The sequence below is a fragment of the Neophocaena asiaeorientalis genome, unplaced genomic scaffold (genome assembly GCF_003031525.2).
Source record: "Neophocaena asiaeorientalis asiaeorientalis breed wild unplaced genomic scaffold, Neophocaena_asiaeorientalis_V1.1 scaffold318, whole genome shotgun sequence".
In the NCBI taxonomy this organism is placed as follows: domain Eukaryota; kingdom Metazoa; phylum Chordata; class Mammalia; order Artiodactyla; family Phocoenidae; genus Neophocaena; species Neophocaena asiaeorientalis.
The window spans coordinates 258,786-311,889 of record NW_020173761.1 but is presented as its reverse complement, the minus strand read 5'-3'; the positions used below and the strand labels follow the sequence as shown (position 1 = coordinate 311,889).

The 53,104-nt window shown below is 39.1% G+C and overlaps 2 protein-coding genes across 10 annotated transcripts in view; both read left to right on the top strand.

Annotated features, from left to right (window-relative positions):
- NR1H4 (nuclear receptor subfamily 1 group H member 4) overlaps positions 1–2,313 on the top strand; it is a 47,809-nt gene extending 45,496 nt beyond the window's left edge. For 7 of the 9 annotated variants that reach the window (XM_024751331.1, XM_024751328.1, XM_024751327.1 and 4 more), the window contains one exon: positions 1,150–1,537. In XM_024751331.1, coding sequence (XP_024607099.1) covers positions 1,150–1,388 — 239 coding nt within the window. In that variant the 3' untranslated portion in view covers positions 1,389–1,537. Of the gene's footprint in view, positions 1–1,149 lie in introns of all 9 variants that reach the window. The other 2 variants (XM_024751324.1, XM_024751323.1) reach the window with 2 other exon arrangements.
- Positions 2,314–7,876: 5,563 nt separating this feature from the next.
- On the top strand, positions 7,877–38,629 carry GAS2L3 (growth arrest specific 2 like 3). Its single transcript, XM_024751335.1, has 9 exons — positions 7,877–7,979; positions 19,202–19,247; positions 24,192–24,360; positions 25,516–25,631; positions 27,904–28,045; positions 32,169–32,232; positions 33,133–33,271; positions 35,662–35,769; positions 37,295–38,629. Exons 2-9 carry the CDS (start codon positions 19,224–19,226, stop codon positions 38,621–38,623), a joined length of 2,091 nt encoding a protein of 696 aa, XP_024607103.1. The 5' UTR covers positions 7,877–7,979; positions 19,202–19,223; the 3' UTR covers positions 38,624–38,629.
- Positions 38,630–53,104: the final 14,475 nt, after the last annotated feature.

Below are 53,104 nucleotides of genomic sequence, written 5' to 3'. Positions count from 1 at the left end.
TTTTTTCTTTGCGGTACGCGGACCTGTCACTGTTGTGGCCTCTCCCGTTGCGGAGCACAGGCTCCGGATGCGTAGGCTCAGCGGCCATGGCTCACAGGCCCAGCCGCTCTGCGGCATGTGGGATCTTCCCGGACCGGGGCACGAACCCGTGTCCCCTGCATTGGCAGGCGGACTCTCAACCACTGCGCCACCAGGGAAGCCCTTAAACCACTTTTATACATGATACTGAGGCAGAAGCTAGTTGTTAGTTTGTTTTACCATAAGAAATTATAATTTAAAAAAGAAAAACTTTTCAGCGGTACATACTAAAGTTACACATATTTATACCCTATAACCCAGCAATTCCAGAATATACCCACCAGAAATGATACTTATGCCCATCACAGAGTTTACCTTGAGTGCGTTTATTACCTAGTCCAACCTCGTACTGCTCCCTGCATGAGGGGCCAATAAATCAAGAGACGAGGTGTTGGGACAAGGAATAGCAACTTTATTTGGAAAGCCAGCAGACTAAGAAGATGGTGGACTAGTGTCCCAAAGAACCATCTTACCCGAGTTAGAATTCAGGCTTCTTTTCTACTAAAAGGGGAGAGGGTATGGCTGGTTGCTGCAAACTTCTTGATGCTAGAATCCTTTGTTCTTGCAGCTGTCCACGTACGTGCCGTCACAATGTTCCTATAAACCTCCAACAAGATAAATGTTGTTCTCTGTTCTGCAACTTTTTATCTCTATATGAATGGAAAAGTGTTATACCTTTAAAGGTCAGAACCTTGAGAATGGGATCTCGTGTATATTTCAGGCTCTAGGCAACATTCTTTCACAAAAGGCACAGAGCCAGCATGGCTAAGCACAAGCAACAGAGCACAAGGGTTAGAGCTAAAGGAATAGATTCAGTATGGAGTCTTTCTGGTACACATTGATTGGAAGGAGAATTCAGGGAGGCCTCTGGGGGGCAGTAAAGGTCTTATAGCTTGATCCAGTTGTGATTACATGAGTCTAAATACGTGTGTGTAAAAATTCATCAATTTGAATACTTAATTTGTACATTTTAAGTGTACATTTATAACTTACACTTCAAAAACGTTAACATTACTGTAATTATGCCAAATTATTACTTTTTTTGTCATTTTATTTTAAACTTCTAAACAGACAGACAATACATAAAGGACAGAGAGGCAGTAGAGAAGCTTCAGGAACCACTGCTTGATGTGCTACAAAAGTTGTGTAAGATTCATCAGCCTGAAAATCCTCAACATTTTGCCTGTCTTCTGGGTCGCCTGACTGAGTTGCGGACATTCAACCATCACCACGCAGAGATGCTTATGTCATGGAGAGTGAACGACCACAAGTTTACCCCGCTTCTCTGTGAAATCTGGGATGTGCAGTGATGGGCATTGAAGGGGCAGGGTCTAGCTCTTCATTTTCCTCATAATATAAATCCTATATATAACTTTCCTTTATTTCATTTGTACCTGGTTTTATGCAAGAATTCTCATCAATATTTATGTGGTAGTTATATAACCTCCACAATTGTAAATGTGGGGCTAGGTTGAAATACTTTCTCTACGTTGTATTCTACAAGGCTTCAGGGAATCTTTCACTCAAATTGGTATGCCCTGTTTGCCTAATTAAATTAATCATTACTTCAAGTCTATCTGTTGAAATAGGGAAAATTTCATTTTGCTCTTCATCTTACCTTACTGCATATATTTTATTAAAAGGCTGTGTTCAATTTGGACAATAAACTGAACATAATGGCAACAGGCTTTTCTTTGGGACCAAAATTTGAAAAATATACAACTTATTTCTTTAAATGATGAATAGCATCCTATCGAATTTGAGGGGGTAATTTCCAAAAAGGTAAACTCTTAGGACATAAATTGTGCTTTTCTCATCCCTGGAAGCCCTGGTGAATATTCATTCATTTTCCATAGCCCCCTGATCATTTCATATTCTTTGAAGTTCAAAGAGAATAGCATACAGAAAAGTTAATTATTCTCACATAAAACATTCCCTCAAGCAATCTCTTTCCTTAGTTAGGTCTTGAGGCAGCATTTACAAATTCAGAGTAGGCAGATAACTCCAGTGATGGGACATTCCATTTAGTCTCTTAAAAGTGCTCACTATTGGCTTTAGTGCATATAATTAATCATTTTTCGTTTGTTTGTTTTGTTTTTGGAAAACACTCCTTCAGCAGGGTGCACGGCTGTGGTATACTTCCCCCAAGGCAGGAATTAGTTCATTTCCTTCCTTCATTGTTATACTGTTGCATTCTTCTCCCCATTTTCCTTTGGTGAATACAATAAAACACCTATAAGTGATGGGCTTATATGTCCCTTTCTCCTGAAATCAGCCAAAACGGAGCTTGCTTAGCAAGCAAAGAGGTTTTCGTATTAAAATATTAGGGCAACCCTGAAGTCCTAAAAATGGCTAGTCAGTAGAAAACGGAGTGAGTTGGGGCTAACATTAGTTGGATTCCATTTGCTACAACAAAAAAGACTTGAGTCCCCTCTAGGTTAGATATTGCTGCTAATCTCCATAGGAGATACAAAGATGATTAAGACACAGTAACTGCCTGGAGGGGCTTACAAAGAGCAAAGCGCTGTGGGGCTCACCTGGGAAAACCTCAAGGAGGAGGTGGCATTTCCCCTGGGCTTGGAAGGATAGTCAGGACTCCATAGGTCAGGGTAGGAGGGGAGGGGATTCAAGGTGAAAGGGGTGGCAGGAGCAAAAGAAGGGAGAAAAGGGAGTTGTGCATATGTTAAAAGACCACAAGTAACCTGGGCCAGAGAGGGAGGGTGCACAGTACCGTTGTACGCCACAGTTTCACCACTGCAAAATGAAGATCTCAGTACCCACCAACTAAAGGGATTTAGCTGATGAATGAAGAGCAAATGGGAAATTGCAGACCCACCAGGGAAGAGGGGGGTAAGGAAAGGACATTTAAGACAGAGAAGTAAATTTATGAATGCCTGAGGGAGTAGGTCCAGTTTGGGGAATTGAGTGTATTTTGGGGTTTCCAGATCATAAGGCATCTGTGGGGAAGGTGGTGGGAAATGAGTGGGAACTAAGGGGCACTGCAGACAGAGCTAGGAGTTAATCCTCTAGGTCTGGATTTATGCAAGTGGTTAAGACCTTATAATAGCAAGTAATAATGCTTCTTATGTGGAAAATGAATTGTGATATAATGAGAAACATATATTTGGTCTTTGTCCCCAGTTTCTGACAGAGAGCTTCTAAAACGCTTGGCATTTCCTGAGCAATAGGCGCATCTTTCATTATGCATAACAAGACCCTTTCAACCACACCTGAGTTTATGCTAATAAGGTGACTCTTGGGAATTCCCTGGTGGTCCAGTGGTTAGGGCTCTGCGTTTCCACTGCAGGGGGCATGGGTTTGATCCCTGGTTGGGGAACTAAGATACCACATGCCACTTAGCACGGCTGGAAAAAAAAAAGTGACTCCTGGTGGGCCCCTAGATGCTTCAGGATGGGGGATGTCTGCCAGAGGAACCAAGCATGTGATTAGAGGGTTAGAACTCTCAGTCCCATTCCTCAACCTCCAGAGAAGGGAGAGGAACCCAGAGATGGAGGTCAATTAGCAATGGCCGATGATTTAATCATTCATGTCTATGTAATGGAACTTCCAATTAAAAAAAAAACAAACCCTAAATGATGAGATTTGGAGAGCTTCTGGGTTCGTGAACACATCGAGGTACTAGGAGGGTGGTGTGCCAGAGCATGGAAGCTCCATGCCCCCCTCTCTATGCCCTATGTCTCTTCCATTTGACTGTTCCTGAGATGTAGCCTTTATAATAAACTGGTAATGGTAAGTGAACTGCTTTCCTGAGTTCTGTGAGCCATACTAGCAAATTAACAAACCTGAAGAGGGAATCATCTGCAAATATCTTATTTCCAAATAAGGGCACATTCTGAGGTTCCAGGTGTACGTGAAATTTGGAAGGAACACGATTCAACTCACTATATAGATATCATATTTTAGTATTGATCACAACTGTTGTTATCATACAATTTTATATCATTGAATTACTTACAGATATTTGTTAATGTAAATCAATAACATTCCTTTATAATAGAACTTAGTCTTGTTTTTTTTTTTTTTTAAATATTTATTTATTTATTTGGCTGCGCCGGGTCTTAGTTGCAGCATGAGGGATCTTCACTGCAGCGTGAGGGATCCTTAGCTGTGGCATGCGAACTCTTAGTTGCGGCATGCATGTGGGATCTAGTTCCCTGACCAGGGATTGAACCCAGGCCCCCTGCATTGGGAGCACGGAGCCCCAGCCACTGGACCACCAGGGAAGTCCCCTTAGTCTTGTTTTTAATGTAGTTGGCTCTCAGATCATCTGCTGAATGAGTAGTTTGTGAATGAATCAAGATCTCTATTGTCCCAAAATTTCATCCAGCAGTTCATACAAGGCACAATCTCTAGATTGATAGTCAATAATGTCAAAGCATTAAAAACAGCAGCAGAAACTACAAAATGCAGAACAAAACAACTAATAAACCAATAAAAAGAAAAAAATTCTCCAACAACTACAGTAAACTTCGAGCAATAGAGAATTCTTGAAGAGCTGTGGGGAAAAAAATCATATTTCAATATTCAAAGGTTATATAAGAGACTCTTCTGTATTTGGTAGAGATGTTTAGTCAGATGAACGAATATCTCTAATGTAATAACTTGAAAAATTTAGATCTCCACGCATGGTGCTTTCTTAAAGCGGGCACATAATCACAATCTTGGGAAAGTCAGAACTAAAATACTTTATTATCCTATGGAAGCAGACTGGTGAGTCTTGCCTTGCATGTTACAACCATGTCAATTTCAAGTGAGAACATCTAAAACATTGCTATTAACCAAACCACCAATTAGAAATGTACACATGAAAGACTGCAGCTCATTAGGTGAAACCCTCAATTACTAATTGCAGTGTTAAAATCAAGGTAGGTAAGATGGTGAGTGTGCTTAGGGGGCAGGGTACTAACTGGGAATTCATGTAAAAATGAGGTTGAGGGAGCAACAAGGAGAACTTTTCTCTTTTTCACACATAAGGGAAAAGCACCAAGAATCAAAAGAATCTAGAAGAGAACTCCTTACCCAATCCCCACATTTAACTAGGAAGTTAAATGTGGAAGTTAAATGTGAGGAAGATGGGCTTAGAGAAGTGATTTGCACAGATTTCCTGACTTTGGATTCACTTTCCATCACAATGTCCTGTGTCTTTTAGAGGAGTTACTAAGACAAACCGAACAGACAATGAAAATAAAAAGAAAGCAACCATAAAAATACCCTGCTGCCAAACTTTCAGCAAATGGCTTAGGGAAATATTAAGCGGTGTGTGTGTGTGTATTTGAATGAGAATGTGTACATACTTCAAATAGCATAGTTTCCATTTTTAATAAGTGGTATTCAAATGTTTAGTTACATAGTATGTATGTAAGAAAAAATAAATGTTAACTACTGGCTCATCAAACAAGATCCATGTGACACAATTTACTTATTCTTAAGGTTCTGTAGAGAAGTGTACATATTTTGATATTAGGGCTCAACGAATCCAATTAAAACCAGAACTCCACTTGAAATTTGGCTAAATGAAATGGTATGGAAAATTGCCCTTTAGTTTTTGTGTGGTTTTTTTTTTTTTTTTTAATAATTTTTGGCTGCGTTGTGTCTTTGTTGCTGTGTGGGCTTTCTCTAGTTGCGGCGAGTGGGGGCTACTCTTCATTGCGGTGCATGGGCTTCTCATTGTGGTGGATTCTCTTGCAGAGCACGGGCTCTAGGCGTGCGGGCTCGGTAGTTGTGGCACGCGGGCTTAGTAGCTCCGCGGCATGTGGGATCTTCTCGGACCAGGGCTTGAACCCATGTCCCCTCCATTGGCAGGTGGATTCTTAACCACTGCACCACCAGGGAAGTCCTGCCCTTTAGTTTTAAATAGAAACACTATAAAACATAGGTTGATTTGAACAACAGGTCCTGTGAAAATGAATCTATAGCAGTCATGGGCAGCAAAGGGTTCTGGGATAGACATCAGTAAAAAAAATGAAGCAACCACACTTGGGCATCAGGTTCAATGACCACTTAAACGTCAACTTTTGGATGACCATCTTCACCTGCTTAACCCATAAGGTAAGGTCTGTGAGAGCAGGACCCCAGTGCTTAGGATGGAGTCTGGTGCAGAGAAAGTGCTTAACAGTATTTGTTGAATTGACTTCTCAAATCTGTATCTCTTTCACAAACTAATTTAACCAGCTTCAGACCTAACTTTCCAACCATCTTCTGAACACCTCAACCTGCACGTTCCTCTCACATTTCAAAGTGAACACAACCCCACACCAAAATGCATTATTCTTCCCCCACAGTTGTTTTCCCTGTGTTCCTTAGAGCAGCATCGCTGTCACATGATACCAAGTCCAGATAAATCAGCCTCTTGAATATCTCCAGACACCTCTTTCTCACCCTCCCTTCTGGGCTAGTTTATGTAATTATCATCTTTTAATTTTTAGAATTGCTGCCAGCCTTACTCCTTTCTTCAAAAATCCTCAAAAATGAATTTTTTTTCTTTTCCTGAAACACAAAATCAATCACAATTGCCTGCAAGAAAGGATCTAAATTCCTTAGTACCTATGAGGGTTTTCATCTGTGCCTACTCCTCCAGCCTGATCTACCCCCGAATCCCCAAACTTTAATCATTCAGAACTACTATTCCCAGAACAACTGCTCTCACATCCCTGGAAGCTTGTTTTTCTCTCTGCCTAGAAAGCACTCCTTACTCCAAATTATCCTCTCTCTTGGCAGATTCTTATTCGTCCTTCAAAGTTCAAGTCCTTTCAAACCTCTGACCATCACCCTACAAGATTGTTAGGTGTTCCCTCTTTTCGCAGACTTCCACTGGTTTCCACTGAGTCATTACCACGCTGCTGGGCACTTGAAGGCAGGGGCTGTCGTTTTCATTTTTGTCTCTTCAGCAAGCAACAGTACCTCCTCATTGTTTTTGATAGGTGAATGAAGGAATAAATGCTGGGGAACATCATTCCAGGCAATTCCACTCTTTACAGATGGGAAACTGAGGCCCAGAAAGGCAACATGATGTGACAAAATAATACTAAGAAGAGGGGAAAAGCCTGGCCTTCCAGGCTTTCGGCACCGATTTTGCCCCCATAATAAAACACAATTAGTGATCACAGACCTACCTCTTGTTACATTCAAGACCAGTCTCCATACTTCAACTCTGTGAGCTAGTACGCAGCTCTCATTGCGTTGAGGTTACTCCTTCTCCTCCCCTCCCCCAGACCCTGCTCCGGTGTTTCCTCAAGGAAAAGCCAACATCCTCTTTCCGCTCTCAGTTGTGGCCTGCAGCTACAGGATTTCTCTCCATCCCTCTCCCCACACCCCTCACAGGACTCCCATTCCTGCAGGGTGACAGTTTGTATCCGGAAACCTAGCGCCCTCAGTACAGCCAGATCGCGGGTGGGTTTAGAATTGGGAGGGGCTCTTAACAGAACAGGGTAAAACTCAGAGCAACTCTACCGCGCACTATTCCGGGATGCTTGGAGAAGTTGATTCACCTCTCCTGCTAATCGGGACAAAAAGGGTTTGTTGCTGTCGCTGAGGGGCCAGATGAGAGGAGGTACTCTGTGACAAAGCCATTTTCTGTGAGAAGAGGAGCTTAGCCCCCCCAGAGTTGTGAGACGCCAGGCTGAGGAAGGCGAGGCGCCCCTCGACTCAGAGGCCCGCGGGTCTCCTGCTTCCCGGCGGCTTGGGGGCGGGGCCTCCAGCCAAGCCCCCTCTCCGCCTTCTGATTGGTTCCTTCAAAACAGGCGGCGGCGAACCGCTGCGAAGCTCGAGGCAGAGTCGGCGGCTGCGGCTGCGGCGGCGGTTGGGCAGGGGCGTGCCGGCCAGGCACAGATTGAGCGAAATGTCGCCCCACAGGGAGCAGTGACCCTCCTGCGCCTGGGCGGGTGAGTACTTCCCTGTTTGCCTTCTCTTTCCTCGCGAACTCTTACTTGCCTTCTCGGGGCTGCCGCACCTCAGCTTGCGCTCGAAGAGCCCCCAGCGCTCCGCGGAGGCGAAGCGGTAGTTCGGTTGGGGCGCCGAGCTGCGGGATCCAAGACGCTGTGCGATTGGCCCGCTGCGGGAGTCTTGTGCTCTGATTGGTCCCCGGGGCCGTCAAGGTGAAGTTATGCCTGCCTTCCCATGCCCACCCGGGTGCTGTGCGAGGGGCCACAGGTGTGCTGGGGCGGGGGACGGCAGGTGTGGGTGTGCTAGGTTAGGGGAGAGGTAGCGACCCGCTGCCGCTCTGCTTTAGACTCCAAGGAGGGATGAGAGCCTGAAGCTAGTTTAGGCTCTCCAGGGGCACCTTCATTTCCAAGCACCTAGCACATATAGGGTCACTTGATTCCTTAGTGCCTCCCTCAGCAAGTAGTGATGAAGTCACTGACGTTGGAAGGAGAATGACACATAGTCATTTTGCACTCTGGCAGAGTTTACAGTTTCTTCCCTATTTGTTCCCTCCAGTCGTTGCAAGGCCCATGTCGCCGAATAACTGGAGGCTCTGTTCTATGCTTTCCCCACCCACACGTCTCGGTTTGAAAGGCTGCGTTACGGGGAGGTTTGTAGATTGCCTTGGAAGTCGGAGGAAAGTTTTGGAGGGAGTGCTTGACCATGCGGTCACTCCTGGTTCCTAACTTTTCGAACCACGGGATTGAGTCTTACGGATTTAGAGTGCTTTGTGGTACGTCTGGTGAAGTTGAGTCGTTATTAAGTGAAGAGATTTTTTTTTTTTTGCAGACCCTGTCTAGATCAGAGTTTGGGTTTTGCTTCGTTTGTGTGGAGAGTGCTCGTACCTACTCTCTCAGAAGATAAGCAGTTTGTGAACTGCTGTCTGATTACCTCACTTGGGACTTAAAGAATTAGGAATTGGAATTCTCACCACCTCAGATTCCCTTTGGGAGGAGATTGGAATAGATTTGAATGAAAAAGTGGAAACTGGTGATAGTCGTCTGGTGTAGAATCCTGATACATGTTGCCTGTCTGACTCATCGCTTTCAAAAACTCATTAAAAACCCACAGATTTTGAATAGTGGGTGTCTCTGCTATTTTTATATTAATGAATTATAAGTAATATTTCTTTTAATGTAGCAGAGTTTCTAAACATGGGGGCTCTGAAATCACACTTTACTATGTGTGTGACCTTAGGCAAGTTACTTAATCTTTCTAAGCCTAAATTTCATACTATGCAAACGAAGGTTAATAATAAATAGTTCCTACCTTATTGATGTGAAGGTCATTGTGAAGATCAAGTGAAATAATCCATAGTACAGTGCCTGACACATAGCTTGTATTATTTCTATGCTGTTTAATTTGGATTAAAAGTTTCAAGCTATCCCCAAAGGGCAGGCAGAGAGGAGCAGAAGGTGAAGGCAGTGCCAGAGGTCATGGTAACTGTCATTCGTTGATTAAGTTAGTCCATGTAAAGCACTTAAAATTATTTCTGGCACATACTAAACACTCACTACTGCTTATCACGCATTATTACCTAGAATGTGTCAGGTACTGTTCTAGGTGCTTTACTTATATTATTGTTAAACCTGTTAATAATCCTGCAGTCTCCTTGGTGTTTTCTCCATGTCATAGATTAAACTGAAGCTCAGAGAAAGGAATTAAGCTACTAAGGTCCACCCAGAATTCAGTCTAGACTGTCTCCAGTGTCCAGCCTCTTTTTTTTTTTTTAAATCACACTACTCTTGCATTTATATTCCCAGCTATAAGCAACTTCTCTGCAGAGTTGTTTGTATGGCCCAGGTTCATTTCTGCTGTGGGTATCAGTTTATTTTGAATACTTCATTAAAAAATAGTGAGAAGTAACTTGTGATGGTAAATCAAAGTGTGTGATAAGGGAATAATGTCAACAGTATACCTGCTAATATACTAAAAAACTAAATGAGTCCAGTGATGTTTGGATGATTGGTCAGTTCAGAAGTAATGTTTCCTAATTTATATTTTCCCATTTAGTTTTTGCTCATTTACTGTACTTTTTACTAAGCAGCACTTTTTTTTTCTTTCCTGTCAATCTCAATTTAAGTTTGGAGATAAGAATGAAAGTTCAGTTATTTCAATAAATTTTTTCAATCTGGCTGTTGATGAGGAAAGTAAGGGATTAAGATTAATGTGTATTGTTATGTTTTGCTTTCTTACAGTAACATGGCTGTGTATGTATATCTATGTATGTGTGTTTTACTTTCTTCCTATTATTTGTTGCTTCCTATACTTTGATATCAGATATACCTTTACATCCTTAATGAACCATACAGTGTACATAGAATTTGAGAGACTAGGAAACTTGAGTCTGTCAGTCTGTTTTCTCATTTTGAATTTCCCTATTTTAGTTGAAATGTAACTGCCATAGAGAAATGCCTAAGAAGTAATGTTTATAAGATGCAGGCAATAATTATAATTGTATCTCTTTAGTGTTTCTCCTTCTAAAAACTCATAAAGTTTTATCATGTTATTATGTTGTTACAGAGTAGGTGGTTTTAACAGAATGTTGCCATGTATTTCATAAGTGAATTACTAATGTACAAAGACCTAGAATGTATGAAATGTAGCAGAGACATTAAATGCAGTTTTGTTTTTGCTGCTGAAAGTGTCATGGGGATTTACAGTATTAAAACCATCAGTCATATGTTAGATATTGCTTGAAGTGCTGATAGAGACTTCTGCCTACTCTCACAAAACAAACTTTTTTGTAAGAAAGTATAAGCTATGGTGAAGGACTCACTTTATATGGAATTTTAGACATTATGACTTTTGTTTTCCCTTGATGGATGACTTGTTAATATTTTTGATCCCCAAAATAAAATTGGCTCTTGGGGCTTCCCTGGTGGCGCAGTGGTTGAGAGTCCGCCTGCCGATGCAAGGGACGCAGGTTCATGCCCCGGTCCGGGAAGATCCCACATGCAGCGGAGCGGCTGGGCCCGTAAGCCATGGCCGCTGAGCCTGCGCCTCCGGAGCCTGTGCTCCGCAACGGAAGAGGCCACAACAGTGAGAGGCCCACGTACTGCAAAAAAAAAAAAAAAAAAATTGACTGTTGAAAAAAATTATTTAACTTTGTTCAAGAGTTTTTCTTTTTCACACACACACACACACACACACACACACACACAGTTTAGAAAACACTGTGATCCCAGTAACATACTTAAATACTGTACTGCAGATTGCTTTTGGTTGCATGACATATAATAGACATCTTTTCATATCAGTACATACAGCTCTTATTCTTTTTTTTAATGTTGTTTTTACATTTCTTTGTTACGGTATACGTATGTTTTCCAGAGTCTTTTAGTGTATCATATATAAAGGCCAATGGATTTTAAGTTTAAAAAAAATTTTTGTATCCCACAAAATTTTATGACAAACTAATAATTCTGTGTAATACAAAATTAAATTATTCAGGTTGGATCTCTGCCAAACATTGCAAAAGGAAATTTTCAAATAAAAAAGTAAAGACTCCCAACAAATGAAGAGGCTTTATATTTTGCAGATAACATGTGATGTTTTATTACGTAGTAAGAATCTTATTTCTTCCTCTTAAAAATCTTCATCTGCTTTGGAAGCTACCTTTACCTTAAAGGAATATACCACAGATTTATTTCATTATTGTTTCATATTTCCTTTAGTAATAAATACAACACTTATTGTTTAGGAGTAATTCCAGGGCTAAATTTAGCACTGAGTTCTACATACAAGTGGAAGAGATGGAGAAGGTTACCCCCTTACGAATCTTATTTTTTTTTAAGTATAGAGTACAGCAAAATAGAAGCCTATATTGCTATACAACCTAAACAGGGGAGGAGGTTCACAGAGGCTTTTTAGAGCAGTTGAATCTGAAGGGTAGGTAGGAGTGAGTCTGAAAGAGGGGAGGAAGGGGAGCGTTCCATGTAGATGGATCACAGAGATGAGAGAGCAGCGTGCTCCACGGGCCAAAAGAAATTCAACATGGCTGGAGTGTAAGGGTCAGAGGTGGCCGAGGGGATCCTGTAAGGCTTTGATGGCTTCCTGAAGGACTTTAGGCTTTATCCTGAAGGCAGTGGAGAGCCATTAAGGGTTTTTAATTTGTTTATTATTTCTGGCTGTGTTGGGCCTTCGTTGCTGTACGCAGACTTTCTCTAGTTGCGATGAGCGGGGCTACTCTTCTTTGGGGTGCGTGGGCTTCTCATTGCGGTGGTTTCTCTTGTTGTGGAGCACGGGCTCTAGGCACGCGGGCTTCAGTAGTTGTGGCTCACAGGCTCTAGAGTGCAGGCTCAGCAGTTGTGGCACACGGGCTTAGTTGCTCCGTGGCATGTGGGATCTTCCCGGACCAGGGCTTGAACCTGTGTTCCCTGCATTGGCAGGCGGATTCTTAACCACTGCGCCACCAGGGAAACCCCCATTAAGGGTTTTAAGCAGGGAAGTAGTAACATCCTTAGATGGGAGTTTGTGAAGGCTCACCCTGGCTGCAGTACATGAACAAGTTGGAGGCATGAAAGGGTAGAGAGAGGGTGACTGGTTGGAGGCTGTTTCAGTAAACCTGGAAAAGCATGGTGGTGGCTTGAACTAAAGGAGTGGCCTTGGGTATTGAAGAGAAAATGTAAAGGTAGAAACAACGAGATATGGCCACTGATTGTTCTGGCTGAGGTAGGGTTGGAGCCTGGGGCGGAGCTGTGAGAGAGGAAGGAGTCCACATGACCTGGAACTTGGTGAGTGTGGGTGCTGTTCCCTGAGACAGTAAACGCTAGGAGCCTTTGTAAATATTTAAATGAATGAGTGAATGAATGATCTCAGATGTACAAAGGCAGGGCCACAGCACTCACAATGGCTTTTACCTGTAAATTTTGCATCTTTTTTTTTTTTTTTAAGTGTACTATATACAGCTGGTGCCCTTTACTCGTTGCTTCAATGCATTGGCCTTGCTACGTCTTCTAACCATGTTTGGATACGTATCGCTTTCTCTAGGTCAAATGTCTTGACCCTTTGGGAATATCTTCCTTTCTTCGCTTAAGATGTGTATTAGTTTCCTATTACTGCTAGAACAAATAACCACAAACTTGGTCGTTTATAACAACATAAATGTATTTTACAGTTGGGAGGTCAAAATTCTGAAATGAGCTAAAAAAAAGAAAAAGACGTTAGTAGGGCTGCATCCATTTTAAGGGTTGGGGGTGGGGGGGTAGCTCTTTTCTTCCCCTTTTCCAGCCTCTAGCAGGCACCTGCGTTTCCTGGCTGCTTCCTCTCCAAGCCAGCGGCATAACAGCTCCAGCCTCTCTTGCTCTGCCTCTTGTGTCCTGACATCTCTTTCTCTCTCTCTGCTTCCCTTGGCACGTCCCCTTCTCTGGCTGTGACCTTTCCGCATCCCTCTTATAAGGACTCTGGTGATTACATTGGGCTCACCAGGACAATCTCCCATCTCCTTAGGCCCTTAATTTACTCAATCGCCAAGATCCATTTTGCCCACGAAGGCAGTATATTCACAGGTTTTGGGGTTTAGTACATAGACATCTTTGGGGGCCATTATGTAGTCTACCACAATGGAATTTATTTAAAAGCCGTAATAAAAATGTACCTGTCCAGTAGGGCAGCCCTGTGAATTCCTGAGTAGCACATTGCGCCCAGAGTCCTTGTTCACGGGCACAGCTGTTCTGTCCCGTTCATTTGGACCCTCTGCCAAATACACCAGTTTTAGTCATTTTTTTCATAGTGATTCCTCTGGTATATCAGGCAGCTCACTTAACCTGCTGGTACCTTGACTAGTAGCCACTTCACATATTTCACCTTGGACATGTTTGGTGAGAGGCAAAATTATTTATTGGGTCACATAATAAATAAAAGTGAAAAATAATAAATAATACCCCAAAAAAGTCTCCTGTCAGACATGTGCCTGCTGTATGGCTATTTCCAAGCTTTGCTGTCACATTTCACCTACCTGGTTTTTCCTAGAGATGTTCACATATCTCCCACCAGAAGTGTTTCCTAAACTTTCAGCTTGAATACTTCTCTCAACACTACTTCCGACAGCAATCCAGGAACTTAAAATATACTTGGTCAAGCAATGTACAGAAACAACGAAAAAACAGCATAAAGCACTGTAAGGACAGGTAGTTGGGAGAAGTGCTATGTGAATTCAAGAGCTACAGATATAGGCAGAATTAATTCAGGCCAATCAGGAAGGGCTCCTGGGACGAGGTAAATCAGAAGAGTTGTAAACCTGGATTAGTCGAGGTAAGGACTCTATCTCCTTTGCTGACTCTTTCTCTCGTGTCTAAATGTTGGTTTTTTCCAGGACTTGTTCCTAGATCTTGTCACTGCTTTCTCCATTTCTTTCTCGGATGATCTCATTCTTTCCAGTGGTTTTATCCCCCAAGGATTGCTGGCAATTTCTGTCTCCTCCTGAACTTTCTTCTTAGCTCTAGATTAGTATTTCTAACTGCCAACCTGACATTTCCGCTTGAATGTCTTTGAAGCCTTCTCAAATTAGACATGACCAAAACATAGCACTTTTGCCCTGTCTCTGCTTCGTTCCCCGCTTCAGTCTGTTCAGACTCCCATCATCTTCATCGCAGTAAACGCTGCAACTATCCATTTACTCAACTGCTTAAGCCAGAAACCCAAGAGTTGTTCCTGACGCTTCACTCTGCCCTTACCTCCCTCGCCTTCACCCTCCATCTCTAACCATTATCAAGTCTTGATTCTAACTCCAAAATAGATGTCAAACCCATCCACTTTTCTCCGGTGGATACTTTGTCAGCATCCCTGCCCAGGCACCATCACTGGTCACTGAACTGCTGCAGTGGATCCCCTCCTCTTCCCCTTCCAGGCTGCTCTCCATCTCACTTCCTGTGTGCTCAGTTTCCTTTGCTCTCACTGTTTCTACCCCTCTATGCTTCTCCTTCTCTCAGTGTTTCCGCTAATTCTTTTCCCCACATCTCTACCCACCTCTCCTTCTGTTTTCTTCCCCCTTTCTCTGTTAAACCCATCAGTATTTCACTCCCATGTTTCTCTCTCCCCCTCAGGAAGCTCTGTTAAACTATGAAATACATTATGTTTCTCCCTTGGTTAAAACTCTTCCATGGCTTCCCACTGCAATTAGAATAAAATCTACTTTCCTCAGTATGGCGTCACGTGGTGGGGCTACTGCCTGACTTTCCAACCCTATCCTAAGCCGTACGTGCTCCACGCTTCAGCCATACTGGCTTCTTTCAGTTCTCGGCGCCAAAGTCTCTCCCCTTCTGTACAGAGTCTTTGCAAAAATTATTTTCTATGCATAGAACTCTTCCCTGTCTCTCTCCCTGGCTAATTGCCACCATTCTTCAAGTTCATGTTTTTCCTCCAGCAAAACCATTTCTAAATCACTCAGTCAAAGTCTTAAAGTAGGCCCCTGCTGTCTCTCTGTTTTTTCTTTCAAAACAATTTCCATGATTTAACCTTGTGTATTCACTACATACACAAGTGAATGTAGTAGCACCATGAGAGCATCACGTCTGTTATGTTCATCACTGCGTCTGTTGCCTGTGGTGCCCAGTTTAATAAAGGGTGTGAATAAATGATTGCTTAATAAATGAAGGAGTGGACACTGCTTGGACAAACATATAGCTTGAACAGTGATAGAGCCACAGAAATGAGTGAAACCAATAGAGTGGACGGTGAGGAGACAGCCTGAATGGAGCGAAGGGCCTATGTGTGACACAATTCTTAAGCCTTATTCTAGCAAGAGACTTCTATGTTACACATTCATATTTGAGTATGGATGTTGGTATTTTAAAGTTTTTATGTTCACTTACAACCGTATTTATTTTTATGTTAGTAAAAGAAGCTTTCCAAATTACACTTAATGATTTCTCAGTATTAGCTTTTTCTTACCTCTTTTTAATTTGATGAATTATGTTAAATGAACTATAATTATGTCCTATCATAGTATCATCATAACAACTCATTTGTTAAGTGCTAGCTATGTATCAGGTACTTTATTTGTATCACCTTATTTAATCTTTACAACAAGCATACAAGAGAGGTGGTGGTATCCCATTTAGCAGATGGGTCTGCTACTTTCTACTACCCCAGTGGTGCCTTTATGGTGATTTATTTTAGTATACATTAAAAAATATGAAATATGTTTGGTATGGATACAGCATTTCTATTTTTTCTTCTAGGCACTTAGGAAATATTTAACTCAGAATTTTAAAGCTGAGAAAGTTGTTTTTTATTCCCCTGAACAAATCAGGATATCTTCTTTAACTATTTTTCTAAATGAAACATTAAAAATGATGAAACTTTTTTTGACACACAGAAGGGCGTACAGACCAGTATAATAATACCTGTGTTCTCAATGCTTATCTTGAACTGAAATCTTACTGGTACAGTTGAAAGGCCTCTGTGCATTCCATCCTAATCTCATCTCCATCCCCTCCTCAGCAGTAACCACTGCGCCAACTTGGGCATTTACCGCATCCCTGCAGCTTATGTGTCTTGGCAGTCATCTGTCGGCTGGGTGCCGAATGTATATGTGTTGCAGTGGCAGTTAATGTTACTATTTTTCTGAGGAAACTTACTTTATTTCTTCGCTTTTTTGCCATTCTTTTCCAAGTCGGCCCCCAATTTGTACCAGGACTGAGACATACCACCTTGTGCTCGCCCCACCACATTTTATAATGTGAGTGAGGAATTAAAATATACTCAGTTTCAGAGCCTACAGCTGTGGAACAAAGGAGCAGCTCCACGGGCTGGCATTTTTTTCCCATCATGATCTGAAGTCAAACTGGTATGAAGAGCCTTACCATAAATAATCTTGAGGACCTCATGGCTGAAACCGTTTCAAAGTGGGCTAGGCCCAAATTCTGTTTAAGTTTTAGGTGGATAAGTGCACTCTGTGCTTCTAACATTTTCTCCAGATTTAAAAAATTAAGTATAGTATTCGCTTGTGATCTCTGCATACGCTGTTTGTCTTGTTAAAGCAGGGTTAGCGGATAGTTTGGACTTGGTCATTTGAGAGCTCTTTTTTTTTGCCCAAATCCAAGGGAAAAGACTTCCTCAAGATGGCACAGAATTAAAGTAGTCTTCTCCAAAAAGACAGACAAAAACAGAAACCAAAAAAAGCCTATAAATTGCTAATCAAGGTGCAGATCCAGAAATGAAGAGTTGCTGATTCGGTATAATTGGTTTATGTGGGAAAAAAAAATGTAGAGACTGAGACTTTTAGGGAAAGATAGATAAGAGGAAAGCAGGTAATAAACTGAGTAAGAAGCAAGAATTGGGATTGTGATGCAGATTGGGGACTGGGCTAACGGTAGACAAGAAGCTGCTGTTGGGATTCAATGCTTGAGACAAAAATGATTTGGAAAGAGAATAGTGAATGACTAGAAAGTATGAATAACTGCCTCTTAGGATCTGGAACACAGTAAATACTCAGGAGTTAATGATGATTCACTGATACAATCTCATCAGTTTATAAAAGTTTTCCAATAAAAGCATCTTTGTGTACCTGATAGTTTTTCACATATGAAGACATATTATAACTTATCTGAGTACCATTTATTAAATAACTTCTTTTTAAAGGTAATCCAAATGGTTAATTTTGTTATCTTTAAAGTAGTTCTTTCTATTTCATAAGAATGATGTGGGGGAATATATATATATATATATAAAATAGACTCTCTGCTAAAGTTCAGTGATTGAAGCTTGTACACAAATTCTTCATTTCTTTCATAGAACTAATTTTGTTGAATTTTCCATAAAAACTGCAACTACTAAACATTCTTGTGATAGCTTCTTTGTGACTGTGTCACTGTTCTTGATTTGCACACGCCTTATAATTCAGGCCTTCTTTTGTTTGGGGTTGGCAGTTCCAGCTGTTCAAGCTCTTGTCTGATTATGTGGGACTCCTTATTTTAATGGGAGCAGCTTCTTTGCTGTATTTTTTAAAAATGGTCTCGGAAGCTTCTTACTGTGGATCTTTGTTGGGGACAAAGGATTATTTATGCTAAAGGAAAACGTATTCCCCACTGAGTTAGCTCGTGGGAAGCATAACAAACTCATTAGTAATGCCCAATTGTACTTTGGCCTTTTGCTAGGGTAGAGAGAAGGAAAAATGACATCAAGGACATTCTGCTGTCCTTTGCCTTCTTGCAAAGACAATGTGATGTGTAACGTCAGACTTTTCAGTTAGGTTTAGCTCCAGTTCAGCTTTGGTACTGGAAGAAATGTTCCTGAGAGGAAAGTGGGATGTGTAGTTGGCGCATCTACACATCTGAGGTATGTTTGGTATAGCTTAGGGGAGAACGTAGCTTTTCCTTGGAAATTGATAGCCTTATAAGCCATTTTCTGTTTTTTCTTAGAATATTTTAATGGTGGTTTACAATAAAAAATAGACTAGTATGTTATGCTGCTATAAGCAATCTAAAATCCTAGGTTTTATATAGTCTGTTATTCTGAGTGTTTTCAAACTCTTCACTTTCTTTCCTCTGAAAATACATTAAAGAATTGTATTAATCTAACTTAAAGTTGTGGGTTTTTTTCTTGTATGTTTCAAGAATAGTCCTTTAGAGTTCAAATTGCTTTTTTTTTGGTCTTTAGCACCTCATGGAGAAAATAACTTATGGAAAATTATTAAGGAAAGGCATTGAGTATTGTTTCATAGTTAAAATTGATATTTTTCTTTATTACCTTGTCATCTGGTGGAAGAAGCTTATGGTTAAACTTGAGAATTTATACAAAGTTCGGATGAACTTATCTCTTTGTAAAGATCAGATGAGAGATACTTGACTTTCAGTATCAGTTGTTGTGATATTTGTATTTACATTATATTTACAGTGTGTTTACAGGGGAAAATTCTGGGGCAGTTTTAAGGTAAGCTAAGTTTTATTGTTAGTTTTATTTTACTAGTCAGATGCTTCAAGAATTACTTTGATATTAGTGCCAGAAACTATATATTAAAGTGTGTTTCAGATTTTCCATTTTCAAATGAGGAGTACTTTTATGAAGTAAGAAACGAGGAGTATGATTGCTTTCTCCTATGGTCAAATTATTCCAAATAGAAAAGTACTAGGTTTTCAGTCAGATAGGAGAATAAAGTAGATTCCTTGTAATTTGAGGGTTTGGGGGAGTAGGAAAGCTACCATTGTCTGCATATTAATGTTTTGTTTTATTTTCATAGCAGCAATATCATTTCAGCATAGATGACCATGCTGCCTGCAATTCAAGTAAGTGGTTTTCTTGGGAAAATATATATTTAAGTTAATGAGATTAATATAATAAGATTACAGTAGTTAGAAAAAAACTAAAATTATCACAAAAATTTTGTTTTACTGTTTTTTTAAGCATCAGATTTAATAACACTTTTTAAAATTTTCACTTTCTAGTTCTGAAAAGACTTTAATATTAAGCTTTCATTTATACTGCATATTTGTAAGAATCAAAAATATCTTAGGATTGGTGGGTTCATCGTATTTGTACTACCCTGGGAAAAGAATTGGAATAGTTTGTGATTTTCTTCTCATTACAGTTTAGTATATGTTTGTAGTTAAAAGACCTTTCAATGAAAACAAATATAAATTCTTAATTTTAGATAACTGTACATGTGCCCTGTAATGCCTGTAAATAATGTGTCATTAAAACTTAAAATTTAGAGTGGTTTTTTTTTGTTAGTTTTTTGGTGAGGGGAAGCAAGATGGAGGTAATAAGACAAACCAGAATGATCTTACATTTGATTGATTTCCAGAGTTGGTATTTATTCTTAGATCCTTTAAAAGTTTTCTTTCTTTTGACATAAATAGAACATGACTGAATTTTAACTTAAAGATAAAAATCACCTTGAAGGTCTACCTAGGAAGATGTAAGCAGCTGATAATAAAATTTGCCTTTGAAAGTGAGAATTTTAGAGTCAGTCCGATTTTGTGTCTGATTTTTGTTCTGCCATTCTGCTTGTGAGATCCTGGCAAGTTATTTTACCTCTCTGAGTTCCCGCTCCCTTGCCTCTGAGGTGAGGATAACAGCGCGTATTTTTCAGGGTAGTTGTGAGGAATCAATGAGATAACATGAGCCAAGTGCCTCCTGGAATGTGTTGTTACCTAGTAGGCACTTCAGAACTTTGGTTGTATCATTGGTACAACGAAATTATCTGGATGTAAAGCTGGAGATTATAACTGTGTCGTGAAAGTTTTTTTTTTTTTTAATTAAGAAAGAAGGCTTATCAAGATAGCAGTGTGTGATAGCCTAGAGAAGATAACTTATTTATAAATTGGTTAAGAACAATTCTGAATGGGATGCTGCTTTCTCCCTCCTACGCTGTGCAGCTATATCCTCCTACTCTACTAGTAAAGAGTTCTTTTGTACTGTTTTCCTTTGGGGACTTGGGAGTCCATGGCAGTCTTCCAAAAGGTCTTACTCTTCCCCTTTGGGGTCTTCTCTAATCCACATTGAGTATGCTCAGAACTCCTTATTTCTCAAAACCAGTTTTTAATCTGATTACTTCTGTTCATCTCTTTTTATCCAAGTCTCAGAATTGTCATCAGTTTCATGTTGATTATATTTTCTCTATTCCTTATAAAGTGCTTTTTATCATTGCCACATTGACCATGTTTTTCTCATTTCTCTCCTAATGGCCATTAATACTTTAAATTGGTGATTTTTTTTCCATAGTGTTTTCTTATAGTTCCACGAACCCGTCTCTGACCTAGATTCCACAGATCTGTCCCCCTATTGATACTTCTCCAAGAGTACCCTTGACATCCCTCACGGAAGTTTTTGCTTCTCTCCCTGGTGAATGTGAGAACTTCCTCGATTTTCACCTCTTTGCTAATTAGGCTTCATTTTTCATAAGTGCCTTGCAGAGAGGAGACACCCAGTAAATAGCTGGTTTCTTATTCATTTAATCCATGAAGGTCTTCCTTGCCCCTTTTTTATGTCCCTGATTCTGATTAGTAAATAAACTTACAGTCTAAAAATCAGTGAACTAGATAGTTCCTAATCTCTTTTGGGTCATAGACCCTTTCCAGAATCTAACAGAAACTATGAACTCTCTCTCTCTGAGAAAAGGCCCATTTGTACGTAGGCCTAAATTTTTGCCTAAATGTAAGTTGTTTATATACTGATTCAAGTTCTTCTGTAGACTGCCTATGGTTAGGAATCTCTGCAGTGTGACAGCTTTCAGCATGATTGAGAACAATCTTTATACATGCAGGTTTTGTTATTAACATCTAGCTTTTAACAACATTAATATGCTACTGACTAGCCCAGGTTTTTATAGTTTTCTGCTTGTAATAATAGGAAAATCCAAGTACTCTTCTCCCTAATGTGGCAAGAACTTAGAATGACTTTTGTTAATTTTAGCTTCTCCATTTTCATACATGATATTTTCAAAACCACCTTCCTAGATAATGTACATGTTTCCTTGACAAACGTTTGCATCTTCTCTGCCTTTTGTCAGCTCAGCCAAATGGTTAAAGGACAAATAACATTCTGCTGACTGTAAAATACCATTTATTGTAAGATGCATCTTGATTTTGATGGTACAAAGAGTCATTTGCTAGTATCTGTTTCTCAAGTATTCAACTAATATTTTTGACTGCCTATCATGAGGTAGGTCTTATACTGAGTCCTGGGATTACAGAAGCAAGACATTCTTATGAAGGGAAGATTTAGATATTATATCTTTGCTATACTCCCTTTGAAGTAATTCTAAGAGAATTTGGGGAAATAACATCTTGTTTTTTTCCAAAAACTTTATGGGATCCTCATGTATTTAGAAGTTAATTCCCCAAATCTCTACCCTCAGTTTCTGAAATAATGCCCCTCGAATAACAATGTTTCTCTTAGTATTTGGGTATTTTTATTAAGTTTTGCTACTCCTGCTTGCCTCTTGTGGTATATATTCATTGTCTTCCTTTGCCTGTGAGATTTTTAAAAAAACGTGTTTATTTCTCATCATAGGAGGTTGGAAGCAGCTCTTTTCTTCCCCTCTATGTTTGTCTGGGTTAACAATGGTGTTGTTACGGCTTTTGATTTGGTATAGTAACACTTGCCTCAAATAAACCTCAGTAAGTTTAATATATTTCGGGGGGGGGAAATTATCTACATTGAAAAATCAAGACAGATTCACTTGGTATTACCTATACTTATGCCTCTTTTTAAAAAACTTTAAAAATTTTTTATTTTAAAGCAATCACAAACTTGCAAAGTGGTTGTTAAGTGTAGAGCAGAGATTTGAACCATTTGAGAGTAGGTTGCAAATCTAAAGTCCCATTACCTCTGGTACTTTAGTGCATTTATCGCGTGCAAGGACTCCCTCCTATACAGCCACAATGAAATCATCAGAATCAGGATATTAGCATTGGTACAGAACTACTAATACTCAGACCACATTCAACTATTTGTCAGTTGTCCCAATAATGTCCAGTTCAGAATCACCTGTTGCGTTTAGTTGTCGTGCCCCTTAGTCTTTATTAGTATTTGCTTTCTTTAATGACCTTGACACTTTTGAGTATTACAGACCAATTATTTTGTAGAATGTCCCTCAATTTAGATTTGCCTGATGTTTTCTCATGATTAGATTCAGGTTATGCATCTTGGCAGGACTATCACAGAGGGATGTTGTGTTGTCTCGTTGTATCCTGTCAGGTGCCTATGATTTTGATTTATCCTGTTGTTGATCATGTTCACCTGTGTCACTCGGTTAAGTTGCTGCCTGGGTTAAGTTGCTGCCTGATGAGTTTCTCTACTGTGAAATTACTTTTTTCTCTTTGTAGTAGGTATTTCTGGGGAAGTACTTTGAAAGTATATGGAAATCTCATTCCTCATCAAAATTCCAGTTTATTCATTTATTTATATCTAGGTGGACTCAGAGTTGTCCATTTTATTCAGTGTGTTATAATCCACTTATATCATTATTTTGATGCTCAACTTTTTCTTGATTTAGCCAGCAGAAGTCCCTTCAAGCTGACTTCTGTGTCCTTTTGCATGTTCCTATCATTCTTTGAGCACTTCTTTGCTTTCTGGTAAAACTTACTTGATTCCAACACCATAGGGTTCATTCTAGTTTTCTCAGTCTATAGTTGCACCTCTTTTCTTTGGCAGTGAGAAACCTGGCTCCCATTTGGTAAATCCCCGTGTATGTAACCCGTCTCCCTTTGTTGCTGCCACCTCTCCCTGAGCTGATGCCCTTCTTAGCTCAGTTGGGCTCTGACACCCTGCACTGGGATGTTCCTCCGTTGTCCCCAGCGGGCACCCTCTTTATCCTGCTCAGGGTCTGATGCTGCACAGGGCCGTTGCCATACGTGGATGCCCTGTCACCTCACTCAAGCTCTGACCCTCCATTTCAAGCTGCCCTCCTGTGAGAACCCCTTTATCACTTCACTTGGGCTCTGATACCCCTTCCTGAGTTGAGATTTGACACAGTCTTTTCTCTAACTAATCTTATATTAAAAGTATATCTAATTGTATTTCAAAATTTTGCAAGTGTTGGTTTGATAGCATGTTTCTGTCAGTTTTTATTCTAAACCAAGGATTGACCAGGTAGTAAACATTTTTAGCTTAGTGAGTAAGTAGGCAGAATCAAAGCTATTATGTAGGTACTTACATAACTACCATTTTAAAATGTAAAAACCATTCTTAGCTTGTGGGCCATGCAAAATCAAGTGACAGACCACATTATTTAGAATTTTTTTTTTTAGATAACACTGTTATTATGATTTAAAGTTTATAAAATGCCAACTATGCATTCATTCATTTATCCATTATTCAACAAATATTGTTAGGCCCAATGCTAGATTCTACAAAGATGTAGCTTATAAGGCAGGTATTATTAATTCATTTTACAGCCAAGATGCTGATACTCTGGTCAAGTAACTTGTTAAACTTATGCAGCTAAGAAGTGAAAGAAAAAAATTATTTGTTGACTTTCATCCCCTCAGTTTGATGGTAGAACCCATTCATTAATTAGGGATTCACTTACATTTATCACAGAATTGAATACGGAAAGTGTCTCAAGTATCTAGGCTAATAGTTTGCTTCTAGTTTATTAACTTTCTGTGAGCTGCTGCAGCTCTGTATATTAAATATGGTCTGTAATTCATTATTTAAATATAAATGTTAGGCATGCTGACTTTTAACAGGGTTGCGTCCATTCAGTTGGTTGGTGTTTTCTCTAGGTGTGGTTTGGAGAAGACCTGCCTCTAAGTCCACGGAGTCCTCTGACCCCCAGACATGGGCCAGGTTTGGCTGATGTTTGTCAGTATGATGAGTGGATAGCTGTGAGGCACGAAGCTACCCTGTTGCCCATGCAAGAAGATCTGTCAATCTGGCTCTCTGGTTTATTAGGTAAGGCTTGCAAAGATGCTCAAAATTGTAATCTCTTATTCAGTAAATGTTTATTGAGAATCTTACTCTTTGTCAAGGAATGATAGTTCCAGAGGCTGGGGATCCTCTAGTGATGGAAATATTTGATGTCCTTTTTCTCACCAAGCTTACATTCTAGTTGGGAAGATATTCTGATTCACCCTGACCCTCGGGGCTTGAATAGTAAGCAAGTTTGAGGCTTCATGGAAGAGGTCAGTAGTAAGAGCTGTGAATAATCAACATTTTAATTGTTAATGTTAAAAAAAATTTTAAGTGTATAGGTCTAATTTGGGGGTCTGTATTTTATTGATTTCTTTTTTCTCCTTAAACTTGTGTAAGGCATGAGATTCTGGGTGGAATATATGCTGTAGTTAAAATGATTCCTGTTTCTGAGGCTTCGAGGGGCAGAGGTATATGAAACCTAGGAGGAAATGTCAGCTTGGAGAAGGCATGGCATCATATTTCTTTACTCAGTTAGAGGGACATGAGTGCTCTGAACTTTCTCCCTAGAAAAAAATTCTCTTTTAAATAACAGAATTTCATGTAGCATTGTAAGGTTTTCGTGAGGAGGAATATATATGTATAAAGCTCATCTATGGTCTTTGAAGAGAATTAAAAACGCACTAAACACTCACTCTTATATCAGTTTGAAGATTTGGATAATTTCTTAAAAGTTTATTATGTAATAATGCTTCCAAATAAGGGATTTTAGAGGTGAAAAGTTGGTATTTTCTGAGTGCTTGTTACATTGTTATCTTTAATTTTTACATTGCAACAAAGACCATCTTATAGAGAATCTTACTTGTGCAAGCAGTTGTAATGTGCAGTGAATCAAAACTTAACCTTAATAGTGGATCTCGAAATATAAAACACTTTGGTGTTTTTCAGTGAAATAAAGTAGATGTCATTTATTTTTCCTGTGCTTCTACACCACAGATATTTTTGTTTCAGTTGACTTTCTCTTAATTTGATATTATCTGCTGTTTTAACTGTACCTTCTAAGAGTGAAAGCTCAGAGTCTGATCTAATATTTGCCTACTGTTTCAGCTATAATCCGATTACATTTAATTAAACTTTAACCATATTGTTTGAATTTACTGTTTCTAGAAGGCTCTTAGCTTTGAAATATGTTTTTAGGTATTGAAGTTAAGGCAGAAAGGTTATTGGAAGAACTTGATAATGGAGTACTGTTATGCCAACTGATTGATGTTCTTCAAAACACGGTGAAAACATGCAACTCTGAAGAACCAGTGGTAAGAAAATGTTTGACAGTAGTGATTTAATACCTTGGTACATATTGATTTGCTTATGTACATTTCTTATCATCTCTACAAGGCTGTAAACTTCCAACGCAACTATATGTAAAATCTTGGATAATTTACTTAATCTTTTTGAGCATCTGAAAAAATATTCTCACTTGTAAAATGGAGATATTAACATTTACCTTGTAGGATATATTTTCGAGGATTCAGCAACATTAAATGAGATAATATATAGGTAATGGTTAGCTTATATAGATAATGCCTGGTGCATAGTAAATATCTAAATAGCTAGTTCTTCTTGAGAACAATAATAGTACCTTCCTTATAGGATTCCTGTGAGAGTTAAGTGAAAAAAGAGGTTGTGATGGTTCCTGGCACACAGTTAAGAGCTATTATCATCATCTTTTTATTCTTTATATATTGTCTTCATGGTAAATTCATAAATATTGGCTCAATGAATAATACTTTTTTTAGATACTTTTCTACCGTTGACCCTGAAGTTGGGATTTGAGGTAGATAAGGTTTCCTCTCTTTTCATCAAATATGGTTATTTTCACTCGTGGGATCTGGTGTCTGTGAGTGTGCATTCTAGATATTAACATAGTGCTGGTGGAAATATAAAGTAGTACCATCTTTCTTGGGGGACAATGGGTAACATATATCACATTGAAAATAAAGCACATCCTTTGATACGTAACGTAATTCTAATTCCAGGAATTTATTCTAAGAAAATAACCACAAATTCACAAAAACGACTGTGCAAAAAAAATTAAGAACAACCTAAGTGCTCATCAGTAGGGAAGTTGTTTAAAATTAATTATGGTACTTAAATAGAGTAGAATATTATCTATTCATTAGAAATGACTATTTTAATTTTTGTTTTTTTTTTTTACCTCAAAAGATGCCTGCAACCTATCATTAAGTGTGCATGCACACATACACAAATCAGATTGCAGAATAGCCTGTTTACGTAGCATTCTGTAGGTACAGATGTACTTGTGAATGGAGATGTCTTACTGAAATGTGGATAAGAAGATTTCAATTGATACTAACCATCTTTGTATTTGGCTGTGTTGATTTTTTTTTCCTATATACAACTAGAAAAACTCACAAGGTTATTGTAATCCTAGAAAATAATAGCAACAGGAAGGAAACATAAGGAACTGGTAATAGTGTGGTTCTCTCCAAGGAGAGAAAGAAACTGAGGGGTAGTGGTAGGAGAAAGACTTATACTCTACTGTGCCCATTTCATTTTAAAAAATCATATGCGTGAATTTCTTATTCAAGTAAAAATTTGAAACAAAACTAAAAACCCCTCAGCCGGGCTTCCCTGGTGGTGCAGTTGTTAAGAATGTGCCTGCCCCAGTGCAGGGGACGCAGGTTTGAGCCCTGGTCCGGGAAGATCCCACATGCCGCAGAGCAACTAAGCCTGTGTGCCACAACTACTGAGCCTGCGCTCTAGAGCCCGCAAGCCACAACTACTGAGCCCATGTGCCACAAGGACTGAAGCCTGCATGCCTAGAGCCCGTGCTCCGCAACAAGAGAAGCCACTGCAATGAGAAGCCTGCGCACCACAACGAAGAGTAGCCCCCACTGTCCACAACTAGAGAAAGCCCGTGCACAGAAATGAAGACCCAATGCAGCCAAAAAAAAAGAGATGAATAATTTCTAAACAAACCCAAACCTCAGCCTCAGCAGGATTATCTGAATACTCTTGGTCCAGGAAATAAAGATGAATTAGGATTCTGTAAAACTTAGCTTGTCAGTTTTCAAAGAACTTTAATTAAGAATGGGCTACTACTTCCTTGTTTGAAAGTCTCCTCAAGAAACTCAGAACCATATTTATGAATCTGCAAATAAGGAAGTTAGCAAAATTGAGACTGTGTAAACCTTTAACATAGCAATAATTTTGTGTTTGTATTGAATTCTGTTTCGAGAGATAAACTATAAAGATGTGCTTTGGAATTATTAGACTGTCATTTTTTATCTTAACTAAGACTCTCATGTCATTTTAAAAAGAAAGGTTAGAGATGCGTGATCCTGCTGCTAAATCTTGACCTGACTGTTTTCCTAGGAATCATTTTCTAGAATATGCTTAATGAAAAGCAAAATAAAATGATATTTGAAGATGCCTTTTTCCTCTAGTGCTATGCACTTTTTAGTTACATTCAATGCACTGAACATTTATTTAGTAATATTAAAATGGATATTTAATGAAAATGTCCTTGATGCATGTTTGAAATTATTCTTTTGTCTTTTCCAGAATTTTCCAATGAGAAAAGTGCCCTGTAAGAAAGATGCTGCATCAGGTTCGTTCTTTGCTAGAGACAATACTGCGAACTTCCTTCACTGGTGCAGGCACATCGGCGTTGATGAGACTTACCTCTTTGAATCTGAAGGTTTAGGTAAGTGGTGTTGTTGTGTTTAATGTTTATTAGGATATTTTTGTATGCCTCACTTCTAATTTTTCTTTCCAAGTAAGGACTCAAATGCCACATCTCATTTTACTAGAAACATTTATACTCTAAATATATGTAAACAATTGGAGAATCAGATTCCAGATCAAATGTATGATAAAAGCTTTTCATTTATGTTTTAGATCCTATATATCTAGAATGGCCTGGACATATTTTACTTCCTAAATGAGTTGGCTATGGGAAGGTTCTGGATTAAGGCTTAACTAATTAATGTTTTCATCAAGACTTACTCTATCAAGTCTAAATTACTAGTAATTTCTTTTTAACTAGATAATTACAGAAATAACAGAAGGCCAAATGATGTATGTTCATGGTGTTTAGATTTATCTCGTAAATAGCAGCTGCCAATTTGGTTATCTAAATGGGCTAATGCTTTTAAAAAGTCATGCTCTATTGAAGAATTATTGATGTATTTTCTCATTTCATTTAAGTCAACAGAAACATCTGTGCAGTGACCAAAGTGAAAGCTATCTAAGTTTTAGACTATCTATATATTTCCTCAAAGTATTTATGTGTGCGCACGCGTGGGCGTGCGCGCACACACACACACGCACACACACACACACACACACACACACACACTCACAGAATTTATAATGTTTTGATAAGAGCAGTAGCATACCAAGGGCGGGGGTCATGGGAATAGTATTCGGTCCTGGTAGAGAGAAGTATTTTGTCACTGACATTGCTTAGAATTGCCGGTTCATGGTGATAATAAAAAGCAAACCAGCTTTTTAGTTGGTTTCATTATTGTTTTAGGTTATTAATGTTGTAAATATTTCTATTGACCATGCACACCCTGTTGCCTGCAGACAGGTAGCTGTTCCCCACTGTTACCTGTTTAGTATGCCTCTGGATATTCTTATCCAGTGTAGAATTAAAACTAATGGATTGCTATTTTACCCCCCAGTTTGCACCCTGCTTTAATCCAGGTGTGCTGATCATTAAGCATATTAGGTTTCTTTTTATTCATAGCATTTAAAAAAATTGAGGTATGTTCACGTAACATAAAATGTATCATTTCAAAATGTAGACTTCAGTGGTTTTTAGTATACTCACGATTTGTGCAGATATCACCATTATTAATTCCGGAACATTTCCATCACTCCAAAAAGAAAACCCATACCTATTAGCAGTTGGACCCAGTTACTCCATATCTCCATCCTCTGGCAACCACCAGTCTACTTTCTTTCTCTATAGATTTGCTACTCTGGACTTTTCATATAAATAAAATCATACAATATGTAGCTTTTGTGTCTGGCTATTTTCAGTTAGCATTATGGGTCATTTATGTTGTAGCATCTAACAGTACTTCATTCCTTTTTATGGCTGAATGATATTTCGTTGTATGGATATACATTTTTTAATCTATTATCAGCTGATGGACATTTTGATTGTTTCTATTTTGGGGTTATTATTAATAATCCTGCTATGAACATTTGTATGCAAGTTTTTGAGTGAACATATGTTTTAAATTCAGGGATATACCTAGGAGTGGAATTATTGGGTCATATGGTAATTCTGTGTTTATCTGTTTGGGGAACTACCAAACTGTTTTCACAGTGGCCACACTATTTTACATTCCCACTAGCAATGCACAAAGATTCCAATTTCTTCACATAGTTGTCAACACTTGTTATTATTTTTTAAAATTACAGCTGACCCTTGAACAATCCAGGAGTTAGGGGCAGCGGTCCCCTAACCCTGCAGTCAAAAATCTGGATATAACTTTACAGTCAGCCCTTTGTATCCACAGTTCTGAATCCACAGATTCAACCAACCACAGATCTTATAGTACTGTAGTATGTATTTATTGAAAAAAATCCATGTGTAAGTGGACCCACACAGTTCAAACCATGTTGTTCAAGGGTCAACTGTATAACCATCCTAGTGGGTGTGAAGTGGTATCTCATTGTGGTTTTGATTTGCATTTTCCTAAAGACTAATGGTGTTGAGCATCTTTACATGGGCTTATTGGCCATTTGTATATCTTCTTTACAGAAATGTCCATTCAAATCTTCTGCTCATTTTTGGGGGAGTCAGTTGTCTTTTTTTGTAGACTTGTAAGAGTTCTTTCTTTATTCTGGATATTAGGCCCTTATTAGATATATGATTTGCCAATATGTTCTTCTGGTCTTTGGGTTGCCTTTTCACTTTCGTGATAGTGTCCTTTGATGCATAGAAGTTTTTAATTTTGATGAAGTTCAGTTTATCTTTTCTTTGATTGCTTGTGCTTTTGTTGTCATATCTAAAAAACCATTGCCTAATCCAAGGTCACACAGATTTTCACCTATATTTCCTTCTAGGATTTTTATAGGTTTAGCTTTTACATTTTGGTCTGTAATGCATTTTGAGTTATTTTTTGTATACTGTGTGAAGAAGGAGTCTAAATTCATTCTTTTGCATGTAGATATCCAGTTGTCTTAGCACCATTTGTTGAAAAGACTTTTTTCCCCTTTGAGTTGTCTTGGCACCCTTGTTGAAAATCAATTGAACATAAACATGTGAGTTTATTTCTGGACACTGTTTCATTCCACTGGTCTGTATGTCTATCCTTAAGCCAGTAAACGCTGTCCTGATTACTGTAGTTTTGAAATTGGGTAGTATGAGTCTTCCAACTTTGTGCTTTTTAAAAGTTGTTTTGGCTATTCTATATTTCTTACAGTTCTTTATGAATTTTATCATCAGCTTGTCCATTTCTGGAAAAAAAAAAGGCTCTTGGAATTTTGATAGGGCTTGCACTGAATCTGTAGGTCAGTTTGGAGAGTATTACAATAACAATATATGTCTTCCAATCCATGAACATAGGTTGTCTTTCAATTTATTTATATCTTATTTAATTTCTTTCAACAATATTTTATAGTTTTCAGTGTACAAGTCTTACAATTCTTTGGTTAAATTTATTCCTAAGTACTTTATTCTTCTTGAAGCTATTGTGAATGTAATCATTTCCTTAATTACATTTCAGATTGTTTATTGCTAATGTATAAAATGCAATGACTTTTGTATATTGATCTCATATCCTGCAACTTTGCTGAACTTGCTTATTAGCTCTATTAGTTTTTCTGTAGATTCTTTAGGGTTTTCTAAACAAAGGACCATATCACCTGTAGATATACTTTTCCTTCTTCCTTTCCAGTCTAGATGGCATTTATTTATTTTTCTTGCCCAAATGCCCTGGCTAGAACCTCAAGTACAATGTTGAATAGAATTGGTACGAGTGGACATCCTTCTTTTCCCTGGTCTTAGCCTCAAGGAAGACATTCAGTCTTTCACCATTAATAATGATGTTAGCTATGGGTTTTCCAGATTTCATATTTATAAAGTTCTCTTCTGTTTCTACTTTGTTGAGTCTTTTTTTTGTCATGAAAGGGTGTTTGATTTTGTCAAAAGCGTTTTCTGTGTCTACTGAGATAGCTGTATGTTTCTTTTCCTTTATTTTATCAATATGGTGAATTATATTGATTGATTTTCATACGTTGAACCAACCTTGCACTTCTGGGATAAATCTCACTTGCTGCTGGATTCAGTTTGCCAGTATTTCATTGAGAATTTTTTACATCTGTGTTCATAAAGGATATTTGTCTTTAGTTTTCTTGTGATGTCTTTTTCTGACTTTGATATCAGGGTAATATAGGCCTCACAGAATGAGTAGAGAAGTGCTCTCTCCTCTTCTATTATTGGAAGAGTTGAAGAAGGCTGTTAACACATAGTCCTGTGCTAAAGATAGTTTAGAATAAAATTGAAGTGATAACGTTTCTTCAATAATATCTCCTGTTAAGAGATCTGAAATATTAATAATTTAATGTTACTAAGGTCTTAGTTTTTTAGACTTAAAATACTACACAGGTAAGCATCCATGGTAAATTTTAATCTTCTGGTTGATCATTTTCTTTTTAATTTCAGGAAGATGATAATATGTAGAAAAAATAAAAGTCTTTTCTGAGTCTCCAAATAAGTAATGCTACTGTCTTTTCTTTTACTTCTTTCATGCCATAAATATATTTGCCTATTTAATTTGCCCCCTAAAATATGTGGTCTTATTTTTCAGTTTTGCACAAAGATCCGAGACAGGTGTATCTTTGTCTTCTTGAAATTGGTCGAATTGTGTCAAGGTATGTATTCCACAATATTTCAGAATTTCAATGTCATAAACATTTTTTAAGCTGCTTTATTTTATCGAGAACACTATTTTCTATAAATGAAAATAATTTTTGATTGGAATAAAGGTAACTTAATTTACTGTTTTTTCTTTCTTTTTGTTTCTTTATTAACTTTGTTCTGTTCACGTGAGCCATGTCATGTGTCAACATCTGCTTGCTCATGTAGCTTGCCTTCATTTAGTATTAAACTGTAAAAGTGGATACTTACATTTTTCAGATCAAAAGTAGAGTAAGAGGGCTTCCCTGGTGGCGCAGTGGTTGAGAGTCCGCCTGCCGATGCAGGGGACATGGGTTCGTGCCCCGGTCTGGGAGGATCCCACATGCCGCGGAGTGGCTGGGCCCGTGAGCCATGGCCACTGAGCCTGCGCGTCCGGAGCCTGTGCTCCGCAACGGGAGAGGCCACAACAGTGAGAGGCCCGCGTACCGGAAAAAAAAAAAAAAAAAGTAGAGTAAGAGCATGCAATCTTTAAGCAGTTCAAGGTGAAGCAAGTCCTTTAGACACAAAGAGGGTCTGATAAGAAGGCTGAGGCCTGGTATCCTCCATACCTAGCTCGACCCCATCTTCACTCACGAGATGACTTATTTTTTGAAAGGTACGTTTAGGATCCCTGATTGAATATTGGGAGCATTCAGTAACCCAAATATATATATGTTATGATGTAAAGATGATAATCTGAATTTTTGGCAATCTGTGGGACATTATAAAGCATTTCCAGATGTCCCAGGGAAACAACTGGTAGAAGAGAGTCATACAGACTTTATTTAAAAATAAAAGATAACCTATTGTGATATACATGGAAGTACTTGGCTCAGACTTCACTTGTTTGATGAGATCTCATGATTGGTTTTCAGCTATGGGGTTGAGCCACCAGTATTAGTAAAATTTGAGAAAGAAATTGAGCTAGAAGAGACCTTACTTAATACTTCTGGGCCTGAAGATTCCATCAGCATTCCAAAATCATGCTGTCAGCATGAAGAGCTCCACGAAGCTGTAAGTAATTGCACACTTTCTTTCAACTATGATGCGTCAGAATCTCATAGTTCGCCAAAAGTGTTCCTCTTTCATTTTTATTATAATTGAAGAGGGAAAAAAAAGTAGCATGAATGAAAGTATTTATTGCAGTATTACTTATAAGGCTGAAAAATTGGAAACAATGTAAATGCTCTCAAATTGGGCAATGGCTAGGTAAATTAGGATTTACTATTTTAGCAGAAGAATCATTTTTGGTAATCATTATGAAGACTATATAGCAACAAGAAAAAAGTTTACTTTGTGAAAAGTATGTATCAGAACAAGGAGAATGAAAATAATTGATATTAGGGTAGTACCTTTACAGATGATTTTAATTTCTTTAGCTATTTCCTTTAATGTTAAAATGTTAATTACACAATAGCTAAAACCAGAAGAGAACATTTTTTATTCACAGCACTTACTCCTTTTAGGCTCACCAACTTATTTAGATTGTGAGTTAGTGCTGATTTGTACTGCTGAATATAAGTGGTATTTGGATATTTTAAACAAAGAAAATAAGTGACCTTTCATGCCTGCAAGCTTGTTATGAAAACTAAAGGGAACACATTTCTTTAAATATATATGTGCTATATGAATATATTCAGAGTCCACCTACACATATGTGACCTGCTGAGATCTTATGGTCATGTTTAAAATTAAGGAACAATTACCTGATTCATTATTTTGAGTGCTGTTAAGAAATATACAACTGCAATTCTGTGTACCTAAGAAACCTTAATGGATAGAAAATAATTACCTCCTTTCAAATTACTTAGTTATCTAACTTGTAAATGGTTCAAATAATTGTAAATTCTTTACCCAAGTTCAGAATATTTTTTAGCCATCTTATGCATGTGGTATGTATGTGTGTGTATGCATGTGTGTACATATGTGCTTATATAACCAAACTGAACAAGATAAACTTCATTGAATCGCTTATGAAAATCAGTTCTATTTATGATCATGTTATTTTGTTAAATGAATGATGTAGGGAGATAAATCCAGATCCTTCTGATCAGGCCCGGGTGAATCCACGTGTCCATTTTGTGTAGATAATTAAGACACTCATAAATTTCTGTTAGTGCTCAGGTAAATTGGGTATATCTGAAGACTTTCTTTAACATCATGCCTAAGTGCAATTAAGTGTATTTGTTTAGATATACTCTGTGTGACAAGTAGTTGAGAAAAATATACTTTTTCAAAAATATAATTTTAGGAAAACAAAATGGTTTCCATAGTGGCTGATATGTGACTTTTTTTTTCAAATCAAACATATCTCAGCAAATATTTTCATTTAATCAATTTATATTAATTTCCATGTTTTAAATAAAGAATTTCTGAATTTTAATTTTTATTCCAGTTTTTACTTTTTTTTTTTGCGGTACGCGGGCCTCTCACTGTGTGGCCTCTCCCATTGCGGAGCACAGGCTCCGATGCGCAGGCTCAGCGGCCATGGCTCACGGGCCTAGCCGCTCTGTGTCACGTGGGATCTTCCCGGACCGGGGCACGAACTCGTGTCCCCTGCATCGGCAGGCTCTCAACCACTGCGCCACCAGGGAGGCCCAGTTTTTACCATTTTTAAGATATTTACTGCAGTTAAAAATTCTGTAAGCCCCTTGAGGATTAGAGGTAGGATTTTCTCCTCAGTTCTCATCTCCTTAGCAGACTATTGAAACAAAGTGAGTGCTTTTAGAAAAATGCCTCTTGAGTTGAAATTTTTAGAATTTACCTAGTCTTGGGTGAATATTGGATTGGCCAAAAAGTTTGCTTGGGTTTTTCGTAAGATGTTACGGAAAAACCCGAATGAACTTTTTGCCCAGCCCAATAGCTATAAATGCATCTCTGCCTATTTTAACAGTAACTTTGGAACAAATCTGGATATTCCCCCATACATACAGTATTACTTTCACATGGTGTTAAGGGACAAGTGAAAATTCCTGGTTAAACTTTATCTAACGGGTCCATCTTTGATTTGACAGATATATTAATCGAAGTCTTAAAACAATTCAAACTTAGTAACGAACTGTTTCCTATGACTGAATGAATGTATTTTTAATTGACTTCACTGTGTACACATTCACAGACCTTCTCCGGTGATCAGTGAGTACACGACGAGCCTGATTGCACTTGGGCAGAGAGAGAGAGAGAGAGACTCCAGACTTCCTCACTGTTAGGTTTTATTAGATTAGCTAATGTCTAATCTCAATATTTGACAAGTAAAAGAGAAGAGATAATAAATAGTTGAACTGTCTTTAAATTTTTATCTTTGAGTTTGATTTTCCCAACTATCAAATAACCTTGCATTTTAACATTAAACAAAATAGTTTTTGTCACAAGCACTAAATCTTGTTGTTTATTTTTAATCTTAGGTTAAACACATTGCTGAAGACCCTCCTTGTAGTTGTTCTCATCGATTTTCTATTGAGTACTTATCTGAAGGACGGTATCGACTAGGAGATAAAATACTTTTTATAAGAGTAAGTCTACCGTTTACATCCTGTTTAGATCTTGTTTTGAAATTGAATTTATTGCTTTACCAACCTTCTTTTGTTCCCCTTTTACTTTTTAAAAAATTGGAATAGAGGATGTTATTAATGGAAGAATTTCACTGTATAGGAGGAAATATATGGAATATTTTCAAGAGTATATAATGTGTTTAGGTAAACATGCTTAACACAGCAAACAACTAATTAAGCTAAGACTGTTTGGACATTGAATATAATTGGGGGAAAAAATTTTTGAATACCTCAGGTAACTTATTCCATTTTTTAGATTTCCTAAAGAGGAATAATTTTCCATCATAAGAAGAAGAAAAAAGCAAAACCAGAACATCTAATAAGATTAGATGTCAGTAAGAAGAAAAAGAAGTAGAAACATTGCAGTTGATAATAATATAGACTTTGGGTCTTAAGTATGAAGCCTTTTTTTCACTGACACAGCATCAGCATCTATACTAATATGCTAATATACATGCTTATTTTCTTCCTTTGTCCCATTTGCAATCTAAAATTGATTAATTGTCCCCTTTGCTGATAAGGAGATTGAAGTTTACCTGTTCATCATTCTGTCCACGTATTGATACAAGAGCTGTTTTATTCCCAATTTAGGAATGTAATATAAAAGTATGTAAAAATTATAATTTTACCACCTATATTTTCTTTTATTTCATATATTATCGTTAGTTCCCCATACCCTGTTCAACTCATATAGAAACAGGTATATGCATTTTGTCTTTTGATTAGATTTCTTTTCTTAAGCAGTATGATATAGTGATAGTGCTCAGAGCATGGGATTTAGAGTTAAAATTTGCAGAGCAGTCTCATACAACTTTGCAGATTTGCCTGCTGAATGAATAGGGGCCTGAGTCCGTCCAGCTCGGGCTGCGCTGGCAGACCCAGGATATATCTTATCAACACAAAAGCACCTTTTGGGTTGGGCAGCCTGGTGCGTTTGAGGCCAGGCCAAGCTGTGTGGTTTGAGACAGTTTCCTTAATCTCTCAGAGCCATAATTTTCTCATCTGCAAAGAAGAACTAGTAATAAATTATATCAAAGTTTTTGAAAGATTAAATTGATATGATGCATACGAAAGTAATTTGTTAAATTCTAACATACAAGTTTTGGTAGTTTTTACCTTTCTTCTGTAATTATGTTTTTCTTTAGTATGAGTCTTTTTTTCTCTCCTCCCCTCCTTTACTCTCCCTTTTCCTTTCTTCCTTCAATATTCAGTCCTTGCAGTTTTGCGTATTAGTAATTTGGAGTTTTAGGATGTGTAAATATCTTCCTGACAAACTGGAGGATTCTCTATTGTTAGCTGCATGATTCAATATGAGTTAAATTTGTTACTTTAGTAACACAAGAAAGAGACTAGCAATTTATAGTGAAGCTGGTGGCAAATACACTGAATTTCATAGTCACAGACATCACAGACTGTGACTGCTAATGAACCGTAACTGCACCTTACAGTTTTACAGCTTTACTTTTTACTTTCTTTTGGGGGAAAGATGCTTCACGGAAAACATGTCATGGTCCGTGTCGGTGGAGGCTGGGATACTCTTCAAGGATTTTTGCTTAAATATGACCCCTGTCGAATATTACAGTTTGCTACACTAGAACAGAAAATTCTAGCATTTCAAAAAGGAGTTTCTAATGAAAGTGTGCCTGATTCGTCCGCCAGAGCACCTCAGCCTCCTGAAATGAATCCTTTGTCAGCAGTTAGCATGTTTCAGAAACAATATTCAAAACCTGGCACACCAATTGGTATTCCAAGGAGCAAGGAGAAGCAGGTATGTCTGCCAGGTGTGTTGCCACCAGCATCTTCCCTGAAAGGCGGCAATCTGGCCTGTGGGTCAGTCCGTTCTAAATTTCCAAATTCTCCAGCAGTGTCCTCTCATCTCAAACTCAGATCTTCAAAGGGCGTAACAAAGAAACCGGAGGCTCCTTCAAACAATGCATCACCTTCATCTGCTTCTTTAAATCCAGTAGGTAAAAGCACTTTCTCACCAGCTTTATTAACAACTGCACCTTGTGTATCTGAGTCGTTGAGAAAATGTATCTCATCACCCAGTACTCCTAAGGCCAAGCTTATTCCAGCCCAGAAGTCAAGAGATGTGCCTGAATCTACACTTTTGCCAAATAAGTGTTCTGGAAAAATTGAACCAAAGCATTTGAAACACCATCATGTGTCTTCCAGGGATTATGCAGTCTCTCATTCAGCTGCACGTTTAAATTCACCATCAAAGTGTCCAAAGCCACCTAAGGCAAATCTGCACGTAAGGCCTAACCCTTCTCCTTCTTTCCAGTCTCCTGCAAAAGTGACAGCATCCAGTTCCAAAACGATAACCACGGGTCTGAGAACACAGTCTCAGCCACGTGTTGGAGCTCCGCAAGCGGGGGCAATGCCAGCACAGAAACTTAAGTCAGCCTTGAATTTAAACCAGCCACTTTCTGTATCCTCAGTTGCTCCTGCAAAAGCTGCAGAGAAGTCGAAAGATAATATGGTTTCAGTTGCCAAAAAGCAGCCTCAGAGTAAAAGCACGTCCCAGAGGACAGGACCCAGCTCCTCCAGGTCCCCGGGCCGTACCCCGCTGTCCATTGTGAGTCTTCCCCAGTCTTCTGCCAAAGCACAACCTGAACCAAAGTCAGCACAGACTGCCACCAAGAGCCAGTGCTTAGCCAAAGGGCCTCCCAAAAGTGGCAAAGCCCCGGCTGCAACCAGGAAGCCACCCTCATCTGGCAAGGAGGCAGTTAGTGGAGATAAAAAACCTGCAAAGAAGAAGGAAGACAATGATCATTATTTTGTTATGACTGGAAGTAAGAAACCTAGAAAATAAACATAATGTCATTCTAAGAGAAGAGAGGAAAGAGAGTGGGTGTGTTAGCTGCACACCTTAAAAATTTCTTCTATTTGTGTTTATCCAAATAGGTTCAGACATTAAGTACAATAAGATGGGGGTAGAGGTTGGGGCGAGGAGGGGCTCATCAGAATTCACACACCTGAATTCACCAGAAGGTGCCCTTTTAAGGTGAACAGTGGTAAAATCACCGGGAGATTCTTATTAGTTATAGACATTTATATGATTTTCAGTCCATGACATCTTTGTTAATGTCTGCCCATTAATGGAAATGTAAAGTCAAATAACACTACTAGGTTTATAACTGTAGTTGCTGTATTTTGAATGTGTGTTAAATGTGGAGGTTATTACCTGCTAATAGAAATGGAGGTGCTCTTAATATAAGTTACTGCATTTTAGTTTAAAAGCAACGGTTTGGCACTTGTCTTGCAAAAGACATCTTATTTTGTTTCCTGTTCAGGATTGCCTGATGGAACAATACTAAGTACCAGTGGCTGCTGCTCATTAGCTTCCTGTTACTCTGGGTTTGGTAGAATTGCTATTATTTAAAATTTTTTTAAGCTTTCCAAATCAGAAGGAACTGATTTTTTTAACTGACTTCTATTAACCTTGGTAATATTTTGTTACCAGTATTTTTGGTAAAAAAAATAAAATTAAGGTATTGAAATATAAATTGAAACTTGGAAAACATTTTTTTCACATATTATTTATAAGAACTTACACCTTATGTTTTAGATGGACATTGTGCAATGTGAAAGGGGAAATGATTTAGTAGCTTTTAGCTTATTAGAAATATTTTTTAATAGTGTAATTTTCTGTGAGTGGAGATATCAATTTTTACATTAAAATAATGTTTAACATCAGAATTATGTTTTAACAATCTTAAAATTAAGGTGATATTAAAGAATATTAAAGTGGTGCTACATAAAAATTCTGTCATGTGATTACTATTTTTCTTTAGCACAATAATACAAGTTTTAATTAGAGGTTTCCAATTATGTTAATTTTCTTCAATAAAGTCATGCTGCCTTCAGTTTTCCAATGGCAAATGGACAGTATGTATGCAGCGTTTTCTATTCTGCAGGCAGATTCTCCAAGGAACTTACCCAGATCATGTGGTGGCTATACAGACTATCGATCTGGGATGATATTTGTAAATAATATGCTTTTTAATAGATTGTGACTATTTAAAAAATTGTTAATGTACTTTCAGAAGTTTTAGGGGTGTGTTTAATAACTTTACAGTATTATCAGCTATCACAGGTTATTTTCTGTATTGAGGTCTGTGTTTCCCTATTTTAAACTAAAATGTCTCTTTCTAAAGAAAAATAACGGTTCACACAAATGTGCAATGGTAGAATAAGCATCTTAAGCTGACTACTGATGTTTGTAGATTTTAAAGCAAGAAACTTTTGTATAAAACTAAGCTATCTTTTGTCTGAGAAATACAGTTACAATCAAAGCTGCGTGCAGGCTAGTTTTTGAAATAATTGATGCTTCTCTTCTTAAAAGAGACCGTCACCAAATATTTAGTTGAGTTCCACTGTTGATCTGGGCATCGAGGGAGATAATACTTACATCTTTGGAAAGTGAAGTCAGTGTTCAAGAAGTACCAGAAGGGGCTTCCCTGGTGGCGCAGTGGTTGAGAGTCTCCCTGCCAATGGGGGACACAGGTTCGGGCCCTGGTCTGGGAAGATCCCACACGCCGCGGAGTGACTAGGCCCATGAGCCACAACTACTGAGCCTGTGTGTCTGGAGCTTTTGCTCCGCAACAGGAGAAGCCGCGACAGTGAGAGGCCCGCGCACCGCGATGAAGAGTGGCCCTCGCTTGCCACAACTAGAGAAAGCCCACGCACAGAAACAAAGACCCAACACAGCCAAAATTAAATTAATTAATAAAAAAAAAGAAGTAAAGCAAAACCAAGCAAAATTCATTAAAAAAAAAACAAAACCAAGAAGTACCAGAAGCTTTACATTTTTAGTGATGAGAAATATTTAATGCATCTTTCAAAGAGGAAGAATTTTACCTTTAAGAAGGAGTTTATTCCTTTGTAAGACCAAACAATTCTGTATCAGTAACTTCAGGAATAAAAGTATCATCTGGCAGTTCCAAGAACTGGTTTTATTTTTTTGAAAAATTGTAAGTTAATTCATAAAGAGCCCTGTCTTCATCAGGCTACTGATGGTAGGAATTTCCAACTCCTATAGTTCTGTTATAATTTCACACTTTGATACAGTGAGAATATTCTTGAAATACACATTTTATCCAGTATTCATGATCAGGGAATTTCTCCAATTATATTCACATTGGATGAATTTTTATTTATATATCGCTTACTCTTCCAAAATAAAATTTTTTTTAAAGTAAGCCGTGGCTGAAAGATACCTTCTTCAAATATATTTTGAAATGCCCTTAAAGACCTAGTGTTTCTAATTGTTTTCACAATTTTAAAAGTACATTGTTGAAGTTAGAAAGAAATTATCATTTCTTCTTAATAGTAGTGCAAGATTTTAAAAGTTTCTTTTTGTTTAATATTTAGTAAAATGAATATTAAGCTTAAATTACTGACGTACCTGGAAGAAGAAATAATGTGTACTTTCAAAAAAGAATGAAATATTTAAATTTTTCGTTTCTACAATTTGTTAACGTGACTAACATATCAAATAAATCTTCAGAGGAAAATGAAATGCTGATTATTTTTGCATTGTTTGAGCTTACACTAGGTGTTTAAGGCTTATATCTTTAAAATGCTTTGATAAATTAGATGATCTCTAACTTTCCTCTCCACACTGAGTTAACAATTCTTAATGGATAAGGGAAATTTTTTGAGAAAAGAAATTACTGTTCCTTCTGCAATATATATCTGATACAAAAATCTGTTACTTCTTTAAAAGGCTTTAGTTACAAGTTGTCATGATACAGTCATATCCAGGTTTACATACTGACTCCATTTGAATCCAAATTTGTGTATATTTTCTTGTGCCAGCAGTGTTTGTATCAGATTTTAACTTATATTTTCTCAAGTATTAAAGTTTAAACATGTATACCAAGTCCTCAGTTTACATTTTTGTGTGTTGTGAATACATTCTGATCACTTGGTTCATGTCAGAAGTTGCATATATGAAGCATTCATAATTTGAGGATAGTTTTAATTTTATTGCTATTTAAAATGCCCTTCTGATACCTGTGAAATTTATTTCACTGCTCCTAGGAGATTATCAAGGTTTTGCCATTAATAACGGTATTTGTTCCGCAAGTTGTTGTATCTGCTAGAAGTTTGTCTCAATAAGGCTAGACTCATATTTAATAATCTCTGATGACAGAAATAATTTATAAGTTATGAAAGCAGAATTCTATAGATCACATAAGTATTGTGTTCACAGAAAGCTACTGACAGTAGGAATTTCCAATTCCTGCAATTCTGTTTTAATTTCACACTTTGATACAGTGAGAATATTCCTGAAATATTCATTTTATCCTATATTCATGATCAGAGCAATTATAAAAAGCAGTTAATTAAATATGTATTTTCTGTGATGTTTCCGAATGAAAACAAAAACACCACTTAGACAAAATCAAAATTCTTATTATATTTTCCTAATCATTTGTGAATGTAAAAATTTTAAACAAGTTCATTTTATGAAATTTTGGGGAATATTAGGAAACTACTAATGAAACACTTGCCATTAAATCTGAAAATATAAAGACACATATTTTATTCAATTAGCTATTTTCCTATAAATATACTGTTTTGTTCTTGTAGAAAAACACAATATGACTCGATCTTGAAAAAATAATACATGCAAAGATTTAGCTATAAGGATGTTAGTCATAGCACATCAATATTGTTATAGCCATAAACTAGAACACCATGCAGACATTAAAAAATGATGTAGGTGTTGATTCTTTTTTTTTTTAAACCTTTTGGTTTATTTATCTTCATGTAGGTTACATAACAAAGTTTATTTCAGTAGTCACTTAAAACTAAATTCCTGAATTCTCACATTGTGTAGAAATATCACAGGAATCCTTTCTGGGTTGAGCAAGACGTTTGTATCAGTTCATGAGGTATAGTGATATATTCTTGAAGTTGGCTGTGGCTATAGCCAGTTTGCATATCTGAATATGATGACACTACTTTTGATTAGTCACAGCCACTGGTGAGGATAATTGACTAATTTAAAAAATGCTTGGCAAACACTTGGGATTTATCTTAAAAGATGTATGTATGGTGATGAAGTGATTTGTTTTGAGAGATGGCAATGATAAAACAATATATAATATTTCTGAATTGTCTGTGTTCTGCCAGGCACAATACTTATTGCATGGTGTGTGAAAGGATTTTTTCTGAGGAAATGTTGTGGTAGAGTTTGAAGAAGCCTGCAGATAGGACCTGCTTATTTCTGGAGGGGAATGGACGGGAGAGGGGAAGAGGGCACTAATAAGAGAGGCCTTGAAGTTATGGATTTCTTCCATTACATTAAATAACAGAGAATACTGCACTTTTACAGAAGAAAAATGTTAGGAACTTTCCAACTTACTATCCAGGTTTTTGTTTTAAAATATTTATTTTCGGGGTTTGAGAAGATACTCAGAGCATCAGGTATAGACTTAGATTAGCAAGGGTCCTGCTACTGCCTTATTCAAACTCAGCCCAGGGAGTCTGTTGATACAGCGTGTTAACTACTGAAGTCACACCAACCTGTGAGCAGCAGAGGGAAGTCAAGGCAGTGGTCCCAGGGAGCTGTGTGAGTTACCCCGAGCGCTGGCCCCTTCAGTGGGTCCTAAATGCATTGGGTCTAGCCCAGCAGATTCCTTGTATTACCTGTATTGATGATTATTCCAAAGCAATCTACTCAACCACAAGGCACCGAAACACCAACTCACTCATTTGCTCATTTAGCAAACATTTTTTCTGAGGTCTGTGGCAGACACTAAGCTAGATGCTCGGGATACAGTAGTAAGAGCGGTCAGTGCTCTCCAGGAGAGGACAGTCTTCATTCAAGTGGTTAAAAAAAAAGAAAAAAAAAAGTATGATGTTCTTTTTGACTGTAGCCCACTCAGTTCTTTCTGGGATAAGATACCTTGGTGAAAACCGTCTGTCTTTTCTCATATTGCTCTGGATCAGGAGCCCATAGAAAAAAGTGAAAAACTTGTATTTGTATCTGAGCCTTAAGAACAAGAGTCATTCACCACCAACTGTTTCTCAGAAAATAGAGCAGAAAGAATCAAGTCCTAAACAAGGGATGGGAAACAAATCTGAGCTTTCTCTGGATAAGCCATCAAGAAGCACACATCTCTAATACAAGGATGCCCTTCTAACTCTAGAATGTTTCCTGTGACAGTGGGGATTGATTCCCACCCTGACCCATCCACAAACTCCACCTTGGCCTTAACAAGTGTGCCACAGACTGAGGTGGGATCTCAAATCAGCTGCCTGTGGGAAGGCTGGTCTCCCTCCAGCCACCTCAGTTATGTTGGAGGAACACAGCTTCGAGCAGATGCTCCCTGTGATTTGACATCTCAGTGCCTCCTCCTACTGCCTCAGCAGGTGACAGGAAAATTGTCCTGTAAAATGCATTGCTGTGACTCACAGAACAGCACCTTCTGGGCCTTTGCAGCATCTTCCTGGCTGGCCTGTAGCCCCAAGGGACCCATAGGTGTCCTGGGAAGACCTGGTGTGTTAGGTCAGCTCTTTTGGTTGCAAGAAATAGATTTATTTCAGTTCTCTTTAGTACTGTGTTGTTTTATGGATACACAGAACCTAAAGGACGAGAGGAATCCGGAAGCAACCCAGAAATATCTGTTCAGTGAGCCTCACAGAAATTGGAACTGGAGTCGTTGAGAAACATGGGGAGCTCTAGAGACAGGTAATCTCATCTCCCTTCTGCAGCCCCAGTTCCCCCCCTTCACTGTGGTTCTCTGCCAGGAACATACTCTAGCCAGCCTCCAACCTTCTGATCCTCTTTGCGGGTTTTCTTGCATCTTTGAAAAAACCCAGCCAACCAACCAACCAACCAAACAAAAACTACCTGATACCATTTACCGGTTCAGAGTCTCAAGAGAGAATCTGATTGGTTTAGTTAATTACCATTGTTCTATTTTGGGCAGTTTTTTGCTCCAGGCCACTGCACAGGTCACTAGTCAACCAATGAGTTGGCTGCCCTCCATATACCCATCTCCCTTGATGAACCAGCATGGTGAACAGATAGGTCATGTGGTCTAGAGCATGGCTACCTTGATGTAAGGAATAGCTTGGTTCACTTGTCTTAGCAGAAGCTGCAGCCAGTTTTCCTTAAAAGGCCAGGCATGACTGATTTGTCCAGTTCTCTTGGTAAAGAAGCCCAGAGTTGGGTTGAATTTGGCCTGAGCTACCTAGGGAGGTCTCTTTGCATCAAGGAGCCATCAATTTCCAGCACTGACCTTTTCTTTCAAGGTTACTGAGGCCAGTATGACCTCTAAAATCCAAATCTGCACTTTTGATGGCTGGAAATGCTCAAGTACACGGATGTTACTGAGGACAGGTATAAATAATGTTCAGCAATGTTTGTTTTATCCCTGGATCTTGGAGACTCACCAGCTTTCCCTGAATTGGCCCACTCTGGGATATTTCAAAGCCTTTTTCTGAGTGGGAGAGAGAATGTTCTAGACCCTCGCTTCCCAATTTCTAAAGAAGCCTCTCCAACCCTTACACTACAGTGTCAAAACAATCAATTGATTTATCAATTTTTTAAAACCATCAGTGAAACCAGTGCTTGGGAATCATGTTATAAAACAACGGATCTTTTGACTTTTTCTGTTGATGGTTTTGGTATTTTATAGACACCGTCTGAGATGCCCAGAATGTATTTTATCAGCCAGAATCATTTCTAACCCTGAAATTCTGTCCCAGTATGATTTTCAATGGCTCCTTGAAAGTATTCAAGGGCTTTTACCTGTGCTGAGTCTTTGATTGTTTTTTCCCTAAGAAATTCCTATTAGATGAAATGGCACAGCTGCATAAGATAAATTAAGATTGATTTTTATTTACTAACACTAGTTTTGAAGCTGGTAGAGATGTTAAATATATTCATCAATGCCTGTTTGCCTCCTTGGAAACCAGAAGTTTGCTGTTCCTTACAATTCTTCTTTGTTGTTTAAGTGATTGCAGGAAAAAAAAACTATTAGTAGATTTCACCACCATATTTAGAGCTTATCCTAAAACCTGAAGGGGTTCTGAAATCATACTTAAATAGAACTCACTTTGTGCCAGATGCTGTTCTAAATGCTTTATGTGTAGTAACTTATTTAATTTTTACAACTCTGTGGGGTAGACTCTATTACTATCCCCATTTTATAGATGAGAAAACTGAGGCACTGAGGAGATGTTTCTTCCATTCCTCTGTGTGTTAAATTAGAAGGCCTGACACTTAATCATCTCAGCAAATACTTGATCATCAGCTCTTTAGCTTTCTCCAGAAGTGATTCACTGGGCAGAGAAGTGTGCTGGTCACAAATTGCGTGTCACAAGTGTCCCCTAGTTAGGTGTGTTGGCAATGTATCCAGTGTGTCTGATTGTGGTATGCTGGTGTACACAGCAGTAACACAGCCCTTGGCCTCCTCCAGAGCCGAGGCTAACCAGCTATACCTTCTCTTACATCCAATTTCTCTTTTCCCCAGCCTTTCCCCCTTGATCCTACAAACATGCTCAAGTCTCTAATCACACTTTCTCTCTTCTTTTTCTCCCACATCCCCAAGTGGCCACCACATGTCGTCAGGATGGGCTAGGCTTTGCTGCAAAAAAGAATACACTCTTCATGGCTTATAGCAACAAAGGTTTTACTCCTCAGTCATGCTAGATGTCCATCAGGGACATCTAGGGCTCTGCTCATCTTAGTTGCTTGGGGACCCAGGTTGATGGAAGCTCCATCTTGACAAACACTAAAGGGATTACTGTGGCAGGGAGGAGGGGCATGGGAATGGCCAGCCCCTCCTTTTTGAAATTCCTCCCTTGGTCCTCGTGATGCGATTCTGATTTTTCTCATGATTCTCTGATCCCTCACTCCTGTGTTCTGACTTGTGTTCCGTCTCTGCCCTTTTCATGTAGCTACTCCCTAAGGACCATTTATTCCTTGGCCCTCTTCTAACAAAAAGTATTTCCCTCCTTCTCTTCCTTCCTTCCTTCTTTCCAGCCTTCCTTTTTCTTTCTTTCTTCCTTCCTCCCTCCCTCCCTTCCCTTCCCTTCTCTTTCTTTTTTTCTCTCTCTTTCCCCTCCCTCCCTCCCTCCCTTTCTTTCTTTCTCTTTCCTCCTTTCTTCCTTTTACATTTCAATTAATGAATTAGGACTCTGAAGAACGATCCCTCCCAGGCAGCTTTCTGTTCGCCTATCTCTAATCCTCAGCATCTAGTATGACAGCACACAGTAGGGAACAACATACACCAGAGCTTTCACAAATTGATGTATTTACTTCCTCATCTGCTGATCAGCTGAGTGCACGTGAGGGTATCTCAGTCACTTTAAGTCACATGACTGCAAGGACACAGATGTGCGCTAGCTCATCCTTGGGTTGAGAGTCCTTGGGGGACACTCGCATCCTGGTGTGGCTTCTCTCTGCATCTTCTGGCTGCTCTGCCCACTCCGGCCAGTTACCCCGACATTCCCTGCTGCTCTCCCTCCCCCCTCCCTCCCTCCCTCTCACCCTTCCTTCCAGTTCTGTGTGAATGATTTCCAGATCTTTATTTTCAGCCCAGTTTCCCTGAGTCCCACTTACACTGTCAGTAGCCATCAGCCTTCTCCCATTACTACCTCAAAATCTCTTACCTAAAAAGAAAATTTCCATCTCCACCAAATCTATTCTTCCTCCCAACTCCCCTATTTCTGTTGACACCCCTTCCTCTCATATTGAAACTTTCAAATAATTTTAGAATGTGTCTCAAATCCATCCCCCTCCCTGTGGTACTTCCCAAGTTCACAGCCTTCTCACCTCTCTCCTGGAAGACAATAGCCTCCCAATAGCTCTCTGACCACGCTTTCAGCCTCTGCATGGCTCAAGGCTGCACATTGTACTGCTCTAGGAGCATCATTCATGGTGTATTCTAGGTCAGTGGCTCCCTCTGGAGTTGTGCAGTTGCCCTGCAGGTCCACACTGAGCCCACAGTAATCTGCCTACAGCTCAACTTGAATCCTGACACACCACTGCTCAAAAAGCTTCCTGGGCTTCCATTCCAACCTGAATAAAGGCCAAATGCCTTGGTTCTATTCCCCCCACAGGCCCCAATGGGAGTCACCCTCTCTCTTCTGTCTCCTACAGCAAATGGCATTTTCTACCCAGCTTTATAGTGATTTAAGAATAGTTTTCTTCACTTACTCTATGAGTGAGAAGGTAAATTAATTGAGGGATTAAATTAGTAAAGATTATTTGTTGCTAATGGTAGAAAAACTCAAGCCAAAATGGCTTAAGTTTTAAAAGAGAATATCTTGGCTCGCATACATGAGAATTACAGCGGGTGTGTCTTACTGCTTCAGGAATAGCAGGGTGCGGGGCTCAGCAGAGATCCTCGGGACTCCTTCCCTCTCTTTCCACCTCAGGAAGCTGAAACCACAGCAGGCCAGTCTGGCGGGAGCTACAGCCGAGGAGGAGAGGGAGCTGCTGCCCGAGATGCTGCCCACTGCACTAGAAGAGGAGGGACACTCTGGCGTCCCCCTTCTCCTGTCCTCTAGTGGCCCACTGCTGCCTTCCATTGGCTGATGCTGGAGTCTAGGAAACACAGCCTGAAGGGGAAAGGGAAGAGGTAGGTCTGAGAGCAAACAGGTGAGTCACCAGCACAAGTACCTCACTCAAAGTCACACAACAGTAAGTGGTGGAGCCTGTCTTGAGCCATAGCTGAAGTTCTGAATCCTGCCACTCCTGCTGCAGCCAGCACAAAAGAGTATTCCAGCCAGAGGCATCTGTGTGAGCAAAGGTAGCAAAGTCTGGAACATGTTTGGAAATAGCAGAGGGTTCCTTTGAGCTACAGTGTAAGGCGCTTGCAGAGGAACAGCAGGGAATAGGACCCATACTATGTAAAATCTAAAGGCCTGGCTCAAGAATTTGGCCTTGGTTCAGGAAGCAAAAGGAAAGTTATCAAAGGAAAGAGTTAAGGTAATTTATTTATAGCTATAACGATGTGAGAGAGAGGAAGGAAATGCTTGGACTCTCTTCAAACAAAATCAAGATACAAAGTGAAATAATTCTCAAGAATAAAAATTACAAACATAGGGCTTCCCTGGTGGCGCAGTGGTTGAGAGTCTGCCTGCCAATGCAGGGAACACGGGTTCGTGCCCCAGTCCAGGAAGATCCCACATGCCGCGGAGTGGCTGGGCCTGGGAGCCATGGCCGTTGAGCCTGCGTGTCCGGAGCCTGTGCTCCGCAACGGGAGAGGCCACAACGGGGAGAGGCCACAACGGTGAGAGGCCCGCGTACCGCAAAAAAAAAAAAAAAATTACAAACATAATAAAGAGTTGCTTTTTTCCTAATTTTTATATAGTTGCCATCTTTGATACTGGTAATAGAAATTAGGAAATCAAAAGCAACAAAAACAAAAATAAACAAGTGGGACTACATCAAAGGAAAAACTGCACAGCAAAGGAAACCATTAACGAAATGAAAAGGCAGCCTATCGAATGGGAGAAAATATTTGCAAATCATGTATTTGATAAGGAGTTAACAGCCAAAATATATGAAGCGCTCATACAACTCAATAGCAAAAAAACATTCCAATTAAAAAATGGGCAGAAGACCTGAATAGATGTTTCTCGAAAGCAGACATGTGGATGGCCAACAGACACATGAAAAGATGCTCAACATCACTAATCATCAGGGAAATGCAAATCAAGATCAAGGTGAGATATCACCTCACACCTGTTAGAATGGCTATTATCCAAAAGACAAGAAATAAGTGTTGGCCATGCTGTGGAGAAAAGGGAACCCTTGTACATGGTTGGTAGGAATGTAAATTGGTGTAGCCACTATGGAAAACAGTATGGAGGTTCCCCAAAAAATTAAAAATAGAGTTACCATATGATCCAACAATTCTATTTCTGGCTATATAACTGAGAAAAACGAAAGTGCTAACTTGAAAAGATATATGCACCCCAACTTTCATAGCAGCATTATTTGTAATAGCCCATATATGGAAGCAACCTAAGTGCCCATCAATGGATGAATGGATAAAGAAGTGCCATATAAATATATGATTTATAATTATGGAATATTATTCAGCCATAAAATAGATGGAAATTTTGCCATTTGCAACAACATGGGTGGATCCTGAGGGCATTATGATAAGTGAAATTAGTCAGACAGAAAGACAAGTACCATCTGATCTCTCATATATGGAAGCTAAAAAAAAAAAAGCGATAAACAAACAAAAAAGAACAAGTAAACGAGTCTCTACTCTCTTTGCAGTACCTAACAAAGTACTTAGCACCTAACAGATGCTCAATAAATATTTGTGGAAAATATGAATTTAAAAAAAGGGTGGTAATGGTAGATCAAATGCAGAGAATTTAGAAATAGATCCACACAAATACACCCAACTAATTTTTGACAAAAGTGCAAAAGAAATCCAATGGAGGAGAGAGAGCTTTTTAACAAGTGGATTAATTGTGGTATATTCTTAAAATTGAGTAGTACAACAGCAATAACTGCTGCTACACACAACAACATAATGACTCTTACAGATAAAATGATTGTCAAAAGTAGCCATATACGAGAGCTTAATAACAACAAATAGGAATGAACATTCAGTCAAGTGAGGACCTACTATGAGCTGGGCACTGAGTCGAGGCTTTAGAGCATGTCAACATGAATAATTTGTTGGGCTCTTCTTATGTTTTCCTTTCCTTTTGAAGTTGCAGGAGAACACCCCATGTAATGACGTTTGATCTGAAAAGAGATCTGTGGTGTCCAGAAAATATACAAAATGATTGTTCACTTTGTTCTCATTTTGTGGTTTTAAGTCTCAAGGTCATATGCTCTGGCTGGCTTTATTTGAAGTTAAATGGCTTGACCTCACTTGTAAACGAATGGAATGTGCACAAAAAAAGAAATGTCAGCTAAGAAGGAAAATGTCTCTGGGTGAGGGCAGTAAACTGGGAGATTTTACATCTTTTTTTTTTTTTTTAATTTATTTGGCTGCGCTGGGTCTTAGTTGCGGCACGTGGGATCTTCATTGCCGCGTGCGAGATCTTCATTGTGGCGTGCGGAATCTTTAGTTATGGGAAGAGACTGAGTTAGTGATTAAGCCCCTTGATACTGCCATTTGTTTAATCACAAACTGAGGATACTTGTTATTTAATAATATGTATATCATCATCGTCTTCAATGGCACAGATACGCCAACTAAAGGTCTGGCTGTGAGCCATACAACATTAGGCATGTCACAAAGGGGACACTAAATATTATATAAACTGGGTTCCTGAAGGTGGCTAGCTTTACAAATTTTAATCAATAGGCAGTGAGTCAAAAAATATGAATCCCTAGGTGGTTGTAAAATTTAGTTCAGCTTCCCTGCCATGACCTTATACTTGCAACCCGTTCAATCATGCATTCATTCAACATTTATTAAGTACTTTCTATCTTCCATGATTTCAACAAAGATTTATTACTGGCACATATGTGCTCGGCTTTGGGTAATGGTGAATAAAATAGATATGAGTCGACCCTAACAGAAGTACTATTTACGCCCACGGTTTGACAGAGATCGTGCTGTCCAAAAACTCACTCTTTAGCAGGAAGACAAACTGGTAAGCCAACCTGCAGACACGATGTCATGAGTGTATGGAGGTGTTCATTGGGAATGAGTGGTAAGCTCTCCATGTGTCATGGGAAGGCTTCTCTAAGAAGCTAATGCAGTAGCTGGACCTTGAAAGAAAAACAAGAGATTTCAGACATTTGGGGAAACATGTTTTTTAAAATTAATTAATTAATTTGCGGTACGTGGGCCTCTCACTGTCGTGACCTCTCCCATTGCGGAGCACAGGCTCCGGACGCGCAGGCTCAGCGGCCATGGCTCACAGGCCTAGCCGCTCCGTGGCATGTGGGATCCTCCCGGACCGGGACACGAACCCGCGTCCCCTGCATCGGCAGGCGGACTCTCAACCACTGCGCCACCAGGGAAGCCCGGGAAACATGTTTTGAGTAGAGCGAGTGGCAGGATGCTGAGGCATGGGAATGTGAAACATCATGCACGGTCTGGAATGCAGAGCTCTGAGGGCGTGGGGACAGGGGGGCAAAGCTAGGCCATGTGAGGCCTTGTGAACCATGTCTTAGAACTCCGATTTTATTGTGAGGCGTATGGAGGCGGTTGATGGTTGTGAAACAGAGAAGTGACATGATCAGGTTTGCCTTTTAGGAAAACCATCTACCAACATTGTGACTCCAGGAGCTACTAGAGGGACTGGATCAGTGCAACTTGGCCACTCCCTGGATGCAGGTGTGTGTGTGGAGCTGACAGGGTATGGGGGTGGAGTCTAGGAGACTCCCAGGCTTCTGGCTTTTTGCAGCAGCCTCTGTTTGACCCCCAGACTCCAGACTTTTCACACTAAACGCATTCTGCAGGTGACAACCAGACCTATCTTCCTGGAACAGATCTTTTGTCATGTTGCTTCCTTGTTACAAAACATTCAGTCAGGGTTTCTCACTCCACAAATACGAATTTCTGAGCTTCCTTCCAAGGACCTTTGTTGGGTCTACTCTCTGGTTCCAACTTTAAATCCTTCTGCTCACCAGAACACTCCTCTTTCCATTGCTGCAAAGACATTCCTTTCTCTTCCATCTCGGTGTCCCTGTATCTTCCTCCTGGATACCTTAAGCACACCATCCTCCAAGCCTAGCCTAGCTTCATCTCCCTCATATGGCCTTCTCTGACCACTTCATGCCTCGCTGATCCGCTGTATCTTCATCTACTGCAGTTTGGAGCTAAGTATGTAAGACTAGAATATGAGCCTCACAAGGGCAGGGATTTTGTTTATTTCACTGCTACATTCCCACACTTGGGAACAGTGCCTGGAACATGGTAGGTATTTGATAAACATTTGCTGAATGAATGAATGATTATTCGGTCCTCCATAAATATTTAAGAAAGAAAACATTCTCAAGAAATAGAACATTTGATGGATCTGATCATTAAGTCAACCAGCATATACTGAGTGATTGCTCTGTGACAAGCATTGTGATGGTTTCTGTGTATTCAAAAAGTAATTACGGCCTTCCCTGGTGGCGCAGTGGTTGCGAGTCTGCCTGCCGGTGCAGGGGACACGGGTTCGTGCCCCGGTCCGGGAAGATCCCACATGCTGCAGAGCGGCTGGGCCCGTGAGCCATGGCCGCTGAGCCTGCGCGTCCGGAGCCTGAGCTCCACAACGGGAGAGGCCACAACGGTGAGAGGCCTGCGTAACGCAAAAAAAAAAAAAAAAAAATAAACCTGGAGTCCACAGTGAG

Excerpts from the sequence above, each read along its gene's own strand:
- GAS2L3 (XM_024751335.1), top strand. The coding sequence starts at position 19,224 with ATGACCATGCTGCCTGCAATTCAA. Across the intron at positions 28,046-32,168 it reads CTTTGAATCTGAAGGTTTAG|TTTTGCACAAAGATCCGAGA; the intron begins GTAAGTGGTGTT and ends CTTATTTTTCAG. Across the intron at positions 35,770-37,294 it reads ATAAAATACTTTTTATAAGA|ATGCTTCACGGAAAACATGT; the intron begins GTAAGTCTACCG and ends TTTGGGGGAAAG.